Raw genomic sequence first — 72,089 nt, forward strand, 5'->3', positions numbered from 1 at the left:
ACGTAGGCAAATTGCCGAACCACGATATATCTCGTCTTGTGGTTTGTTCTTCTTTTACATTAATTGTTTTACTTTATATGCTTATTATTTGAGATTAAGAAGTGTTGGGAGATTGCTTGGAGGGTGTTGAAGTCTTGTCTATTGAGAAGGATCGATCTTTGTGTTGGATTGATCCATTTGTTGTGGGTAACGTTGTTTCCGCAGTTTTTTATTCACAACAATTAGTATCAGAGCGTAGGTATACGACCTAGGATTTTGAGTTTAGTGCTCGAAATTTGTGTAGACAAGGTGTTCGATTAAATTCCGAGGTGAAACTGTTTTTTTTTTTTGGGTTATTGTGTGTAACTTGAAAGATTACTCCCAAGATGTCAAACGCAAGGTTTGAAGTAGAGAAGTTTAATGGGAAGAATAACTTTGGGATTTGGCAAGTCCAAGCATCTTCATCCAATAAGGTTTGCACAAGGCTTTAAAGGGGATTAAATCTAAGGCGGCGAGTATGAGTAATGATGATTGGGAAGAGTTCGATCTTCAGGCTTGTTCATCAATCCGGTTATGTCTTGCCAATGAGGTCATGTATAGTGTGATGGGAGAAAATACCGCTGCCGGTATTTGGCTCAAACTAGAGTCTATGTATATGACCAAGAACATGACGAACAAGATGTACCTTAAGAAGCGTCTTTATTGGTACATGATGGTCGATGGTTCAACGATGCAAGAGCACGTTAGTGAGTTCCGTCGACGTCTAGCGGATTATTTGAATGTTGGTATGAAGATGGATGATGAGGATCAAGCGACATGTTTAATATTCTCCTTGCCAGAAAGCTATGAGCATCTAACGACTACATTTATGAACAGAGAAGACGTCGATCTTGACGAAGTTCAGAGTGTACTTCTTTCTTATGAGTTGATGAAGAAGACACGTGTAGAGAATAGCATTGATGCAGGTCAGGGGCTAGTGGCAAGAGGAAGGTCGTATGAAAAGGCTTCTACAAGCAATGAGAAGTCTAGGTCCAAGTCAAAGAAGCCTTTAACACATGTGAAGTGCTACAATTGCGATGAAAGGGGACATTACACAAGTAATTGTCCTCACCCGAAGAAAGAGAACAAGAGAGATGGTAAGAAGAAAGGTAAGGCAAAAATTGAGGCAAGTTATGCTTCAGGCTCTGAATGGGATGAGTTGAGTCTCTGTGTGTCCACACAAGACTATATGGCCGAAAGGTGGATTCTTGATTCCGGATGTTCCTACCATATGTGCCCGAATAGAAAGTGGTTTACTTCTTATGAGAGCATTAATGGTGGTTCTGTTTTGATGGGTAATGACATTGCTTGTAAGACAGTAGGAATTGGAACTATACGGGTTAAGATGCATGATGGTATAGTGAGGACTTTAACTGATGTGAGGCATGTCCCTGAGCTAAAGAAAAACCTTATTTCTCTTGGTACCTTGGATTCCAAAGGCCACAATTAAGTTTGTGGGCGAAGGTGGAGTCCTAAAGATTGTCAGTGGCTCTTTAACATTTATGAAAGGTCAAAGACACGAAACCTTGTATACTTTGATAGGTAGTACAGTGATAGGCGATGTAGCAGTGGGTGCATGTAGTGATGATTCTGAATGCACTAAGATGTGGCATATGCGACTAGGGCATATGAGTGAAAAGGGTTTGTCTGAGTTGTGCAAGCGAGGGTTCTTGAAAGACTTGAAGAAGCCAAGTATAGGTTTCTGTGAGCATTGCGTCTGCGTCTATGGGAAGCAGTGTAGAGTCAAGTTCAAGTCAAGCAAGCACACGACCACAGGCATCCTTGACTATGTGCATACGGATGTTTGGGGACCCTCTAGAGTGGCTTCAAAAGGAGGTAACCGCTATTATGTCTCATTTATTGATGATCATACCCGCTATGTGTAGGTGTATATGATGAAAACGAAAGATGAAGTGTTTGAGACATTTAAGAAGTAGAAGGCAAGGGTTGAGAATCGCACAGATAGGAAGGTAAAGACACTACGGTCTGACAATGGTACAGAATATACCTATGGGACCTTCCAAGAGTTTTGTGCGCAACATGGAATTACCAGACACTGGACAGTCAGGGGCATGCCTCAGCAGAATGGAATGGCAGAGAGGATGAATAGAACCTTGCTTGAAAGAGCGAGATGTTTGTTGTCTAATGCCAGTCTAGGCAAAGAGTATTGGGCGATGCGGTGTCCATGGCGTGTTACTCAGATAATAGGTCACCGGTTCCAGCTATAGATTGCAAGACACCTTATAAGGTGTGGTCGTAACCCAAATTGATTATAGTATTTTATGAAAGTGTTTGGATCGACTGCTTACTACCATGTGAGGGAGAGCAAGCTAGATCCTAGAGCTAAGAAAGCCATATTCTTAGGCTTCGCAAATGGGGTAAAGGGATACAGATTGTGGTGTCTAGAAGACCACAAGTTCCTGGTCAGCAGAGATGTTACGTTTGATGAGACTTCCATGTTATCTTTCAGTAAGCCGGAAAGAGGTGGGCAGAATGGTGAGTCTATAGAAGTTCAAGCCACTAAGCTTGAGTTGTCTGATGTAGCAGATGACTGGTTGGTTCATGATGAGGTACCAAATCATGGAACCACACAGCAACAGGAAGAAGAGCAAGAGCATCCGCAACTTGTATTGGCTGACCCTAGGCCAAAGAGACAAGTTAAAGAAGTGCACAAGTATGGGCACGAGAAGCCGGTGAAACACTATGGTCAGGTGGATTTAGTGGCATATGCACTGAATATCGAAGATAATGAGCCAGATAGTTTCAAGGAAGCTGTTAGAGATGCTCATTACAGAGATTGGTTGGTTGCTATGCAACAAGAGATGGAGTCTCTTGATAAAAATCACACATGGGACCTAGTTTTATTGCCAAAGGACAAAAAGATTATCGGCATAATAAATGGGTGTTCAGAAAGAAAGAGGTCCTTCCTGAGTCCGACAGTACTGGGTACAAGGCAAGAGTAGTAGCAAAGGGTTTCTCACAGAAGGAAATAGTCGACTACAATGAGTTTTTTCCCCGATGGTCAAACATACTTCCATTCGTGTGTTATTGAGTTTAGTTGCTCACTTCGACTTGGAGTTAGAGCAACTTGATGTGAAAAATGCTTTCTTGCATGGGGACCTGGATGAAGAGATCTATATGAGACAACCTGAAGGGTTTGTTGTTGCTGAGAAAGAAGATCATGTATGCAAATTGAATCGGTCACTGTATGGGTTAAAGCAATCGCTCAGGCAATGGTACAAGCGGTTTGACACATTCATGATGCAACATGAGTACACCCGAAGTAAGTATGACTGCTGTGTCTACTTTAGAAGGCTTCGTGGTAATGACTTCATCTATCTCCTGCTTTATATGGATGACATGCTTATTGCTTCCAAAAGCATGGTGGAGATAGACAAGTTGAAATCTCAACTTAGCTCTGAGTTTGAGATGAAAGACTTAGGTGGAGCTAAGAAGATACTGGGCATGGAGATTGACAGAGATAGGAAGAAGCGACGGATGGTTATATCTCAGAAGAAATACCTTCAGAAAGTAATTTCACGATTTGGTATGGAGAATGCAAAGTCGGTTTCTACACCTTTAGCTGGGCATTTTAGGCTTTCAGCTAAGTTCTCTCCTAGTTCGGTGGAGGAACAAAAGCATATGGCTAATGTTCCTTATGCAAGTGTCGTGGGTAGTTTGATGTATGCTATGGTGTGCACACGCCCATACATTTCACAGGCAGTTAGTGTTGTAAGCAGGTATATGGCAAATCTTGGGAAGCAGCATTGGGAGGCAGTGAAATGGGTACTAAGGTACTTGAAGGGTACCTTGGATGTGGGATTAGCTTATGGTGGAGGCACTTGTTATGTCAGTGGGTTTGTGGATTCTGATTATGCAAGTGATCTAGATAGACGATGATCGACTACTGGTTATGTGTTTATGATGCATGGTGCACCGGTTAGTTGGAGGTCTATGCTACAGGCTGCAATTGCTCTATCTACTACTGAGGCAGAGTATATGGCAGTGGCAGAGGCAGTGAAAGAGGCACTATGGCTTCGAGGTCTTCTAGATGATATGGGTATTGAGCAGAACAGTGTTGCTTTGTATTGTGATAGTCAGAGTGCTATTCATTTGGCGAAGAACCAAATTCATCATGCTCGGACCAAGCATATTGATGTCCGTTATCACTTTATACGGGATGTCGTTGAGGATGGTGATGTAGCACTTGAGAAAGTGGACACCCATGACAATCCTGCTGATATGCTGACGAAAATTGTCACCGGAGTTAAGTTCCAACACTGTTTGGACTTGCTCCAAATCCTACATGTTTGAAAGAGCCCTGTGTGGGCATAGCCCTTTGGGGCAGTTGACTGCGAGTCTTCCTTGCTGGATGTGTTCGGCTTGGTTTTATGTGTTAAAACCTCACCGAGATGGAGAATGTAGAGAAAAAAGGGATTTTTTTTTTTTTGCTATTTCATTTCGTTGAGAGCGACGCTGCGCCGCGAAGCGCACTGCCAAGAGAGTCGAGTCAAGAGCGCCACCTGCGCTTAGAGAGAGCGCACCTGCGCCCAAGAGCCTGGAGACAAGAGCGCCACCTGCGCCCAAGACTGTTTTCCGTGGGCCTCGCTACAGTAACCGCGAAATTTGTTTTTTGGTATAAAAACAAAATCAAGGTTTTGGAAAACCTAACTTTTTCCAAAACCAAGAAAGAGAGAGATTACAAGAGAGCAATTCTTTGTGAGTTGAGTGTTCATTCTTTGTGAGTGAATTGAAAGACTTGTAATCTGTTACTCCGGACATCTAGTAAAACTTGGAACTCGCAGTGTGGACGTAGACAAATTGCCGAACCACGATATATCTTGTCTTGTGGTTTGTTCTTCTTTTACATTAATTGTTTTACTTTATATGCTTGTTATTTGATATTGAAAAGTGTTGGAAAATTGCTTGGAGGGTGTTTAAGTCTTGTCTATTGAGAAAGATCGATCTTTGTGTTGGATTGATCCGTTTGTTATGGGTAACGTTGTTTCCGCAGTTTTTTATTCACAACAGATAGCCTAAAGTTGTCACCAAGCTATCAATTACTAAAACATCCACGCTAAAAACATCTCAGCTTGGTGTCTTGTATTATGTTGTCAACCTAAGAATTCTTTCACGCACAAAGGTGCTGTGTCAGGTAGGACTATAGCAGAAACCATTAATCGTCCCAAGGCAACTTGAACAGAATTCAGGAAAAGAACCTAAGCTACTATGCTAGGAACAAATGGAAAAGAAAAATCAACTGTTGTTTAAAGTGTAACAAACCCAGCCTGCTTTTCTTTACCCTGAAAAATGAAACTAAAAAGAAAAAATAGGATGCACAGACCAAAAGAAAAAACCTTGTATGCCAAACACAAGATCCCGTATCAGGCTTAATTGGTAGTCTGGTACACTACAAGAACGTCCTAAAATTTTACAGAATTGATTCTACCAAAAAAGGGAAAAGGAAAACAAAAAAAATTCATATCAAAATCAACCATGTTGTAAGAGATAATCTTTTACATCCACCAAGTGTGTATGAGCCACTGCTTACTTTCTTTTTGCTCCACAATGGTGGTTGTGCTCCCATAAATGGGATTGTAATCCTTCCCTTCCTGCCAATATCAATCTTCTTTGTAACTCGTGTCATCGAACATTCTCATACCCTTCCTCTTCACTGGATTTTTGGTTTTTGGATTTTTACATAGGGTAAGAGACCCATGAGGTCAACAACCTTAGGAGACCAACCAAGCTGCTGAGCTCGGCAGAACATCAAGAATGTATTGGCCAAGTAAGTGTTAAACCCCATGAATATATGCCACATAGCATGACCCTGCGGATTTAAATACCAAAAGGATACCTCCTTGCAGAAAAAACGATCACCCAGCCAACACATACTCGCTAAGAATAATGTTATCAAGTAGAGCTTGGCAAGTCGCTTGGCAGACACATCTGTTGTGTGGATGTAATACTTGTACATCCTTGGGATGCAGAGGAGACAAAGGACTACATAATGAACCTTGAAGCCTATGCCAAACCGCAGTTGTGAGTACACAAAGGCAAAGGCAGCGCCATAAAGAAAAAGGAAGGTAGGCATTGTACTCCGGTAGTGCCAATCTGGCGAATAGAGGATATAGAGGTAAAGGAGCATTTCCCAAACCATTGGTGTCTCATCACTTTGTTGTGTCCTGCAAATAAGTTTGACAAAACCATCATCTTTAACGCATATCAGGGAAATTATTCTGACTGGCGCATAAGTGCATAACATCAAAGAAATCTTTTATCACGTGTATGGTCTTAAAAAGGTGGTAAGAATAATTCAAAAATTGAACAAGTAGGCTACATACTGACACTCACTAGACACTCAAAAAACTAACACCGAAAAAAGCTGAAAATGGTCCTGAAAAAACTTACATACTGACACTCAAAAAACTGGGTAATCTCAATTTGGATAACTAAGGTGGTCAACAGAAAAAAAGGAGACTTGAGAAGTTGTGATTGGTTGGTAACACCATCACTTGACTTCTTGTTTTTGACATGGATACTTCCTCCGAGTAATTCCATAATTGCACAGACTTGATGCATCCAAGACAAAAACTACACGAGATGAAATAAAGGATAAATAAGATCTATGTCATTCAAACACGAATAATATAACTGCAAAACAGGAAATGATTCCTGGAAGCATGTCTTAATATAGTACCTAGTATTGTGGAACAGCACGCAAGATTAAGAAAGGACATTCAGCTATCTTAACAAAACTTAACCTATATGCAAACTGATACTAAACTGCGCTATATACAAACGTCAAGTCTTAACCAAATCACAAATCTGATTCACAATAAAGCTAAAATACTTACACATTCTGCAGGGTGGTATGGAATAACATGCTCCCAATTGAAAGTATGATATTCGATATGTGAAGAACACTGAATCTTTTTTCAAATCTCTGTCTGAAAGCATTTATAAGGCCAATGAACGCCAAAAGAATGCATGGGAAGTTCGATAAAGTGTTAAAAAACTCTGCAATATATGAAGAATAGGCATAGTTTGTCTCGCACCAATCAATAGTGGATGTGACTGGTCCCCAAAAGCTTGATACTGTCCGAGTCATTATATTGGATTTGCCCAAAGCGTAAAATATGCAATCACTCAACAGACCAGCAAATCATGTGCCTGCAGGTAAAATCTCACAATTTATAAAATTAACAAAGAGAAGACGATGCCAATAAATAGATTAAAAATTTGAAGACTCTGTGCTTGCTTCATGTGAGTAGTACTTCCTGTTACTATCACAATTTCTATTTAAGGAATACCAAGAATTTATCCACCTTCATTTTGCTAGTAATTGTGTAACACCACAATGTCCATGGGATACTCAATTGAACAAATGACATTATTTGGGGTATATTCGACCTTGCTCTAAGGCAGTATTAGGAATGAAGATCAACATAAGGAAAGAGGTCTAGTGCACCAAGTGTAAGGATCAAGATTTATGGCTTCCGACCTTCTTAGTGTCAATAAGATTTAAATCTTTCTCCAAATCTAGTAAGATTGACATGAAAATTCCAAACCATCCTCATGCCAACCAGGCAACCACCATACACACCTCTTCTTTATAATGATACGGATATCGTCCCTACCCAGAACTAGAGTTTCATTTAAAGCCTTGAAAGCATTCTTACTTCTTATTTCTCCTTTATGACCAAGTAAAGTAATTGGGAAAGATGCTGGAGAAATGCAATCATTCAAGGAAAGCAACCAAGAGTAGTTAATTAAATGAAAATTGAGAAAGAAACAAACCAATCATGCATTGCTTAGTTATAAAAAAGTATACTCAAAACAACTTCCTTAATCATCAGCTTTGACAATGTAATTTATTCTTCTAGCATTAAAACTCTATGGATGAATCCACTATCGCTGTCCTTTCCATTTGACCAACTAACAATCAATAACTTTGTGTTTAGTTAAAAGTTTCCAACTTAGAGAGTTATCTTAATTAACTTCTGCTTGCTCCAAGTACTCCTGGGTAACGTGACCATGCATTTAATAATAGCTCCCAAATTATTGCTTCAATGTTTTTGTTTTTAAAGAGTATTTGTTTTATTTGGACTTTGTAGCCTATCCATGCATTTCTCCTAAAAACAGTAAACTGAAAACAAGGCCATCTTTAACTGCTAATGAGCCACAAGTTATGTTGCATGGGTAAGGCTGGGACAAGGAGCGGTCGTGTTTACACCAAAGTTTCAGATGGAAAAAAAACAAGGTGTGTACAAGGATATATAGCTTCCATTTCAAATTACTCACAAAACCAAGTGACCACCAACATATCAGGCAGGGATGGACCTAGGAGTTTTGTCAAGGGTATTCACATTAGAAATTAAACAACCAAAAAATTTCTTTGGTGTTATGTAAAAAAAAAACAAAAATCAACGGATAATTTTGTAAAAACCTTGAGGACACTAAAAATAGAAGATTTAGTAGAACCATGTGATTTCAAAAGGCAAAATGATACCCGCGAGAAATTGAATCGAGAATTTGAGATGGTTTGAGAAATGAATCTGAGAAAAGGTCCAAATAATAGAGGAGGTGATTGAGAAATCAAGAAAGTTTGGGAAATTTACTGAAAAAAATTAAATGAATTACTCATTGGTAGGGGTGGCAATGGGTCATATTGGGTCGGGTTCGTGTCATGTCATATTCAGGTCACGTGTTTGGAGAGCAAATCCAAACCCGACCCAATTACTAATCGGGTCGAGTTTGTCAAACCCAAACCCAATCCGCCTATATAACGGGTTACCCAATGGGTGACCCACTAAGTCAACGAATCAATTTCGGATCGGGTTCACAAATAACCTGTATGCAAATATTTAATATTCCACGATTTTATTTATCAAAAATATATGATTTCAAAATATATACATAAAAAAAATATGTATTAATTCTCAAAAACTATCTATAATTCAATTACATATCAATGAAAATTGAATAACATAACATATCTTAATCGAATGAATCAATATGACGGCTGATCCTTTTCCTTTTAGTCGTTTATTTTAGGTAGTTGGGATGATAAAATCTAAAAAATAAGAAAACATATCTTAAAAGAGGTTACACAAGTCACTGGTTGATGACTCGACCCATTAGACCTTAGAACTAATTTAGAACTCATTGGGTCTATTAACGGGTTACCCTGGTTAACATATGTGACTCTAACCCAACCCATTTATTTAACGGGTTTTGCGGGTCAACCCTTAAATGACCCCTAATTTCATGTCAGATTTGTGTCGGGTTAGTGGGTCATATACAAAACTACCACCCCTACTCATTGGAGTAAAAGTGTGGACTTGGTCTACGTTACAGAGTCCATAATCCATAATGTTAAAAATAACTTGTGAATTAATGAGCCAAGATTTTTTTTTTGCTAAATACTAATGGGCCAAGTTAAATATTAAGTATTTAAGCTTACTACTTTTTTTTGGGGCAAACTTGAGGTTATTCACTTGAATACCATGGTTATACACTGGGTCCGTCCCTGATATCAGGCAACCAGTCACTCTTTAAGATATTAGACTCGGGGAATCTAAGGGAGGTCACAAAGGAAAATAACTATTAACAATTAATTACTTCTGTTAGAGAAAACTATAAAAAATTACGAGTATACCCATAAAGTGCAGTACTAGTTCAAAAAGGAAAAAAACTATCTAACTCTTTCTAAATGTATGCCCATAAGGCACAACCTCTTAACTCCAACTAAGTAATCTCCTAAAGGCGGAAACTATCTAACTTTTTCTGCTCGTGTAATATTATTACTATCATAATTATTAACATTGCAAATGAAACTCTAGATTCTAAACATTGCCTACAAAAATGAAAAATGAAAAATGAAACAAAACAATAAATACCTTTGGTGCGGAATGATGTTCCATTTTTTTTTGTGTCTGAATTTCTTGTTTTTGACTGGTCAATATATATATAGTAGTGAGAAAGAGAGAAACGCGTTGGTGATAATAAGGGATCGGGTGTGTCGACCACCCAAACGCTGTAACAACACGCAGAATCCAAAAAGAATGAGAGGAATCTTTTTCTTTTTCTAATTTTTGTTTCCTCTTTTTTTGTTGGGTTAATGGGTTATGAAAGTAGTTTTTTTTTTTTTTTTTTTTTTTTCTACGTGGCAGAATAAGGAAGGACTGAGTGGCAATTTTTTTTACCCACGTGTACGATGCTTGTTTGCCTACCGCCCATATATATGACATAACCGGGATTTCCTTTTTTGACATAATCTGTAAACCTGATATCTCCCACTCCCGATGTTTTGAAAACCGAACTGGTGTGATCGAACCGATTTTTTTTTTGTTAAAATGGTTCAATTAAGTTCAACCATAGTTTGACTCAATTTTTTAATAATTACAATAATAAAATAAATATATATATTTTTTAATTTAATATTAATTTGTATTATATATTAAAATGAATTTTTTATATAAGAAATACATAGTAGCATATTGGTTTGGAGTTTGGACTATTTTGTTTAGGTGTTAGATTCAACTCCCCACATTATTAATTTTTCAAAAAAAAAAAAAAAAAAAAATATATATATATATATATATATATATATATATATAAAACTCGAAATTTTGAAATTTCAGAAACTAAAAATGAGGATAAAAACGTCTTTTACATATCATCTTCAAAAAAAAAAAAACAGATCTACAAATAATGGTTATGCAGGTTATTTGATTTCTGGTAAAGTGGGGCTGAGTGTGCGGTTGAGTCGTCTTTCATACCAGATGCAGGCATTCTATCGGCATTTAACAAGGAAAGAGGAGGTACAACAGGATTGGTTTTTGGGTACAATAGGTTATTTGATTTTTTTTGTTTTTGTTTTTGGGTTTCAACTTGTTTTACTTGCGACATCATTCCCAATTAAGGTTGCACGTGATTTGAATCCCTTGATAACGTGGACAATGGGCTCTAATAGCACCATGGTTTGAAAGGCAAAAGAAGGAACTTGATTTGAACACACAGGCCAATCTTCTAATGGCCAGATGGGTGGTATATGGTGTTTTACATAGGTGTCGCACGGTGCAACTCTTTGAGGGTTTGCTTCTTCACATTCTTCCACTTATCTTGGTTTGGATAAATTTTCTTGAAGGAATCCATGTTCAATGGAGAATTACAGGGCAACAGGATCATATGCTCCTGCTATCAAAGTTCTTGAAAGAAAAATAAACCAAAAGGACGGTGGTCCTGCTTCTTGACTTGGATTTTGTCCCATATTGAACTTAAACGGACCATTATCGCAAATCTTGTGGAAAAAAGGGTGCATTATTCTCAATCCCGGAGGCCAGTAACTAGCAAGTCCCAACACACCACAAATCGACAACTTCATCTCGTATTGAAGTGCGCAGAGACCAGTTCATGACCAAAGGATATTGGTGTTTCACTATCAAGAGTTGTAAATTGTAGATCTGGTTAAGGAACTGATTTATATTTGTAGATCTTTTTTTTTTTTTTTTTTTGAGAAGATGATACGTAAAAGACGTCTTTACCCCTATTTTTGGTTTCTGAAATTTCAAAATTTTAAGTTTTTATCAGAATTAGATCTGATCATCTCATCTTGAGATCTGAGGGACCAGAAGAAGTGTGAGATAAGAGTGTCACTATAAGAGTGTCTAAGGCACTCTAGACAAACCGATATATATATATATATATATATATATATATATATATATATATATATATATATATATATATATATATATATATATATACTATAAGGTTTGCTTCCATGCACAGGCATTCCAATGTGCACTAATCTCAGCCCCACATCTGATTTTTGTTGGGAAATCCATGATCCAATACAAACTTGTTAACCGGATAAACTGGTTTGAAAAAAAAACAAGTACATGAAATACCAAATTTACCCAAAAACTAATCCAATCTAATAACCATCGTGGAAATTGGAAAGTGAAATAAAACTCAGCTATTTACTTAGGGCTGGTTCGAAAAAAAAAGAGGAAAACAGTTAGTGCCAATATCTCATACTCTTTTCGGGTTCATCTCTACTAAACTATCAAGTTCATCACCATTGTTTCTCTTTCTCACTATCTTCCAAGAGAAATCTTCTGCATTTCAAACTCTGGATTGGGCATATCTCAAATACTCCTTCAGGTTTGGTTATGAGTATTTAGTAATTTAGACTTAGTTCATGAAATTTTTCTATAGATTGATTAGTGAATTAATACCTAGTTTCAAAATATCTGTTATTTACATATGGTGGTGCTTGGTCTTCAATGGCAAACACAAGTTTTTTAAATGTATATTTTGGTTCAATGGTTTGCTTTTCTTGCTTGTTTATGACTTTCACACATATATCATGGTTTCCTCTATATAAATGCATCGATGCCATCAGAACCCGCATATGAATATAAATGGTTGTACATCAGGTCGTAATCTATATCAAATAAATTTGTGCAGCGGTCATGCATCCTCTGTTAATGTAGCTCTTATTTATTGAAAATTTAGCAGTGTGGCGAGTTCTTTTAGTTTCACTAAGTTATGAGCATGCAATATATTCTTTCTACGGTCTGCAACAAATGAACAATTATAGTGGATCAAAGTCTTGCTTAGTCACAGACTCATAGTGATACTCATTTACTCTATTTTTTGTGTTAATTTTCATGCTGCAGAGTGCAGACTGCAGTGAATGAGTGAAACATAATGCTAATGTAACTCTTGTATTTGGTATTTTGGTTGCACTGAAATTACAAATTCCATTGGTATCAGGTCCAAACTCCAAAGTTTATGTTTGATTATGCAATCTCCATGAGTTATTATAACTACTAGTAATTAAATTGGAGTTAGCAACGCATTAAATTGAAAATATATCTTCTAGGATATATTTTCCCACCAATCGACCATATTTACTAAACGAATGTAAACTCGTAGGCGTTAACTATGTTGTATTAGTTTTTTGGGGGGGTGATCATGAGTGAGATTAGATGCCGTTGGGAAGGTTTTTGCAAGGTGATCAGTAGTGAATATTAGCTGCAGTCTCATGACCGTAGGTTGATCAGTTGTTTGTCAAAGTTGGCAGTTCCAGCTTATAGGCCTTGTATTGAGTTAGTGGGACAGAAGAAAGTGAATCATCAGTCTACCAGCTATAGAAGTGAAGAAGTACTCAATTGTGAAGAAAGACATTGTCCCAGTTCTTGGTCATTGCTACTAGACCTGATTTCTTGGCAATGCCCTAACCCTACTCTATTGGCCAGCAAAAGCATGTTAGATAAGAAACACTTGTTTTATTGATGAACTTGGCCTGTTCAGAAATTTAAGTGTAGTAGTAGTTATCTTATTGCACTAAATTTGTTTGTAAACTCTTGAGATTTGAGACAATAGAGGTTTGAGAATTTCACCATCATGTCATAATAACAATTCTGTTTTTAGAAGAAGAAGAAAGAATGGGAGTGTTCACTTTTGTCTGCAAGAGTTCTGGGAAAGTATGGAGTGGAAAGCAGTATTCAGGAGATTTAGAAGCATCAGCTTCATCAACTTTTGAGTTGCAGAGGAAACTTGTTCAAGCTGCTCTTTCTGCTGACTCATCTGGTGGTGTTTCTTCTTCCTTTTCTCTTGTCACTCCTTCTGCTGTCTTTCAGGTTATTGTTGGCGGTGGTGGTGGTGGTGGCTTCATTGGAGGTGGTGGAGCTGCTGTAGCCGCAAGTTCTGGTGGTGGGGCAGCAGCTGCTGAAGCACCTGCAGCTGAGGAGAAGAAGGAAGAGAAGGAAGAAAGTGATGATGACATGGGTTTCTCACTCTTTGATCAGTTCTTCTTATATATAGCTTTTGGTGAATAGCAATGTTTAGCAGAGTTTTCGTGATGGATTATTATTGTGCTTTAAGTGTTTTGTTTTTGACTGCCAATGTATTTACTTTTGCTACTTCCAGATTAGCTTTGCAAACCTACCGAGAGTTATAGTTGCATTCATATATTAGCTCAGTTGGATTTGTTCTTTGGACTAAATTATTCTTCAGCGTGAGACAATTTTTTTTTTGATAAACTTCAGCGTAAGACAATAGGGTTCTGAACTTCAGATTGCATGGAATGCCCACAAACTAAAAAATAGCCATAATACTGAGCTCACAAGTTTTTGCTTTTCTATTTTGGTATTTGCTTTTCATGCTCACAAGTTGGATTTTTCCTTTTTCACTTGTTCTGAACAAAATTTGGAAGTCTCAAGTCTTTTAATATATTTCCTCCATTACTGAAACATACAATGATCATATATGAATGGCTGATATTTTACGTTGGTACCCCACTGAACTCCTGCTCTGACGATGGAGGATAATTGTTTTCTCCCTCAGACTAAACAACCCTTTAAACCTTTCTTCAAGGCAGTTTCATCCAAGTTCCTTCCGATGAAAACAAGCTTGTTTACCCTTTTTTCATCAGGACCCCATGTTTTGCCTGGGCATCCATCTAAAGTTGACTGCACCCCCTGAAAGAAAAGCAAGAAAGTAGGGACTAGAGTCAGGTCTAAATCAGAATTACATGAATGCTGAGACGGAAGAGAGCAAGACACCGAATCTGTTGCTCTCATAGCTACTGTGTAATCCAAATAGGCTGGCAAACAATAATACTCAACGTCAAATGATAATAATTTCTAACCATTTGAGTGGTTTTAACTGCCACTTTTTCTTGTTTTTTCTTTTTTTTTTGCTCCGTAAAGTGAAATTTCATTAGTAAGGGGAAAGAACTTGAGTTATAAGTGCCATGATTCTTATGTCATCAGTCTAGTTGAAAGAACTTGATTTATAGCAAAGGGCCATGTGTCAAACCTGGAAGACATAACGTTCATCATAATCATTTAAAGATAAAATCCCCTTCATGCGGTACAAGTCCTCGCCCTTTTCCTCAATCACTCTATAAAGCCAATCGTCAACCTACATGTAGATGCAAAATATACAAGTTCAGATACAATAATTAAAAAGCTCCAGAAAACAAAAACAAACAAACCACCAAAACAAAAAATTCACAAAATAATTTCACAAGGAGTAGTCGCAGTGATATTATTGTGATTATATATGTATGGGTGGGCCATAATAGTGGATTAGGATCCCAATACATCAAGCTTGAACACTACTACACAAAATCTTTTTTCCAGTAATAATGGAAGGAAAATTTACTCAATCTAAGCTCATAATCTATTTGTCGTTCGAAGACTCTTTGGGTCTGAACACTAGGCTAAGCACTTCGTTTTCATTGATCCTTCTTGTGAACTCATACTACAGCCAAAGAAATACATTCATATCACTTTAAGACACACAGTCAAAATTACCATCCAGCAACGAAAGAGTAAAATTTGGAACATCAATTAGGAGCTGCGACAATTTACTGGCTCCTAAGTTTACTTAAGCAAGGATTTGGTAACTATTAGGGGCCTTCACAGCATTGATTGTGCAGTAAGCATCTTAATATTTGGAAACACAAAACCTCGAGGAAGTTCACATTGCCAATGACATTGAAGTAATCAAGTAAGTGCATCTATATTAAAAGAGCAGATGCATACCTCCTCAAGATCAAGGGCTCCTTCACAAACTATACTGACACTAGATACTGCAGAATCATATGAATGGTCGTGTTTGTGATGATCTGTTAGAATCATATGAATGGTCGTGTTTGTGATGATCTGTTAGAAGAAAAGACCAATAAGAGTGAAAACAGAAAATTCAGACAAATACAAGATTCAAGTATTTGCATGCCAGAAAGAAGCAGCATGTAGTATATAATATATACAGCTAAGCTTCTGGAGACAGTAATAAGAAGCAGCCCAAGTAGATAGTCCATTATCAAGCACTTCACAGATACATACATATTAGTTTTATTTATTTTTCAGGGAGGAGCAAAACTGGAAAAATATAAACCGGGTGGGCGGGCCAAAATAGGCTTGTTTAGTCCCAGACACTACATTGAATTCCACAATACTTTATATATTGGCAAATCTCCCTGTATTACGACACCTGTTCAGTCTTGCAGACCAGCAAATCATCTCTAACAATATGTCAATATATGAGCTCAGTAGATGAGAGAGAAATTTAGATGGCCCGTATGAAGGCATGAAGCATATAGCAAGGAAAACAATTGAGCTGTTAGGACGTGAAATGGGCCCACCAGAGACGACTTTTTGTAAACACAAAAATGGCAATAAGGTTTCTCTTCAATTTGGGTTCCTCTTCTTTACCTTTTCCTATTCTTCATTTTTTTTCCTTTTTCTCAAAGTAGCTTTATGCAAGTAAACAAAGAGTATGAACGATTTCCTGTAAATGTTACCATCTAAATCTAACATTATAAGATGAGACTTCTTATTAGCTTACTTATTAATATAATACCCTAAACCATCTTTTGAATTCAGGTGGGACCATTTTACGTCCTCACAGATCTAATGTTTTCTGTTCCGCTCCTAATTAATAAAACCTTTTCTTTCAAATATACCCAAACAAAAACTGTCTAACGTATTCTCAGATATTACTTTATGCACACACTTCTTACGACACAACAGGAAAGTGGTAGTAACAGGAAGGAACAAAAGAAGTATCATTTAAAATTGCATACAGCTTCCACAGTACAATAAAATAAAATAATAATAATTACCATGCCCAGCCTTGTGCTGTTGGTTTCCATCCACATGAACTTCAGACTTGACTCTGAAAACGCATACACATGTAAACATTTTAGGCATACGAAAACGACATGCTTTCACCAGAGATATCAGAGACAGAGTTCCATTTGTTCAGCAATGAATAATAAAACCAGTCCATAATGCAGGAAACTCAGCCAACCTATCAAGATCATATCCACCCACACCTAGAACAAAGTCCAGGTCAACAGCTCCAAATTTAGCTTCCTTGATATGTGCCATCCCATTGATATCCTGAACCAATCGTAAAATATGAAAGACGGAGGAAACTGAAGCTAGACACCGAATGTCATGTTTAACCTTAAAACAGCATACATGGAAAAGTAGTAAACTATACCGTGATTTTCTTTCTCAGGGTTTCCAGCTCGACCTCTGTCACCAAATCTATATGTAAAGTGGTTAAAATTGGTGGATCAAACCATGGACAGAATGGAAGGAGATAAGCAAGACACAAAGAGAAAAACCAAGAGAACAAAGAAATCGGAGATATTTCTAAGCAATCGGAAGACACTAACTTCTCTAATAGAAGCATTCTTACCTTGCTCAATATGATAACGATCATCAGCATACGCTACTTGTTCTCTGGCCTCATTCACCACAAACCTTGGTTTCACTTCATTTAAGAGCTGCATGGAATGCTTACAGTCAACTAAAGTAACAACACCATCAAGTTTCACATACTTTGAAACCAGTTCATCGGTACAGAATGTTTCAATGACAGGAGCAGGCTTTGCAAGACCTGTGAAGGGAAAAAACCAAGGGTAGTCTAATTCTTCTCAACTCGAACTTGTCAAGGCCTTACAAAGTTACAAGACTAATTTGTACTTCAATACAAAGTTCACTTGACAAGAAAAATAGAGCAATATCCAAATATAAACCAAAAGAGAGTCTAAGGGTAAAATGCATATGCTAAAACTAATAGAGAATATACACATCAGTACATCACAATGCTTGAACCAGACTCAAAGATAATTTTGTAACCTTCAACTTTGGCATGATCTAAATACTTCTATGAGAATAATTTTTTCTTCGCACCTGAATTAGAAGTTTTGGGAACAAGCTGTGAGAGTGTGAGTGCATGGGCTGATCTAAACTCAGTGTAACCAACTACCACTCCTTGTAAGTTCTACTTAAACAATTAGAATCGAATAGGTGTTATTCCACATGTCAGCTTTCAACTCATGCAATTGCATAAGCATGGAAGACACTAACCAACATTGTGTGTACTGCTGCAAAATTATAAAGTTCAGTCCAAAGTCACACATCAGATAGAATTAGAGAACAAGAGAAAAAGAAAAAACTTAACCGGCCACAACAAGCAACATGGATTTGTCTTCATCTGCAGTGGTTTTTTAGTTTGCTCTTGCAGCACCAGGATTACGGCCAAATTGTATGATCATTGGTTTGCCTTTGAACACATATCCATTCACTAGGTTCTGCATTACTCGAGGACAAGAGGAAATAAAAGATAATAAATACATGAACACAAAGAACCAAGAATGCTTTGATAGTAAACAAAAGAGTGAAATTTATAATGGAAAACTCTCTCATGATTTGCATAATAAAAATCAGACAGGGGCACTTAGGCAGTTGGTTTTTACAGGCAGACATTCGTATTTTTCATGGGGATAAATCTCTAAAAAGTTCATGTACTATAGAACCTAAATCACATTGACACACATATGCATGTCAGAGTCCGACACGGCGACACAACTATTAAAAAAAGAAACTATAACTATTCTTTAGTTAGACAACTAATTCTTGGACTCAGAACCTTAGAAAGCGCCTCCTTACAAATAAATAACAACGAAAGTGGCATATCATGGACTTGTAACTATGATAATAGATTTTATTTTCTTAGTTTTTTAGGGTATAGAATAAACCCTAGTTTGAAAGCGTATGCATGTGTTTGTGTTTCTGACACAAGTGTCTATGTGCATGCGTGTCTGACACGGATTTTTTTAAGAATATGAAGTGTCCATGTTTCTTAGTATAGAACTCTTAATTCTAGCAATTTTTTCCAGTTAATTACCAGATATCATATATGACACCGTTTTGAATGGCGTAATAGAGAGTAAACACAAACAAAAAATTAAAAGGAAACCAAAGAACTTGCCACCCTATGGAAATCCACCAAAGAGATAAGAGTTGAATTACTAGGACTCGCCACTCGATGGAATCCGCCAAAGAGATAAGAGTTGTTGGACCAAGAAGAACTCCTTCTCAATAAAATTACTATAACTTCATTCAAAATACATCTCCCCTTCCAATACAAGTCTTGGAGAATTTATAACTAAACACAAACTTCGAATATGAAGAGACAAGCATTAAAATTGATCATAATTTTCACCTAGGTTCACAGTCAAACCTGAACCTGCATAGGATGTCTCTCAATACATAACACACACCACTAGAAAGCTCATTAAGTCTAGTTTCCAACCCAATTTACGGTTCGCAAAACGAAGGTTTCTAGAGAAAGTTATGATCATTTTCCCATAATGTATCAAACTGGACTGCCAATCTGAATTACACTTATTTGGGCCATTTCTTGGACTTTTGATTGGATGTTTCATCATCATATTGATGTGGAGTTAACTAGGTGTAACGAGTTGCATATTGGAAACCACCAATATATATGCCAACAAGATGAACCAGCATCTTTGATTACCACCAAGGGACCACGTCAAGATCAAATTGAGTCGGGGCTGATGATGTTAGCCTTCAGGTCAAGCGGGCGCTGATCCCTTCGGAGCTGTTCGTAATGGCCTTCACTCTTTCAGGCCAGATGGACCAAAGAGAAAGAGAGTCTTTGTAAAGGTAGTAGAGGCTCTTGTTGGTGTGGAAGGGATGGTACTACTTAAGTGACAATGATTTCATTTCACTGCATAGCACCTAGTTGCTTGCGTTGTATGCAAGATCTCTACATAGAAAGAGATTTCACAAAACAAAACAAAACAAAACAAAGTATTTGCCCGTAATTTTATGGACAATCAAAATGGAGAACAGAACAGGGGCAAAGTTATAGAAAAGCCGAGTAAATAAGTTCGTTATTTCTGAAAATAAAAATTTGGAATTCAGAACAATTCTCAAAGAAAATAAGTCCGGCATTAGAAAATTACAATACCTGCCCTCCACTAACAACAGGGCCAAGCCTGCACCCCTCCTCCAAGGGATCTGCAATCTTGATGTTTTTGGTCCAACTGACGAGTTTCTGTAGAAATTCATCTGCAATGCTTTCCTGATATAATACAGCAATATAAACATAAGCTCACTAAAATTTTGTTTACAACAGAGAACAAAACGAAACTATTAAAGCAGCTGTTCTGAAACATATCACACCAGCAATATTTAGCACCCACTGTCAAAGTCTTTGTGCCACATAAACTCACAAATTCAATAATGAATGAGAAAGTGGAGTTCATGTAGGGTTACATGATATTGCATGTCCTTTAGTTTCACATTCCCTCATTTCTTCAAGACTAGACACAACCAACTATTTCTCTTTTCTTAATGAAATGCACCAAGAAGGCCTTGAAGGCAAAAGCATGTATGTATAGTAAACTGACTAATCCTATCAAATTGTCAAAAAAATTATTTTGCGCCATGGAAAATTTGCAAATTAATCATGATTCCAATAATCACATAAAAAATAACAAATATAAAGAAAAAGCAGAATAGCATGAATCAAGTGCTTAATTGTTGCAACAGGTTAGCACCATTTGAATAAAAAGTTTGTTATAATTCATTTAGACCAAAAATATGCATTAGAACTACACAAAACTTTAAATCTACTTCGAACGCTTACATGTACAAGAAGACGAGATGTTGCACTACAGATTTGACCATTTGTCCAAAAGCAACCAAAAATAGTCCACTCAGTAGCTGTTAAAACCGAAACATCATCATTATATTACAGAATTAACAAGAAAGTTTGTTTAGTATTTACTATTTATACAAAGATGCGATTGAGGTGACTCTGGGCCCCAAAATATAGCATAATAGGAACTTAGGAAGACAGACAGATGCCACAAATTGAATGGGGTGGGTTATAACATGCACTTGATTCCTATTGTAAATTTAAAAGCAAAATAGAAAAATACACTGCATATCTTGTGAGGCGATGCACCAATTGCTGCATATTTATCAAATAAAAAAAAACTTTAACGACAATCGGACACTGACCTTTATCAAGGTCTACATCCTCAAATACAACGATTGGACTTTTTCCACCAAGTTCCAATGAAACAGGCTGTGATCAACGAAGCAATAAGGGGTGAAGATAAAGAGGATGCAAAGTTTATGCATAAATGTCAGAGAAAAATTGCATGCTTTATCACACCTTGACCATTTGAGCTGCTGCAGCCATGATCCTGCTACCGGTTGCAGTACTTCCAGTAAAGGCAATCTGATTAAGAGCCAATGTTACTACAAGGGGAATAATGCTAGAAAAGAAAAAGGAAAAACACAGAAGAAGGATACAAATCAAGAAGACAACTGGACCTTGTCCACATGAGGATGAGAAGCCAAAGGAGCGCCAGCATCTGGGCCTAATCCAGTCAGAATATTTAGGACGCCTGGTGGAAGTCCTACTTCTCTACAAACATCTGCCAACTCCAAACAAGTCCTGAAAATGGAAATAAAAATGAACATCTATAGAGATAATTCCAAAGAGCACAAAAAGGGACAATGAAGGGAAGGAAAGTAAACCATACAAGGATGACAATTCAGAGGGCTTCAGTATAGCTGCACAACCAGCTCCCAAAGCTGGAGCAACTTTCCATGTAGCCGTCAAAAGAGGGTAATTCCTGCAGGGAAATTAAATAAGTTAAAAAAACGGATAAACATTAAGAATATGATTAAACTTTAAACGCAATTCTTAGTAAACATCTGTGGATGAATAAATAAATCGAAATCTAACATGAAAACTCAGTTCTGTAATGAAACAACTGTTATATGGTAAATTTTGTTTAAACCCTCAAGCTGAAGTCTTGTGATATGAACGCAGCCATTCAAAAGTCGAAGTCACTGCTCAACACATTAAATACAGAACTTGATATTTGGCTAATAAAAGTATTTATGAAGCCGCTTCACCATACAGATAGTTCTGATATATAACAGCACAAATCACATTAGTCTACAAAGATATGTATTTCTTCCCTCAGCAACTACATGTAACCCAACAACCATGAGAACCAGAGATCAAACGAAAATACAGTCTTTTCTAGTAGATATGCAATAAGTTTCTTCAAATAGATTACATGAAATTGAAAGTTTTAACCATACAAATTGAAAACGATTCAATGGAGAACATGATTTTCTCACTTGAGAATAGAAGTACAATAATGAAATTCTATTAAAACTAGCAAAGAAAGATTTTGGATAATAAAGCGGATAAGATTCAAGAGAAATCAGAATGCATCATATAGTGATCTCACATGCATCAACTTAATACTCAGACCCGATTTAGCTGCCTCAAGAGTTCCAAAGAGTGAACCTGCGGCATATGATGTGTCAGAAAACGAAGCAGAAACACACCCTCACCCTTCCCCCCCTGGAGCAAAAAGCATAGAAAACGAGCACTATTTCCATTAGTTCTATCCCTCTAACTATTTCCATTAGTTCTATCCCTCTAACTATAGAACATAGAAAATATTAACTTTTAGTGTTGACACGCGAGCTGAAAAAGAAACAGAACAGAGAACAACTGTTGACTGTTGATGGTTGATGTCTCTAATTGGGAGGGGAGGTAATAAATGGAGCGGAAATATAGAATGTGCAGTGGAGATACATTCGAAAGTGGAGGGGCGAAACATGGTGATCGTGGGTTTGGACGTGGTGTGTGGGATCGTGGGTTTGGACGTGGTGTGTGTGGGGAAGCTGGGAAGTTAAATTCTCAAATTTTTTTGAAGTTTTGAAATTTTGAAAATTCCGATAAACTGAAACAAAATTGAAGATTGCACTGCAGCCGAAATGTGGGTAGCGGGGCAAATCCACATGGCCCAATTTTTCCATATATGTCGATATTCCCCCCCCCCCCCCACACTAGGGTGGCAGTTTTGTATACGACCCGCTAACCCCCGGCTAATTAAATTTTGGTTTGGGTTGGAAAAAAAGGCTTTTGGGTCATTTAAAGGTTGACCCGCCAAAACCGTCAAATAAATGGGTTGGGTTAGGGCCACACATGTTAACCCGGGTAACCCGTTAGTATACCCGATTAGTTCCCGAGTTCAATGGGTCAGGTCATCAACCCGTGACTGTATGATCTGTTGTTTTAAGTCCTTAAACATATATGTTTCCAAATTTTATTAAATCTTATAATCCCAATTACCTAAAAGAAAATACTAAACAGAAAATGATCAACTGGATTTAGAAGGATCAGCCGACAATCCAACATATAGAATATTATAGATTCATTCAATAACATATATGATCACGTACATTAACATTGAACCCTTACCCTAGTCTCAATTATATAAAGAGAACAATGAAGTCGTCGAAGTCACAATAATATTTGCATTTATTTAATAATAGGTTTACCCATGAGATAGCATAGTGGACAAACTGGACATGCATGGTTGTTGTTTTTAGTTTGGTTATGTTTTTTGTTTGGCTAACAGGTTGTTTCACTTGTTTGGTTCAGGCGTTCAACAGATGCATGTGCTTCAATAACTCTGCGCACTTTTGCAAGTTCTTTTATTATTTAGATTAATAAATATTCTTTATCCAAAAAAAAATATAACTTACGGCTTATTTGTTAACCCTATCCAAAATTGACCCGCTAGCTTAGCAGGTCACCCGTACATATGCGGGTTGGGTTTGGGTTTGACAAACTTGACACGATTAGTAATTGGGTCGGGTTTGGGTTTGCTCTACTAACACGTGACCCGAGTATGACACGACATGAACTCGACCCATTGCCACCCCTACTCCACACACACCCAAAACCGAAATATAACGTTCTATATCAATATTTCAGAGATTCCAGTTTTTTTTGAAATAGTTAAAATTTTAATATATATCATTATATATCTGATATATCGCTGATATATAACGACATATGTCAGAATTATCTATCAACAGTAAATATAATCGGTCAAACAGTCAACAAGTCAATCGATATATATCAAATATATCATATATATTGCTAATATATATTGATCCAAGTCAATCGATATACATTATTTCCATATCGTGTACCCATATTTCGATATATTGATATATCGGACGATATTTTCGACCTTGGTTGAAGAGAAAAATAACTAAGTTAGGGGTTCAATAACGTTTTTATTTGACAATTTTTGGTTTAGGAGGAAGTAAAATCAGCTTATGTGTTTGTTCAATAACCCCAAATAGATATGAACAATGATTGTCAATATGAATAGTGATTGCTCATAACTCATGTTAAGGTATGAGCGATTGATTGTGATACCCTTAACTGAATATGCCTTAGAAAATCTTCCAGGCCGAGTATATGTATTGAGAACAATTTGTTCATCCATAAGCGGAGTGTACGTAGACTTGTTCACTCACGTTATTATTGATAGCATGTCTAATTAATTACTTCAGCAAAACACATGCCACTTAAAAATAATACTATTAAATTATATTTGTGGTGCTCCTAATTAGTTTCAATGTGCTTTTTGCTCTTTTGATATTGATGTTCATGTCATGGTATTGAGAAACCAATGCTCACTCAGATAAAATAAATTTTCCTGGAGATTAATAGTTTAATGGGGAATTCACAACCTTCTTCATAGCGTGGATGCCGCTTTGAAAACATTGATCTTCTAATAAGTTCAATTGTGGTACTAATGTGTTTTGATATTGACGTTCATGCATTGGCACTGAAAAACCACTTAATAGAGAATATGCAAGTTACATGATTCCTTATATATGAGCATATGCTTCTAGGAGCAACAATAGAAATACCATGAATCCATGATTATATTCCTTGATATGTACTTTGGACGTTGAACACCAGTGATGGAGAAAATTAGGTGAGTTGAAATCCTTGATCTAATTAGGCAAATTCAGTCTAAAGGAAAACATATATACCTTAATTATAAATGATTTTGTTTTTTAAATGAAAATCAAATATACGTTAATCAAGTTTCAAACTGAAATTGCATAAGCTAATGTATACCATGTTTATGTTTAGTCATCTTTCATAAAATAAAAGAAAAATGAAAAAGAAAACTTGCTTTATTAGTGTGGCCTTTGTCAATATACGTATATAGCTTCATTGCCCAACCTATAGTGAACTTCTCTAACCATGGTCATCGATGGAAATCTCATCTTATAATCCCACAATTCATTCGTGTTGGGGATTATACCAATACCAATCGGTTCCCCCACTACACAGATAACTTGTGTGAACACAATTCAACTCCGGACAAAATCTCAATATCAACTACAACCTATACTAACATGCCCAACTCGCTAAACAACTATCAACAACAAATAATAATGTAAAGCAGTAAAGGCAAACCACAAAACAAAGATTTACCGTGGTTCGGCCAATGATGCCTACTTCTACAAGAGCCAGTTCTTTATAAAGTGGGAAGGAAGATTACAATCTCTCCTTTCAATCTCTCACCTTACTAGATCACTCTTATCTCTTTACAGGGTTGTATCTCTGTAAATGTTATCTCTCAATCTTGATAGCTTTCAAGATTGGGTTTCTCTCTCTTTGTTTTTGTCTGGTTCTTAGTCTAAGTCTTAGATTTTCCAAAACCTTGATTTTGGTTTTTATCTCCAAAAACCAAATTTCGCGGTTACTGTAGCGAAGCCCACGAAAATTAGACTGGCTGGCTTCGCTTTGAGCTGGTCGCCAAAACATCGGAGGTTGGCTGGTCGCACCTAACGCATACTAGAGCCATGATGCCAGTCGTCGCTTCCGAGCGGCCGTCACGCCTCGACATGTCTTTCGCAGAATCAGCTCCGTTTCTCTTCAGCTCCGTTTCTCTCCTCATGTGAGGGATAACTCCAACAATTCGACCATATCTTCAATGTATAATATGAATTAACTTGAGATAGTATGTGCAGTGCAAGCTCAGGCCCATTACCTTGATACCTTGAAGGCCTTGAATAGTTGAACTACAGTCTTACTTTTTATGTTGAAATGTTGAATAATTTGTTTACCCAAAGGAAAAAAAACCATCTCAAAGGCACTTTATGAATAACTTGGTTTTTTTTTTGGGTAATATATTCATATAGATAACTCAAATATAATGAAAAAAACAACAAATGATAGAAAAGTGATGTAAACCTATTAATTGAATGTTATATGATACACAACATTCAATTTGAAAGGATACGAACATAAGATCAATGAATATGAACATGAACTTAATTAGGGAATGAGACCGAGCGTCCACAACGAATTGAAGCATCTAATTGCTTGTTAGCAATACTTGTAGAATGATCTCAAACCGATATTAATCAAAATACCGTATGTCATTACATGCATTAGAATAAAGAAAAAAAATGAACTCATTAAATAGTCCTAGAAAAAATACCTACTTTAAGACGTGTAATGACAAATATCCCGGATTTGAAATTATTTTTTTTCCGATTTTGCATTTTATGTCGTTTTGGTCATTGCTCATACCTTATGTGATGTATGAATAGTGATTGTTCATACCCAAATAGGTTAACATACTTCATACCATAGTACAAAATATCAGGATATGGCAAATATCGATTCCTGATTTATGGATATGTATCGTGGATATATCCCCTTCTTTGGGGATATTTGACATTGTTTCATATGCAAATATTGTAGATATATCCAAAATATCAACAAATATCTATTATATTATGGATATTTCTTGATATATCATGATATATAATTTATATTTATTTGAAATATAACGGTAAATATTAAATAAATTTGTTACATACACAAAATATCGCAATATATCTCAAAATATCTCAAAATATCGATAATATCACTGATTGTTGTAGTTGTAAATATCTCTAAGCATATCGCGATATTTACTTATCCTTTGCTGAAATCTCAATATATATCGCCATATATCACGATATATCGCGATATTTTGTACTATGCTTCATACACTATGTTGATCTATATTCATACCCCAAATATGTACGGACAATGATTGTTCATACTCCAATATATGTTCTTACTGATTATACATTATGTTAAGATATGAACTTATGAACAATAATTATTCATACTCCAATATGTGTTCTTACTGATTGTACATTATGTTAAGATATTAACTTATATTAAGGTATGAATTTATACATTATGAATAGTGATTGCTTATAACTCATGTTAAGGTATGAATAGTGATGGTTTATACTCATATTGAGGTATGAATGAGTATGAACAATGATTGTTTATACCCTAAATAGCTATGAACAATGAGTATTCATATAAACAATGATTGTTCATAGCTCAGGTTGAGGTATGACTCCCCCCCCCCTCCCCCCCCAAAATAGGTATGAATAATCATTATAGATATGAATAATCATTGTTCGTACTCATAGCTCATGTTGATGTATAGCTCATTGTTCGTACTCATAGTTCATGTTGATGTATAGCTCATTGTTCGTACTCATAGCTCATTGTTTGTGAGTGATTATAAAAAAAATCATATCCTCTAGAGTTGTTTTGAAACAAATTTGTGTCCTGCGGCTAATTTATTGTATTTAGAATATATTGCCTTGGCTTGACCTGAATTGACTAAAGTAATTTCATTGTGTATCTGATAAAAAAAAAAATCATTGTGTAATAAAGTCAACTGCTGTTTGGTAATACTCAAGGTCTGCAGGTTTTGTTTGTTTTTTTTTTTTTAAAAAAATTTAAACAATAATGTTACACCGACCCACTTATTTGACTTACTATTTGAACCTACTAATGTGTCAAAAGTCCTAATCATTGATTTACATAGAGATATGTGTCTGTGTGTATTGCAATGCAAACCAACTTCATAAAATAGTGAGTTCAATAGTAGATCTAAAAAGTAGGTCCATGTAGCAGTATTCAAATTTAAGTCCACAAAAAAGCCCAAAAGAGAAAAGCCCGCGAATCCACATATTGAAAACGTTGACAAGTTAAACGAACTCAATGTAAACAGACGCTAGCTAAAAAGCTGGCTGAGGTTATTTTGGAGGTATTTGAACTCCCAACCCCCACGTTCAAGGGTCAAGTATTCTAAGCCATGCATCTCTCTCTTAACAGTCCATTCTCACTTCAAAGAATAGCAACCATGGAGATGAGTGTCATAGTGACCTGCATACAGCTAAAGTAAAAACTTAACTTCGGCTATTAACGACTTCACTTTGGTGTATTTGGAATCAGATAATATAATATAGTTGACTTGCAATTGCGGGACAAAAATTCGAAAGCAAGAACGATTGATTGAGAATCATAGAGTTTCTATGGAGTCACCAAGGGCCTCTTTCTCATCTTCCTCTTGTTCATCTTCATTCTCCTCGGTTGAGTGTAATGAGAACAAGCCAACCGAGACCTACTCCTTTGATCGAGCCATTAACCAAGAACAAGCATCAAAAGCCCGCTCTTATGGGCAAGCAAATTCTTCTGCTCATTTGAGGAGGAAATCTTCCGATTTTAGAGGCGTGGTGAAGGATTCAATATACAAGGAAGGCCGTGCGTTATCGCTGTGAAAACTACAACTCGGAAGGATACTGATTGAGCCATGGCGTGAAACACGAGAGATTCCCCAGGGCCATTGCACGTGACAAGATCTGTAGATGAATCTGTTGAGAGGGGGATCAATGGGAAGTATAAGGAGCCCTGTTGATCCTCTGAATGGCCTCACTAAACTTCAAGAGGTGCCTCACTATTTTCATGATACAAGAGAACCGCCAAGATCATCACCGTATGAGAGGTTTCGACTCGATTCCAAATCAAACTCATTTTTGGGGGATTTCCAAAGCGGTGGTGGCAATTCGAATAGAACCTCAAATACACATCAAGGGTTGGAAAGTTTAAATTGATGGGCTTGGAAGCTATCCCCAAATCCTTAGCAGCCAATGAAGGCTCAACGAGGCTGACTAGGACCTATATCTACCCGGTGTTAATCATGATTCTTTGTATTTGACTATTACCATCTGCCACTTTGGGGAGGATTGAGATTTTGGTATGCTCACACTCCTACCTCATGTAACATTTTTGTTGTTCTTTTGTAGGTTGCAATGTACAAAAGATTATATGAGGAGGAGCTTAAACTTCGTGCATCACATCCTCAATACTCACGAAGCGGTTCAGGTTTGTGCCTCGAATAGTTTGACATACTACCTAAGCAAGTTCTTTTGATGAACATAGTTGTTATTTTCACCATCGGACCGCACCACCCACGTGTTGATACTGTCTCACTTAGCCACAATTGTCCTGTATTGTATTCTTATCTGTGCCTCACACAAAGCCCATCTTTTTTCCTTCAACTTCGATTTATATGTTGGTTTTTTAATGGAAAAAATTTAGTGTCAAAATAGAAGTTAGTTGAATGTAGATTTGGTCTTCTCATGGAATTTGTAATTTAGCTTGTGCAGAAACTGGAAGGAAGGACCTTATGCTTCTGGAAGATTCTCAAGTATGCTTGAAACAATAGTGAAAATATTTCTTTGATTTCTTCGTAATTTTTTTTTTTTTGCTAAATATGTTCACGGGATGCTTACAAAAGGCAAACGAGCGTAATGTTGAGCGGGCTAAAATTCTTGAAGAGGAGTTGGATAAATCTAGGTAATATGTAGTTCTTAGCCCATTCAGCCAGTCATATAATGTTCATATGTTTGCTTTGAAACGCTTGTAAGGCTCTCTTGTTTTTACGATTTTAAACCTGGAAAATGGACGTGTATCATCCATTGCTAGTTGCATGAGGTTAATAATTGAAAAACTTAAAAGGAACTAACAAATTGAAACAAAATATGATTAAGCTGGTTTCCTATCGGGACGTAAATAGATGACAGACGTTACGAGACACTTCCTCTTTAGAAACGCGATTATAAGGCTTTGTTTATCGGGATTTTCAGACCCACTAATATGGACACTAGAAAAATTAGGGATGGCTGGACTTAGTCGGGGTTTGCTCCGCAACCGAAACCTTGCAATATATGGTAAGGCAGTGGTGTGCAGCTTTTCGGGATCTAATAGATATTATAGTCTTTTCATCCTTCGTGTTTTCAAATCAAGCTGCGAAAATTTTGATTAGAGCCTGGTTGAACTGTTGAAGTTTATCTTTTTGAGAAGTATTGTGTGATCTTTGTCGGAGAATGACACCTGTGACACGCAAATGTCTTTGTGTTACAAAACTGAAATAACATTTAATGGTACAAAAAAAACAGTGTTCATTTGTTTTTCAAGAATTTCTTCGATGGAAACCGTTATTTGGGAAAGTTCATCTTAGATTAAAAATTGTTTGCAAACAGTAGATGCATCGAAGAAGATACCTATGGAGGTGAGTTATGATTCTTTACATCTTTGCCGAAGAGCTTTTCAAGAAAGTTAACTATGGAGGTGACTAGGTGAGACTACTTTTTTGAAGAACCTTCTATACACTTCCTACAGTTATTTCTCACTACATTGATTTCATTTATAGGTATCTCTGTTGAAGCATGAAAAAGAGTTGCTAGTGAACTCGAGAAAAGAGCGTCGATGAAGTTAGTAGTTTGTCACGGAGGGTCCATGGAAACCAGTCCCCCAAAATAAATAAAAATATATAAATAAAATTAATAATAGTAGTAAAAGCGAAAAGGTCATCCTCCCAAAACTAGGAATTAGGCATCGAAAATGATGCCCGCTCATGATTAAACTTATTGGTGCGGGCAAGTATGGATACAATCCACGTCTTTGAGGAAGTCCGTGAGGTGTGTCCTTCTACATTCACCGTGTTCTAATATATCCTCTATAGTCTATATTACTGTCTCATAGTTCTAATTAATTTTGTTTACATCTTCTAGGAGGCGAAAGTCATGGAAATGAGGAAGCAAGAGGAGTACTTGAAGAAAGTTGAGGTTGGTTTGCTTATTTTATCTTTTTTATAAGGTTTGTTTTGGCTTAATCAATTTATGATTTTTTCTATTGTTTTAAGCTTATGCTACATTGATCCTGTGAATTTCAATTACCAAGAGGATCTATTATCCATTGTGGTTATAAGTTATAACAATGGTTACATGTGGTTACCGTCATTTATAACGTCGTGTCCGAGCTCCCACATGGTGATGCCATTGGCACTTTTCGTGATGTCAAGCCCATGAGGTGCACACATTTATGTGTATGAGTAGGATCAATTATGCCACTCTTTTTATACCCCCTACAAGAGAGTTAATTGCTGATATGTTGTCGAAAAGTTCACACATATTTACACAAGGAGTAATAGATTTGGTGAGATTTTTTCATAGATTTAAGGTTATGTAGTTGAAGTTGATGAGTGGTTTCAGAGTGTTATATATTTAGTACATTTATGGGAATGAGTGAATACTTTATGAGAGAAAGGCTAGCTATTTTTGCAGTGAAGGATGTGGGAACTATGAACATGTCCTTTGTGGGTTTGCCTTCACCTAGGATTTGAAGATTTCTTTGTGGCTAGTTCTTGTGTTTTGTCCTCGGTGCTCCATTTTTTCCTTGCCGAAATTTGGAATAGATTTGAGCAACTTCCGTGTATGGTATACTACCGCCATTGTGGCCGACAAGTTGGTTCCTCGAATTGATGAAGTGGGATTGGTTTGATGAAGTGCAATTGGTTGTGCAATTGATGAAGTGCAATTGATGATAGCACTACTTGTTGGAGCTCATACCTCGGGGCTAGTAACTCGAACAGGTTAATAGTTTTATTTCCAACTTGAATCTGCTTGACCAGATTGGAAGTTTTGAGCTCTGCCACATCTATGGTCATAGCCCGAGACTGAACAACGAGGCAATAGTAGCTTTTGTTAAGGCCCTATGCAAAGTTTCCATGGTAGAATTGCAGTCTCCAACAGATCCTTGCGTTTTTAGCCTCACAAAAATTGTTGAAATAGCGTATGATCCTTGCTTTTTCCTTTTCCTTTCGTTTATTTTCAATTCTTTCTACTCTCTGTCTTGGATATCTTTTTATCTTCAGAATTAGTGCATGTTTAGGAAACCGACTAATAGTGGTAGTCGGTTGTGGAGATTTTTAAATTTTGGACCAAATTAAACTTGATTAATTTTGTAGTTTGGTCCTTTTTATTGCCACATTAGGCTGTTATGATCCTTGCTTGTATGGAAAATGATGAATTCATAAGATATCATAAAGCAACCTTAGTTTAGTTTTAATAAAGGATCTGATGTAAATATGTAATGGAGACTTTGATGTTATATTGCCCAAGAGAGAAGATACATAGGGTTTGAGGCTCTTCGACATGAAAAATTATTGGTAACGATTATTTAAAATAATTGTTATTAGATTTGTTGATATAATAAGCTCTTGCAAAGATTTTCAAATGACAATTATGGTTGAAGACAAACTTTGAGAAGAAAAAGATCTTCTGTCGTAGGCATGTGAGATGTCCCGCTGCATTACCAAGCGTGGAAGTAATTATAAAGTTTCATGTACTTGTGGGTTGTGCAAGAGCCACACATGTCCCTTTGAAACTTTCATGTACACTTTGAAACTTATGCCGCTTATTGTCACTTTGAAACTTATGTCGATTAGCTTCCGCGTCCACTTTTCTGTATGTTTATTTGGGGTATCTATTATTGCAGAGTACCTATGGATAAAGAGCAAAAGGTTGTGTTGGATTACTCCCACGATGATTCTTTGAATGATAAAGGCTTCCAACATTCAATATCTTCAAAAATTGCGGAGGTGGGCAAAAAATCGAAGACCTTTCTTGTTACGCCCGGGACATTGAAGGGGGTAGTGAAGGACGGAGAAATATGTGGTTCGGACAAGGCCACGATATGGCGTCTAAGCAAGTGACAGATGAAGATGGGGGTTTGATCCAACCGCCGAGGCGAGGGAACTATTATGTTCTCTGAATATCTCTTCGAGGATCTGTGGTCTTATTGATTTATTGGTGCGAGAAAGCATCTAGTACCTTTGTTTAATTAATACATTAATAAAAGTTTATGCTTCTTAATGAAAACTTTGGAGTAAATAAGAACGGGCATGTCATCTTGAGGCATTGCCAACTTCATTCTGAATGCTTGATAATATAACAAATTGCCACTACTTGCTTACTTGCTTCAAAGATTGCTCGCGTGGCATATTTCTCACTAGTTATATTAGGATTTGGGATCTAAGTATCTAACCTCAAAAGAAATATTTTCGTTGTTCTCCATATAGCATGAATTTCTTGCACCTACAAATCACCACCATGTGTATATCAATTGCTAGATCTGTCAATTTGAGTTACTCACATGTATATATCAAGTCAACTCTTTGTTTGGTAATACTCAAGGCCTCTCAAATAATGAGCTCTCAAATAATGTTGGTAAGTCGCAATATAGTGTAAGTCGAGAGGTCCTTTTCCATACTACATACAAGGTGGAACTGAGATGTCTACAATCTCGTTTTTTCCCTTCATATTTCTCATTTACAAAGATCCCCACCTTACTTGAGGTTACACTCGTGCTTGAAAATTTTGATTGACAAAAAAACAACAATTGCAGAAGTGCCTTCTACTATAAAATTAAAACTTAAAAAGAAATTTGACAAGATGGGATTTGTTAAGGCCGCGATTACTATGCCTTTTGCCTGCAAAGCTGCACGAGATGATCAATTGCATTGTAATGGGGCAATTTTCCATGCAGAAACATCAATTTGAATTGCACATTTATGTCATTTCATTCATGAGAAATTACATAAGGCTTAAACATCTATTTTTTTACATTCGGGTGAGATACATTCAGCTCACCCATTGTAACAATTGTTTACAAATCCTATCTTTCCTCCTCAAGTTAACCACTAAATTAAGACTTAGCTAAATGCATCCAATACAAACAAGGATGACAAAAATGTTCCTACTCAATGTGACTGAAGAAATGGAAGATGTGATTTCACCGGCTCTACAATCATCTGTCTCTATAGAAACACCTCGGGATCCCTCAGAACCAACATTGAAAGCAAAAGTTGAGTTTGTGATTCGGGCCCAATCTGCAATTTCAGAAAGCAAAAGGTTGGACGATCAATGGACATAATCACATGTACACCATCTCATAAAGCCGGCCATTATGTAAAGTAATCGATGTTAGCCTTAATAGCCTCTCAGTAATACCATCGACACGTCAAATTCAACATAAACTATTCAAATATTGGAACACCACTATCTATATTCTTTTCATCCAAAAAGGATGAGGATTGGCACTATCTTTGTCGTTTTTCTATACATTTCAAAGATGGGAAACATAGAATATCAAATAAGTAGATACGATGGTGATGGTAGACGCCATGCACATAACAGAAAAGGCAAAGCATCAACCACATGACTGCTATAAATCTATGTTACATGGACACACCATATTTCAAAAATAATTTGTATTGGATGCGTATCCACGTGTCCGTACCGGACACACACGGACACATATTGTGTGTGATATACCTTAGTTTTTGATATTTAGCCATGTCAGACACTCCGTATCCGTGTCGGATATGGACACGACGGTCCGTGTCAATGTAACTTAGCTATAAATAAAAACAAGTCTCGTTGTTTTATTAGTAAATGAAGGTATTATTTGAGGAACAAGTTGGCCATTTGAGCATTTAGTCAAGCTTCACTAAATGCTCAAACTAGGAAACAACAGATTAGCTCGGCCAGCGATTCACGATTTGAAAGTTGAGATAAGATCCATTCCTCGGACGGTAGGGATTACTAAGGATTTCTTATGCAAGGGGTCAAGAAACGAATAGCACAAGACTGCAAGGAGTTTATACATTTCAAATTACCATTAACACACTTGAGCGTTATAATTTCTTTAGTAGTATATTACTTTTTGTAAGAATGAACATGTTTTTCCTCCCATCCATTAGTTTCCCTCTCTTGCCACTATTCTTCAATTTAATAAGGATGGGGCACAATAGTGAACAAGCCAATCAAAACTGAGAAAAGAACAATTTAGGTGCAACAATAAGCTAATGTTAGATCCAAACCTTTGTTCATCGGTGAAAAAAAACTGCGGACATCATCGCTAATAATTCGTGGCAAAGTCACGTGTTATTTTGGCATGGCAAAATTTACTCGGCTCCCCAATGTAAAGTTTGTCACTTAAAATGGTGACGGATTACTATAATAGTCAGGCAATGCTAGTTTTGATGTTTAAAGTGTTGCATATATCTTGTGCGGGCTGTCGGTAAACCGGCGGTGGAAAATCTTGGACAAGATTATCAACAAGTAAAGTATGATGTGCTTTCGACTAAAAATTCCTTTTGAGTTTCGGTAATGCCATTGCAGCTTGACTAGAAGGTCTAGTATGCGAGCAGCAAATGTAGCAGTAGTATGAAGGACCAAGTTTTAGCACTAAAGTATACAAATCTATTTACACTCTATATGGTGGATTTAACATTTATGACCACTTAGTATTTGTAATAGTGCGGTTTCACCCTCAATTCTTTTGCGCGTAAACTTAGCTAGTAGCATAAATGCATAATGTACCAATCGAATCTAAACACATAAAGTAACCTCGAGCATGAAGTATGCAATCATACGATAGTAATATCGGTAAAGCTTCTCTCGCACATCGGTTGGTTCAACAAATCCAACTTCCTCGATACTGCATTGCACAAAAAATTACCACTACTCAAAATCTCAAACACAAATATACAACCCCTTCTTTATTCTCTCAACTTTATGAGTTCAACACAATCATATAATCAAAATATAAGACAAACAAGAAAAAGAGTATCACTTTTCTTTGAAGTATATGTTTTGGAACATGCCCTTCACATATTTCTCTAAGTGTTAAAGCTCTCTCTGCAATCTCAACTGTGTTGGGGACACAAGAAATGGGGAGAGAGGTTTGTGAAGGACTGAAAGTAGTGGAAATGAGAGAAGTATTTGGAGATTTAAGGATTGGGATTTTTGAAGGGGGTAGAAAATGAGGGAGTCCGGGGTTGTTGTGGGAGAAAAACAAGTTAGAGAAATTGAGAGGGAAGCCATTGAAGGGGAGTGAAGTGAACAGAGCAGTAACTGGATTAGCTTTAAAGTTCAAAGACCATTATTCCAAGTGATAGTATATACTAATGTGGGAAAGACAAAAACAGCCATTACCATTTCACGGCGGATTGAATTGGTTTAGTTGAAACCACAAATACTTGCAAGCCTATGAGACATAACCTAATTTTTTGGATTAAAAAGAAAACCAAACCATTTAGTTTAACATGAATTCCAGAAATATGCTATTCAATGGGGTTTCTCTTTTCTTACCCATTAGGGTGGCGATGAACATATTGAGCATGCCCGGATTTGGATTTATGAAATCTGAAAACAATAAGGAGGAGATTAGAGCTATCAATCTATGTCGACATTTAACACAAGACACAAACAGAGACAAGAAATATATAAGTAAAGTAAAGACTAACCGGGGCTTAAATATGTAACAAAATTGGAGTCGGATGAGGGAGGGGACCGCGGATCGTCGATATTGGGTAGAAGAAGGCCATGCAGCTCTTCGTCTTCTTCCTCTTGCTGATGAGGTGCGCCGTTTTGGTATTTTTGTGCCCGTCGTTCATTGGATTATCTAGGACACTGAAAGAAGAGAAGAGAAGAGAACACAAGCGAGAGTGCTTTTTCAGATTTAAAGTCATTCGGTGAAGAAGGAGGCGATGAAGGTTGACAATGAAGAGTAATTTTTTTTTTCTTTGGATTTTGGAAGTACGTAGAGACTTGGTAACTTGGTGCAGCCAGTTACACAACTAATCTACCGGTTTTACCCTTTATACATTTTCTGATCTTTATAGTGTAAGATGATAGATATGTGGTCCGGATATGTGCGCATTGATACTCATTTCAAGCCCTGCGCATTGTAGATTTGGTATATATATATATGGGTGAACCGGTTTAGAGCTGAATCGGTTTGCTGGTCCGGTTCTGATCAGACCCCAATTCAATCATTGGTCCGGTCCGATTTTCTAAACACTGCCCCACTTCAAACGGAAAGTGTCAAACTGGCCAACAAACATGAGGTGAGGTTCAAAGTCCTATTGATCTCGGAATTCCATCAAATATTTCGGTGTTTTAAGAATTCCAAATATCAACAAACATGAGGTGAGGTTCAAAGTCTGCTAGTGTAAATGAGTTATTGATCTCGGAATTCCATTAAATATTTTAGTGTTTTAAGAATTCCAAATATCAACAAACATGAGGTGAGGTTCAAAGTCCGCTAGTGTAAATGAGTTATTGATCTCGGAATTCCATTAAATATTTCAGTGTTTTAAAAATTCCAAATATTAATTTAAGGGTCGAAAGTTATGTATAGATGAGGGTTTTATATTGACACCACTTGTTTTATCAAGGCCACCCAAGTGACCCAACTACTAAGCGGGCCACAACTTAAACAATCTATGATTAAATTTAGTAAGGGCATCTCCAATGGAGGGTGTAAAATTACACCTCCACATAGGCGCCACCTAGGTGCCATTAGGATTTTACACCTCTAATTGTATACTATTGTAGATACTCCCCAATGGAGAAGTGTAAAAAAAAATAGATTTTAAACTCGGACGTCACTTTAAGTGACGTCCGAGTTAAAAAATTACTTTAGAATTAGAAAGGGACGTTACTCCAAGTGACGTCCGAAAATTATTTCACTCAGACGTCAGTTAGAGTGTCGCCCAGGCTTTTTTATTAACTAATAGCGAGAGGGGGAATTCTCCACCCTCTCTATTAGCTAATACACTATTTACCTACGGTATAACACCCCATTGGAGGGAATTTTTTGATATTTGGAGTGTAAAATTTCCACTCTGTACGGTTTACACCCCCCATTGAAGATGCCCTAAGGGAAGGCGACCCATTACCAAAACAAAAGAAATAAAACACAGCTAACTATTTCCAAACCAAAATAAAAAACTAATAGGCGGGAGTTCTCAACTTTTTCTCTTTCTTCTTCTAAACAGAACCACCAAGCTTTTTATCTTTAATTTAGTGGCTTACAAACAACACACTGATTAATGTGTATTGATGGAAACTGATCAAAGGTAGTCATACTATACTTGGTTTCTCAGTAATGCGGTGCAATCCTTCCTACAAAGTTTTAGAGCTTTTAAAGTTTTCTGCAATGGAGAATTGATTGAATTAGAACGTATTAGAAGTGCTGCTTCTCTGAACACAATCATAATCCATTTATTTGTAAACTTCGCCCCATTCAATTCCTTTGAAATGAAAAAAGAAAAGAAAAAAAAACAACTCAATGCACACAGAGTTGCACGAGTATCACAACTAGTGAATTAAGCAACTTAATCTAAAATAATTGGTTGAGTTACAGCCCCTTCCATTGTTATTATTAAGCTTCCCACTACTTCTTTAAATCTAGAATTGTGGTTCGCCAATTTCTTAGTCCATCCATCAACTGCAGGGTGGTGATATTTCTTCCAAAATAGAATTGGTTTAGGAATTGAGCATCCGACTTGCAGTTTCACAGACACAAAATGATTTCCATTTACGTGTCCAATAGCAATCACCTTCGGTTTGCTTGGAGGTGGTGTTCTTAGTGGTACAAAAGTGTGGCAAAATGTTAAAGAAATTGACACAAGCACAAACTGATATCTTGAAGCGATGAGAAAACCCATATAGGGTAATAGAAACCACTTCTGCTCTAAGCATGGTGATGTGAGGACACATGATGATTAGCATGTGCCACGCACATGCTTACATATTTCTATTATTTAGACTAGTTGTTTCTTTTTAGGAATAGAGTTTGGTTTCCCAATTCAATTAAGAATTAGGAATAAGAATAAGATGGTTTCCTATTTGGTTTCCAATTAGGTTTAGTAGTTGTTTTCTTATATAAAGGCATCTAGGCCTTCATTGTTAGGGGTTATTATTGATTATTAATTCTTTGTGAATTGTTCTTATGTTTGAAGGTTTAAACCCTAGATTTAGGTGTTTGATTTATTAAATCTTATTGATGTTCATCCATTGTTGAAGCTTCCGCCAACAAGATACATCAAATTTGGTATCAAGAGACAATCGATTTTTGGGATATATATATATATATAAGGAAACACTTTTCCTCGTGGGTAGTGTTCACCGGAACACTGTTCATCGTGAGTTACTGTTCACTGAAGAGGAAAAAAAATCTTCAATTTTAGCAACTTTCTTGATTATTTTGCTATGGCAAATCAAGAACGAGGTCGTGGTAGACCTCCCGGAGTTAATACAAGGCTTAATCGAGTAGAAGACGCGATTTTGGATATGCAACAGATAATGCAACAAATGATGCAAAATCAGAAAGGCAAAGCAAAAGCAATTGACGTTGAGCAGACTTTAGAGATTGAGAAGGTAGCAGATGACAACTTACCTGCCCAAGACTCCAATCTTGCTAATGACTCCGCCAATTCGTCAAGCTCCTCACTTCCTCCACTCTTGCATCGTCACCATCATGCACCATCGCGCCATAACTCCTCAGCTTCAACTTCCAATTCTAAAGTTGTCGATTTGGGTGTTTCTCATAACCCCAAACAACAACAAATAGACATTCCCAATAGAGAGGAATCACCTTTGACCACATCATCTCCTATTCAAAAAGATCGGCGTCATCTTCCTCATATTAATCATTTTCACGGCAAGGCCTTGGAAACTCAAATCTACTATCAATTACCTCGTCAAGATAGAAATCAACAAGGTGGTGGCCAAAATTAGCAAGGGAGATGAGGAAGACAACACGCAGAAGAGAAACTAGGAAGAGATGTTCGACGGAAAAAAGATGAACTCCTTCCTAGTCGTGCACTTCCCCATCGGGCCCAAAAACGAAATACTAATGGGCCCGCAGGTCACGCCCATGTTTTTAATAACATGTCATACCACCAGCCCCATCGACGTCCCAACCATGGTCCATCCCAAGACCATGATTCGTCTGATTCTCCACCAAGTACACTGCGACGAAATTGCCGCCAACCACATCGTAACGCTCTTGATTTTAATCCGCTAGATCCTTCAGATTCTTCATCTGGTCCTTCTCCACCGCGTCATGGTAACCGCAATAATCAAAACCAAAGGCGCGGGCAACACCACAATTGGCAAAATAATGCAGGTAATTTTGATATTAATCGTCTTTTGCGAATTTTGGAGAAAACTCAAATAGGTGATATACGTTTAGATGTGCCTGAATTTGATGGCAAATTAAAGCCTGATGGCTTTGTGGATTGGTTGAATAAGATTGAGAAAGTCTTTGATTATAAGAACATGACGAATCCCAAGTGTGTTAAATTGGTGGCTACTAAATTAACGGGTTATGCACTTGTTTGGTGGGATGAATTACAATTATCTAGTGAACAGGCAGGCCGTCACAAAATTACTACATGGAACAAGATGCGTCGTGAGTTAAAGAAAGAATTTATTCCTTATGACTGTGAAAGGGATTTGTTCATGTGTCTTCAGAACTTGAAACAGAGACTTCAAACTGTGACTGTATATACTGAGGAGTTTCTTTTGTTGTGTACTCGAGCTGACTTGTCTGAGTCCGTGGATCAAAAAGTTGGGAGATATTTGAATGGTTTACGGAACTCAATTCGAGAGGAATTAGCTTTCAAGGATATTTATGATATATCTGACGCCATTAAATATGCCCTCAAAGCTGAAGAATTGCTCCGCTGTTCTCATTCCACTACTACTAGTGCCACTCCTATTTCCACTTCTTCTAAACCCCCCCTCCTACTAGACTGGGTCTTGCTACATGCTACGAGTGCAAGGAGATTGGACATGTTCGCAAGCGACTGCCCTAAACGCAAGCGCGTTGGTTTAATACAGGATGAGGAGCATCTTACTTTTCTTGAGGCAGAACCCACTGAGTTTTGTGGAACTTTGACTCTCGCATATTCCGGTTGTCCCATGTTGATTGTTTGTCGTTCTTTAACCACTCAAAATGTTAAGCAGGATCCTATGTCATGGCTTCGTCATAATATTTTCCATACACGTTGCACATCAATGACAAGTTGTGTAATGTTATCATTGACAGTGGTTCTAGTGACAATATTGTCTCCACAAATATGGTGGACAAATTGAAACTTAAGGATGAACCACACCCTAAACCTTATACCCTTTCTTGGTTACAGGATGGTGCTACGGTCAAAGTTACTCGCCGATGCTTGGTTCCTTTCTCTATCGGTCCTATGTACAAAGATGAAGTATGGTGTTCAGTTATGCCTATGGATGCTTGCCATTTGCTACTTGGTCGACCATGGAAATATGATCTCATTGTCCTTCATAATGGGCGCGATAACATTTATACATTCACTTCTCATGGTGAGACGATTGTTTTAACACCATTAGCTCTAGTGCGGCCTATCTTTTATCCCCGCCCACCAGTTAAGCTGGGTTTTCTAGCAGCAGGGCGTGACTGTGGTATGTTTGTTGCAATTATAGAATCATTTGTTTCATGTCCTACTACTATCCCACATGTGTTATAGCCATTATTAGACTCCTTTTCTAATGTCTGTAATGAGCCTACCAAGGGAGGTTTGCCTCCTTTGCATGACATCCAACATGCAATTGATTTGATTCTTGGGGTTCCTCTTCCTAATTTGCCACATTATCGCATGGCTCCTTCTGAGCATGCCAAATTACAGCGGCAAGTTTCTGAGTTATTGACTAAGGGATTCGTTCGTGAGAGTATGTCCCCTTGTGCTGTGCCAGCTTTACTCACTCCTAAGAAAGATGGGAGTTAGAGGATGTGTACGTGTTGATAGCAGGGCTATTAACAAGATTATTGTGAAATATCATTTTCCTATTCCACGCCTAGAGGATATGCTAGATTCCTTGCATGGGGCTATTAACAAGATTACTGTGAAATATCGTTTTCCTATTCCACGCCTAGAGGATATGCTAGATTCCTTGCATGGTGCTAAGTTGTTTTCAAAGCTTGATTTGAGATTTGGATTTCATCATATTCGGATTTGCCTTGGAGATGAATGGAAAACTGCCTTTAAAACGAAGGATGGTTTATATGAGTGGTTGGTCATGCCCTTCGGTCTTTCTAATGCTCCTTCTACTTTCATGCGTATTATGACTCAAATTTTGCGGCCTTATTTGAATAAGTTTTGTGTTGTCTACTTTGATGATATTCTGATATACAGTTCTTCTGAGTCTGAACATCTACAACATATTGAGCTTCTTTTGGGTGTTTTGCATACTGAAAAGCTTTATTTGCAGCTTAAGAAATGTTCTTTAATGGTTGACTCTGTGATCTTCTTAGGTTTTGTAGTTTCGGCTAATAGTATTCGTGTCGATGACTCCAAAGTCCAGACTATTATCGAGTGGCCTATTCCAACTACAGTGACTCATGTACGTAGTTTTCATGGGCTAGCTTCTTTCTATAGGAGGTTCATTCATAATTTTAGCAGTATTATGACTCCTCTTACTGCTTTGACAAGTGAGAGTGTTTTCAAATGGACTACTGAAACTAATGACGCATTTGATTTAATTAAGAAGAAGATGACTTCTGCTCCTGTTTTAGCCTTGCCAGATTTCACCCAACTCTTTGAGGTGACATGTGATGCTTGTAAGCATGGCATTGGTGCTATTTTAAGCCAAAATGGCAAGCCAGTTGCTCTCTACAGTGGAAAACTTACTGGTGCTAAACTGAATTATTCTACATATGACTTGGAATACTATGTAGACAAGTAGTATGACATTGGCATCATTATCTTATTCATCGTGAGTTTATCATCAAGTCTGATCAAGAAGCTCTTCGCTACCTTAATACCCAGAAGGATGTCAGTGCTAGACATATTAAGTGGAACTCCTTTTTACAGAAGTATACTTTCACTTACAGTTTCAGGCTGGAAAGGATGATCGAGTTGCTGATGCTTTGAGTTGTCGTTCTCATCTCTTGGTTACTCTCCATTCATCTTTGTTTGGCTTTGATGAGTTACATGACTTATATGCCCAGGATGCCTATTTTGGTCTTATCCATGCAGATTGTTTGATACATCATGGTGTCTCTGGTGAGTTTTTCTTCCATGATGATTTCATATTTCGGGGTTCACAACTTTGTATTCCTATTTCTTCCCTCCATGATCAGATTATGACTGAACTGCATGCTGGGGGGTTGATTGAGTGGTCACTTTGAGATCATAAAAACCATTGCCTTTATCAGAGAGAAGTACTTTTGGCCTACTATGCGTAGAGATATTAATTGGTTTATTGCGCGATGTTATGTGTGCCGGACAGCGAAAGGTAAGCACACTAATGCTGGTTTGTATACCCCACTTCCATTTCCTGACAAACCTTCGGTTGATGTCTCCATGGACTTTGTGATAGGCTTACCTCGTTCTACGCATGACAAGGATCCATTTTTGTGGTTGTGGATCGTTTCTCCAAGATGGCTCATTTCATTCCTTGCACACATATTACAGATGCTGCACAGGTTGCTCATTTATACTTTCGTGAGATAGTGCGTTTGCATGGTTTACCTCGCACTATCACTTCTGACAGAGATGTCAAGTTTACTAGCTATTTTTGGAAAACATTATGGAAGCTTTTTAAGAGTAAGCTCCAGTTTTCTATAACTTTTCACCCACAAACTGATGGGCAGACCGAGGTTGTCAATCGTAGTTTAGGTGATCTATTGAGGTGTTTGATTGATGATAATCCCAAATCTTGGGAGTTTGTTTTAGCATAAGTAGAGTTTGCCTATAATAAATGTATCAATCGTTCTACAAGCCTTTCTCCATTCATGATTGTTACTGGCATGACTCCTCTTACCGATCTTGATCTTGCTCCTATTCCATCAACTGTTCTAGGTTGCGCTTCAACAGAGGAATTTGCTTCTCGGATTAAATTTATTCATGAGGATGTCAAGAAGCGTTTAGAGAAATCATATGCCATGTACAAGACTAATGCAGACAAACACAAGTGTTTAGTGACTTTTCAAGTTGGTGATTTGGTTATAGTTTATCTGAGAAAGGAACGTCGGCCTTCATCTCACAAGTTAATGATGCAACGTTTTGGCCCATTTCCTATTGTTGCCCGTCATGGAGATAATGCTTATGAGGTAGACCTCCCTCCGGAGATGCGTATATCTCACACTCATAATGTGGCTGATCTAACTCTTTTTCTTTGCGATAGTGTTCCACCTATTCCCTTGCCTGTCGATAATACTTACCGTGGTTCTTGCTGTTGCTACAGATAGAATTGAAACTGTCCTTGAGGTCTCTTCTACTACGACTCGCCAGGGTACTTATGGTCGTTATTTGGTGAAGTGGTGTAACTGTCCATCTTCAGAAAATGCATGGATTTTTTATGCTACATTTCAACATATGGGTCCTACTTTCTACCTTAAGTACAAAGACTTAATCTCGAGGACGAGCTCTTCCCAAGCTGGGGGAACTGATGTGAGGACATATGATGATTAGCATGTGCCACGCACATGCTTACATATTTCTATTATTTAGACTAGCTGTTTCTTTTTAGGAATAGAGTGTGGTTTCCTAATTCAATTAGGAATTAGGAATAAGAATAAGATGGTTTCTTATTTGGTTTCCAATTAGGTTTAGTAGTTGTTTTCTTATATAAAGGCATCTAAGCCTTCATTGTTATGGGTTATTATTGTTTATTAATTCTTTGTGAATTGTTCTTCATGTTTGAAGGTTTAAACCTTAGATTTAGGTGTTTGATTTATTAAATCTTATTGATGTTCATCCATTATTGAAGCTTCTGATCACACACGTTTTTATTCTCGAACGTTTATTGGTTTTCAGTTACTTATTTTCTTAAGTCCGAGGTCCACAGTCCAAAGTCCGAGGTCCACAGTCCAAGTCCGAAGTCCAAAGTCCAACGTCTGTATAGTCGTACATTTTAGTCAAGTTACCTTACTCACGTGGGTTTGGTAGGATAGGTCGAGTAAGGGATCGTCCAAACCTTAGGGCTCGGATAGGTTCACAACTGGAATTACAACTTTTGGTGAGTAGGATTTTTAGGTTTCTTTTTAGTTGGTTTAATTAAAATAATGATAAGAGCCCAAAACTGTAGTTTTAACCCCTTAATAATCATACTGTTAGACCAATTATGTGAATAATAAGTAAGAGTTAATACTGATTAAGTGTTTTTTATGCATTTCAGGCTTCAAAGTCCATTATGTGCAGAAATGTGCCATTTTAGCGAGATAAAGGAGCAAAAGTCGTGAGAACTTCGAATGCCATATCTTTGGACTCAAACCTCGGAATGAGGCCTACCTTATGTCAAAACGACCGGCTCGGAAAGAGATTTGCAATGGTCCAAGCCTTGACCCAATCAGAGGAGCAGAAGTGGACGAAAAGTCTGTGGAAGCCAACTGCAGCTGAAGAGGCCTTTTTGGACTGAAAGAATTGGGTTTTGGGCCTGATTCTCTGGCCCAAAACATGGCTCCAAGCCCATGCACGATTTTTGGATCTGGATGTATAAAAACAAAAGCTTGACTCAGTGTTAATCGCAATCAAGAATGATGTAGTTAGAAAATAGTAGATAGCTTAGAATAGAAAGTAGCCATTAAAATAGCTTCTAGATCTAGTTTTATTTAATTGTTTTTGATTAAGTATAGTTTCAAATCTAATTCATTTCATTAGATTAAACCTTGAATCTTGTTCTTCATTTGATTAGATCAATAAAGTAGTATTCTTTACCCATTTCGATTTTTGTCAATTCCAATTCTAGATCTAAATTTAATTCCTGTCCTTATTTCAATTTAGTCATTAAATTAGATTTCATTATTGTTAAATTAAGTAAATTTCAATGCTTTATATTATGTTTAGTCTTAATCTAAATGGAAATGATTGCGGAATGATTCAAGGCTAAACCTCCATTAGAGGGGGTTGTGAAGCCTTGATGAAAGCTTGATTCGATTATCGTAGAGTCGTCAGATTTTCTATTCCACTCTAGAGGCGATTAGTTCACCATGAGAATGGGTTTAATTGTTCACATGCTAGTTATGAATTGGTAGAAATGCCATGTATAATTAGGGATTAGGAATAACCAATTGTTCTGCGCGGCGATTCAATTCGGATTACGACGATTCGTCGTTAGTGGATTAAGTTGAGTTAAGGTGGAATCAATCCCCCTCTAACTCCTTATCATAGAATCAACGTAGCATTCCCTTAGTATTCTGATAACCGACTAGTTGCATCTTGTGGGTAGTTGCATCGTAGTATAATTCCCTTCGTAAAACTCTCATAGACTTAAAAACGACTAGTTAGATTAGAAAACATCCATGCTAGAGCACTAGGAGTGGAACGAATTCGTTACTCCATTCTATTTCGATAGACTTGAGAGTAGGAAACTTTAATAATCAACCACGTAAAATTGTTAAGTTCTAGTTTACTTACGTTGTGAATTCATCGTTCATTTCGTAGGTAGACTATTCATTATTATCATATTCATTACAGATACAAATTTAATCTTATCAAATGGCGCCGCTGCCATCTTAGTTGCACTTTAGCATTGTTTTCATAATAGAATTAGTAATTTTAAGTCCCATTTCACCCACCCACCCTTGTTTGATTCATCTTTGTGGTTGCCGTTTCGCAGTTTTGGAAAAATTCGAGGAAATACACCGAAGCGCCAGCTTCAAAGAGAGCGCGACCAGCTATGTCTTGGAATTTGATCAATACACTACACTTTCAGCTTCAAAGAAAAGCGACCAGTTAAGTTCTGGACTTTCGAATTTACAAAAAGCCAGCTAAGAAGATAAATAGCCTTAGCTTAGCTGAAAATTCGGATTTCCACCGGTTTGATTCGAACTTCGAAGTTGTCAAGTTTTTCAGTGTTCTATTCTCTTATATACACTGAACACGCTGCACAAGACGCTATTCATAAAGCGAAGCAAGGACGCTAATCAGGTATTCCTTTCTTCCACACCTCGCGATCTCCTCGTTAGAGGTTTATACTAGTACATCAGAATTGTTTGGACTGTTGCATGTTTAGTTAAGCTCGACTTAGTCTTGCATGAGATTAAGGTCCGGCGAACAAAACACCTAACGTAAATACACAACAACATCAACAAACAAGTCTATCTAGTATACCACAAACTACACCTCTAGCTACTATTCCACACACACCACCACCTGATATAATGGGGAAGAAAGAGACTCTCTCTCGGACTTCTACAAAGCCTTGAGCGATAGCCCCAAATCTTGCATCGTTCTAGCAGACCCACCGGGATTTTAGAATCCCTCCAAATATTTTTAATTTGTTACCCGTTTTTCATGGTTTAGACCATGAAAAACCTTACCAAAGCTACGTCGTAGGATTGAACAAGTCCTAACAACATTCCACCATCCTACGGTTGGTTTGAACAAATTAAATTAAGGGTATTCCCTTTCACTTTAGCCCGATAAAAGGCGTCTTGGTTAACGCCAAAGCCTAATTCTCGTGGACTCGTGGGCTAAACTTGTTCATTTGTTTATGGAACATTTTACCCACCCCTAAAGACGGATGAGATGCTTTCCAAGATTCATTTCTTTTCGACAAAATCCTCATGAATCATTTTCAGAGGCTTGGAATCGTTTCACCGACTGCTTATAGAGTGTCCACACCATAACCTAGCAAAAGACACGTTAGTTCGGTGCCTTTTTCAAAGGACTTCAACATCACCATAAAGAAGTCCTTGACATTATGAATGGGGGTAGTTTCTTAAGTAAAGGAGCCTGGGAGGCTTATAAATTTTAGAAGACCAAACTAAGTTTAAATAATAATTGGGGGCGAGTGATGATATCCCCATTTCGGCTAGTTCTTCTTCAACAGTTAAGGCACGCGGTATGTTTGAAATTAAACACGATTCGAGCTTAAAACTCTAATCGAATCACTCACTAAAAAGGTAGAGGCCATTTCGTACAACAAAAGCCTATCCCCGTCATGAATGTAAATTCAAACCCATGTAGTTTCATTTGAGCCCCGAAAGCATCCCGATTCCCCAATCGTCCCTATAGCCTATGAACGGGTTTGTTCCATTAATAGTGAACCTAACGCCCCTTGGAGACAAAATCCTAACTTCGGTTGGCGGAATAACCAAAACGCGTCACACCTCAAGGGTACAATCATCAATATGTTAGGCTAACGCAGAGCTTTTAACCAAGCTCCACTCACGACAAGGGCGTGGTCGGGGTAATTTTAATAATTATAACAACCAAGTGCAACCTCGACAAGGTCAAGCACAAGGTCAAGGTAATTATAATAATTATAATGCTAATAGAGGTATCGTTAGGTAAATAATAACTATCAAAATCCACCAATAAATAATTCACGGAAATAGTTCCAAGAATACACCACCCGTGACCACTACACCCACACAACCGGATCGTCTTGACACCTTTATACAAGTGAGCCAAAAACTTTTCCAAACCATGGCTCAATCCAACCAACGGCTTCTACAATCCGTAAATAATTTAACCCAACAATTGGCTCAAGATAAAGCCCAACCCAAAGGTGTGTTTCCGTGTAACGCAATACCTAATCCTAAAACAACAAACACAACCTTTGAGGTCACCCGATAATACTAGTAATGAATATGAAAATGTAGGTGAGATAAATGCCATCACCACTCTCCGATTCCGTGGTGGTTGATAACAAAGTAACTATGCCTATAGTTACCCCCACCAAGAGCCCCTACACACCGCTATATTACTAGATACCCAAATAGAAATTGAAGAGCCTACCACCGTGTAGAGGTACCGGTTACAACACAACCTAAGAAACGAAAGCCACGATTAAACATCCGGTGATATCATTGCTAAATATAGACGAAACCACCGTTTCCACAAAAATTAGCCATGTTAACTAGAGATACAAATTACGAGGAGATTAGGGATGTTTTCAAGAATCTAACTATAAACCTTCCTTTCCTCGAAGCTATAAAAAAGCTACCACACCATGCTAAGTTTCTTAAGGAATTGTGCACTACTAGGCGAAGACAAATATACCAAAAGACGCCTTTTTAACGAACAATTCCCAAACTTATCGAACATAATGGAATTGTTAAGTACAAGGACCCTGGTCGTCCTACTGTACAATGCACCTTAGGAGATTCCTATACGACCACCGCGTTATTAGACCTGGGGGCTAGTGTTAACTTACTCCCATTTTATTTGTATAGACAAATAGGTCTAGACAAGATGCAACCCACTAAAATGACGCGTTGCAATTAGCTGATCGGTCTATTAAGTATCCTAAGGGTGTAGTCGAAAAATGTGTTGGTAAAAGTTCGGGATTTCTACTATCCGGCTGATTTTGTAGTCCTCGATACGTAAGTCGCTAACGACTCGTCCCGATTATTTTAGGGCGCCCTTTCCGGCAACCGCCAATGCGCTCATTAATTGCCGTGATGGTTCAATGTCCATGTGTTTTGGCCATCTTTTGTTGAAGTCAATGTTTTTAAAACAAGGACACAGTTATCCGATTAGATCTATGGATGGAGAGGTTAGCATGATCGAGCTTTGCTCGAGATTATTTCAACAACACGTTCCCGATAGTCATATGCTGAAAATTCTTTCCTTTGGAAAGTGGGACTCAACATTTTCATTCCTACACTAATCGATACACGTATTATTGATGAGGAAGGGATAGATGACTTTCTCAAAGATGTAGAGGACTACCATAGTAATGTGGATATGACCAATCTAGATGAGGAATTTGATGAGTTTTTCGAGTAGGTGAAATTTCACCCTATCAAGAACTAACTTGCACAACATCCACCTCGATTCCCCTCCTTCCACCCTTTCAAAGGAATCTCGAAGTTTGCACTCGATCCTTTTGTTTCTCCGCGGCTTCATAATTTTTAAATTCTCCTAGCAAACAGATACTTCGAAGGACAAACTATTTGACACCTTCATTTTCAGAATTGAGGCAGTCCCTACACACAACAATGAATGAGTTCAGATTGCTAAAACCACATCCTCATTGTGCATGGCTGTCTTTCTAAAAAACTTATCCATATCCACCATATCCTCCACAACCATTCACTTTTCCACACTTATTTACTAAAACACCCACGCATTCAAAAATGAAAAAGAAGGTGCATGATAGGTTACACAATAGGGTAATCCGACTTCGTTTGGATTCCACTAGGTCGTGGTCAGAGGAAATCTTGGTGCTTCATTGTGTTTGGATATGTTTTCTGTGATATTTATTTATGGAATGATCCACAACTATTTAGGTTGTTGATATATGATCAACCGCATGTTCATACATATGTTTTAGATAAAGTCTTGAGTATCCGACTATAAAGCGACTCAAATTTGTGTTGGTGCATTTCCTTTCATTCCAATATATTGGTGAGTGCACCATTAAGGTAACCGGGCCCTCCCTATGGAGTGTGTGTGGCTGTAAGTACGGATCCTAAGTCCACGGTTCACATAGTTCACGTTTTCCACTCTTGCATGTTTTTCTCGGATTTTTGAGACATGTTTCTCTATGGTGTGAATTATGTCTTTATTGCTTATTGTTTTTCCTTCTAAAAATAAAATAAAAAAATAAAAAATAAAAATAAACAGAGTAATCTAGGAAGTCTCGGGAATCTGACTTTAAAAGACCCACTGCTAAAAACAAATTTTCTAAGCTCCGTTGTAAAAATTTGTTTGGGGTGGTGAAGTGTTCGTGTTCGTACTAAAATGTTTTATGTCCCATTAGAGTTGCTTAGGCCGTTTTATTGTATTACGATTCGGATTGACATAATCTATTAATTTAGATTTCATTCGTTCGCATAACTTACGTCATGCACGCATTTCGAGGCGTTTTCCACTATCACGTATGTCATCTGAAGTCGGAATAGAGTGTTTTATGGATCATTGGATAGGAAATTCTCTCTGATCATTTCCATATCTCATTCGCAAAAATCGGACCGGTAACGAAGCGGGAATTTTGATTTGAAATTCGCAAAAAAATCGAAAAAATAAAAAATTTCGATTTTGGGCTTGGGCCCAACCCGCGCCCACCCGCGCCCTCGCGCTCTTACCTTCTCACGAACAGTTCATCGCATTCTTCCTCTTCCACCGCCATTAACGCCAAGCTTAAAGCTTAAACCTAAAACAAAAATCAAATAAAAAGAAAACTAAAAACAACCCACGCCAAAAATCAAATCCCAACTCCAATCGACTTCAAACACCAATCAAAACCACCTCCACCAATTTAACCCAACAAAAACCACCAAAAATTCAAAAATTTCGTGCTGCGCTGCCACCACACCGCCACCACCACTGTTCCTTCAGTCGGTCAAATTAAACCACCACTACCACACCCTCTACAAACCCCAAACCGTATCCAAATTTCAAATGGCTCAACAACGCCGAATCATACCGGAGCAAGTTTTCACTGCCGACCATTTCGCGCCGTTTTACGGTGACGAAATGGCTAGTAGAGACTGGAATAGTCTCTAGTACTCGACCGAAGACTTCTACCATGAAGACTTGGTCCGACGGTTCTACAACACCAGGGAGTTGGAAGGGAGTAGGATTTTTGTGTTGGTGAAGAAGAAGAGGAGGGACTTGACTACGGGATCTGTTATCGAGATTCTAGGCATTCGCCTAGAATCAATCTCGATGCCATTTTACGGGATCCTCGGTTTGACGGGTAGAGCCGTTGATGGGCGCATTGTCATCAATGGGAGTTACAATCCAAACTCCCATTGTGTTCGCCAGCATCCTCAGACCAACCAACCGGCTACACTCGCTGGATGGGTCGGAATGTCCTAGGCAAGGACAAGGTCGATGACATCGGTCCGACTGCCTCCCGCCCTATGGGTACTCTAGGAGCGAAGTATGATTTCTGCATCCCGGAGTTTTGCTGAACATTATTAGGGGTTCGGAAAGTCTTTGGCACCTCTCCCCGTGCTTATTACTAAGATCATCTTTGAAGATGAAAGCAACTCCTCGTGATCCGAGAGGATTTACATTACCCCGCACGTAACCCGCGTATCTATAGGGAGTGTGTCCAACAAGTTTGGAGGAGGGCTGAGGATAGAGAGGAAGAAGAAGAGGATGGTGGAGCCGGGGACAGCAGGATGATTCGGAGGAGGATGAGGAGGATGGGACTTGCTTTGATACACGGATGCCTTCGAGAGAGGTTGGTCCGATGCCGAGCGCATGGCTATGCTTCATAGGGGCATCGCGTTCACTCAACACTCTCTGTGTGGAGACCCTCCGGACTCGACAGGCGACCATTCATCACAACTTCGAGATCCGCACCCGAGGAGGGAGGATGAGAGGGGGGAGAGGAGGGCTGAGATGGAAGCCCAGCCCGGTTTAGAGTGGATATGCTAGACGCTTCCCACCTCATCTGGACTTCGCCTCGAGGACACAGACTACGAGGCATGAGCGTCGTCGACGAAGGCGACGCTGCTTTGGACCTTCGGAGTGCCGTGAGCCACCACTAGAGATCGTGCCCTCGGCCACCACTGGCGAGGTGTTTAGAGAGGATGAGGAGTGATAGTCGTAGTTATTTTTGTTTTATAAGTTGTTGTTTTATTTACTTTTGTTGTTTTATTGTAATGTAAATTTTATTTCCGTAATTTGAATTTTGTAAGTGAAAGGACCTCCGAATCAAAAATTTTAATATAAGGGTTATTTTCAGTTAGTGTGCTTGCTTGTTTCATTTTGACCCCACCTTCCCAACTTGTTTGGGGGTGGTTTTATCATTTCAAGCTGTATTTTTTATAAAAAACCCTAGTGTTAGAATTTACTGCGGAGTAAGGTGAAAATATGGAGTTTAGGCCTATCTATGATTGAGAATCATTGTAGGATGAAATCTAGATTAAATAGGTACATTCAATCATAAAATCCAAATAAGAGATACTGGGTTTGAATTGGAATACAGGATATGAGTTGTTTCCGTTTTCAAGTTTGGAAATTTTAGGATTTCCGGAAACTGCCGTAATTAGTTTTGGCAACTTTTCGATCCATTCTAGCAACTTTAAACCTATATAAACTTGATACAATCTATCCTCACAACTCACACTACACCTAAACTCCATCACTCACCCTTCACACCCGCTGATTCCCGTTTTCGTCTCCATTTTCACAAAACGCAGAACAACTCGGGGCCCGCTTCTAGTTGAAGCGCCTTCTACGCCCTACACTTCTGTCGAAAAAATTTGCTCGAGGCCGCTGGCCGCCAAGTCAAGCGACCAACCGCCGCTAAGTTACTTGGAATTCAAAATACAAAAGATAGCCGCTTCTAGTTGGGCGCCAAGACTGACTTCTCGGACCGAAAAATTCCAGTTTTCGCGCGTTGTGCCGGTCGTTTTGCAGCTATTCGAGCGTAGTTTTGAGATGACATCTCCCATAATAATACCGAACAGTCTTTCGAAGATTTGTTCCAAAGCACTACTACTTACGGTGCTTGGTTTGTGAGGTGATCACATACGTTGGTGGGAACCTCTTATGGTAAGACCGGCTGAACTTTATTCTCCAAAGACTTGCATCTTATTTTTATAATAACTGCATTTTCTTTGAGAGACCGGATGGGATGTGTTCTCCATCACCATTGACGATGAACCAATGGAAATTACCGTGTTCTTGCTAGCATTTGTTCTTGGACTTGCTATGCCGGCTGAGATACAAGACCCATGGTGCTATTGGTCGATAATATGCATGTCTATACTTTATGAGTCTTTGCACGAGGCTTATGGGGGGCATTTTCCAGATTGAGGACCAAGGGGACTATAACGTTGCCGCTTGGTAGCCCGGTCCATGAACATAGGAACTGTTATGTTTTGGATTATGCTAAACATTTTAGGGGAATGGCGTTTTTCTTCGTGAATGGCGCCACTTGCAGCGTTTTTCCTTGCTTTAGCCAATGGACGCCGGTTCTATGACCTTCCCAGGACTTTGATGTCTAGTTTAGCACGAGCCCATACCATGAGGCATAAGTACCTTCTTGTTTTCTAGTCGAGTTTTTAACCCAAAACTGTAGTTTTAACCCCTTAATAATCATACTGTTAGACCAATTATGTGAATAATAAGTAAGAGTTAATACTGATTAAGTGTTTTTTATGCATTTCGGGGCTTCAAAGTCCATTATGTGCGAAATGTGCCATTTTAGCGAGATAAAGGAGCAAAAGTCAGCAGAACTTCGAATGCCATATCTTTGGAATCAGACCTCCGGAATGAGGCCTACCTTATGTCAAAACGACCAGCTCGGAAAGAGATTTGCAATGGTCCAAGCCTTGACCCAATCAGAGGAGCAGAAGTGGACAAAAAGTCTGTGGAAGCCAACTGCAGCTGAAGAGGCCTTTTTTCGAAGAATTGGGTTTTGGGCCCGATTCTCGCCCAAAACATGGCTCCAAGCCCATGCACGATTTTGGATCTGGATGTATAAAAAAAAAGCTTGACTCGGTGTTAATCGCAGTCAAGATGAGTAGTTAGAAAATAGTAGATAGCTTAGAATAGAAAGTAGCCATTAAAATAGCTTCTAGATCTAGTTTTATTTAATTGTTTTGATTAAGTATAGTTTCAAATCTAATTCATTTCATTAGATTAAACCTTGAATCTTGTTCTTCATTTGATTAGATCAATAAAGTAGTATTCTTTACCCATTTCGATTTTTGTCAATTCCAATTCTAGATCTAAATTCAATTTTGGTCCTTATTTCAATTTAGTCATTAAATTAGATTTCATTATTGTTAAATTAAGTAAATTTCAATGCTTTATATTATGTTTAGTCTTAATCTAAATGGAAATGATTATGAATGATTCAAGGCTAAACCTCCATTAGAGGGGGTTGTGAAGCCTTGATGAAAGCTTGATTCGATTATCGTAGAGTCGCCGATTTTCTATTCCACTCTAGAGACGATTAGTTCACCATGAGAATGGGTTTAATTGTTCACATGCTAGTTATGAATTGGTAGAAATGCCATGTATAATTAGGGATTAGGAATAACCAAATTGTTGCGAAGCATTCAATTCGGATTCTGACGATTTAATGGTTAGTGGATTAAGTTGAGTTAAGGTGGAATCAATCCCCTCTAACTCCTTATCATAGAATCAACGTAGCATTCCCCTTTAGTATTCTGATAACCGACTAGTTTGCATCTTGTGGGTAGTTGCATCGTAGTATAATTCCCTTCGTAAAACTCTCATAGACTTAAAAACGACTAGTTAGATTAGAAAACATCCATGCTAGAGCACTAGGAGTGGAACGAATTCGTTACTCCATTCTATTTCGATAGACTTGAGAGTAGGAAACTTTGATAATCAACCACGTAAAATTGTTAAGTTCTAGTTTACTTACGTTGTGAATTCATCGTTCATTTCGTAGGTAGACTATTCATTATTATCATATTCATTACAGATACAAATTTAATCTTATCAAATAACGGTAATGCAAATAATGGAAATTACTACGGCGAATAGATGTAGGTAAACAAAAATAGAGAAACAGGGAGAGAGTTAGTCATACTCATGCGAGAATCATTTTTCAACAGTTTATATTTCCACGTCACTACATCTCTACTTCGTCTTGTTTTCGGAGACGACGTCGAGTATTGATCCCTAGTGCATGCCCACATCTCTAGGTCGCATTTCACTAGCATAAGGAGTTTTAATAATACCGCATCTCTGGTATATTATTTCAGCTCGGCTCGATTTCACATCAATTTGGACGAATTGGAGAGTCGTCGACACTGAGAGAGTCGTCGGCGAGACATTTTTGGTCGCTACAGACAGATCTGGAGCATCGTGATCCAACTTTATACGCCTCGATCATTTTGGGACCAGATGTCAATTCTATGCTTAATTCCTAAGTAGTGATTCTAGAATATTAACGAAGTCAATCCGATTTTCACACGAGCAAAGATAAACCCCCCGAGGGGGATTAGCTCATGGTCATAGAAGGAATAATAAACTTCTTTGTATACATTAAGTAAATAAATGCAGGACAAGAATTAAACTAGAAAAGAAATGATCATTATTAAGGTAAAAATAACTTACGATTTTAAAAATTTCTTTGAAATGGAAATGGCAAAATATAAGTCTTGAAGAAGAAAATCTAACTAGGCGTAGCTAAAGCATTAATATCTTTGAAGGGGTAATAATGAAGGCGACCCCTTCATATATATATAGGCTGATCTGGGAGTGATCCGTGAATGTTTTAGATTTTGTTTTTATGCTAATTGAATGGTTCAAACAAAACTTTGTTTTAACCGCTTTTAATTTTTGTCCTTTTTTCGATTTAAGGTTTTGTTTTAGCTTATGTCAATTCAAACCACCGGGTTTGAATTGGTGCGTCTTCTTCTCTCTTGCGGGTGGTATCAATTTGAAACCATCCTTTGCCACCTTATATTGACTCATCATGCCTTCGGGCCCGCAGAGTGTGTCGATGGCGGCGTGGATTTTGGCGTTTTTACGACTTTTTGTCCTTGCGCAGAGTTCATCGCCCGGGTTGCTATGGTAGCTTCACTAGCCAACGTCGACATCTAGATTTATCCGATTTAAGCTTTGGAAGTTTCCTGCTTCTTTATATGTGGGCCCGTTCTGCACTGGTTTTGTTCTTTTGGAAACTTCGGCTCTAGTCAGGCTTTGTTGGGCTTCACGGGAATTGAGTGGGAATTCCAAATATTCCCAGATTCTGTGATTTGGCAGCTTCACTAGCCAACGTCGGCATCTAGATTTATCCGATTTGAGCTTCGGAAGTTTGCTGCTTCTTTATATGTGGACCCGTTCCGCATTGGTTCTGTTCTTTTGGAAACTTCGGCTTTAGTCAGGCTTTGTTGGGCTTCACGGGGGTCGAGTGGGAAACTTCAATTATTCCCGTATTCCCGTACTTCGATGCATGTTTTATCACTATATTTATTTTAATTGCGGAATCCTGCAAAAGTACGAAAATATAATTATTACATGATTATTAAACACATAATCGACCAAAATGCTATGTCTCTCGGGGTTTAATATTACAATTTTGGGTGCTTATCACACCACCCCCAAACAGCACTTTGCTTGTCCTCAAGCAAAGAAGAGACATTAAAACGATAAGTGGTCAAAAATGTGTTGTCCTAAGCTAAATCTCATTTCACAAAGTGCGGTTGCATTGACCGTATGCAACAAGGCCTTGAACCACTAGGAATTCCCTAGTGGACGAGTTATAGCCTCGTGAGAGTTTTCCAGAAAAGATACTCACAAACTTCATTTATACTACAATGACTCAGTAACAAAGGCTTGTTTCCTTAATTAATCTCAGGTATCTAGACATCTCACTAGCAGGGGAAACAAGGATTTTATTCTTTCGAAATTCAAGTTAATATACATACAATAATCGAAACATCTACGCATGATGAGCATGCATGCAGTGATCTAATAATGAAATGTCTGAAGCGGGGCCGTTTGGATCCTTTGGATAGCGTCCTTAAGTAGGTTCTCACAGGTATGTGTGAAACATAATTTCTCTCTTATTTTTCCACTCAAGCTTTGCTATCTCCGGTGTGCGGTGGGCACACGTTTTCCTCACATACTCAATGACGGTCAGAGGAGCCGAGGTCGAGAAGTCACAACTACTACTTATTATCACACTATCCTATTCCTAATTGAGCTAGAGGTCTTTAATAGGTGTTATGGGGCTTAGGTGGTAGTGTAGAAGAAAATGGAATGGAAAGTTCAAAAATGATAAGTATGAGAGAATAAGGTCTTCGAGATATTTATACTAGAGAATCCTTATTTTCTTTCCTGTTTCTAACATGGGTTTCCATACTTGGATTTTTCAAGCTTTTGTATTCCCTTTTGATTTGATTTTTTTGGGGGGAATTCTAACCTTGACATTTCTTTTGATTTTTGGAAACATATTTCTATTTTTTTTTTGTTTTTTTGTTTTTTGTTTTTTTTGTTTTTTTTTCTTCTGAAACAGGTAACTGATTTTGATTTGTGACAAGGTTTTTCTCTTCATTTTTCTGTGCTTCATCCTATTTCTTATACTCATCATCTAGGTAGGCTTATTTATTTGTGGTTAATAGATGGGTAATGATTTTTTTGGTGAAGGATTAATGAAAGGTTCAATGTGGCGACTAGCGGTAAATTTTTTTTACAGGTGTGAATTTTTTTGGCTATATCGATCCAAAGAAGGCCTAAATTCTCGCCTAGGATTTGGGTAGTGATCAAGTAAGTAGGCGTGTGAACTTCTCTATTCGAAGAACTACTCCTCCGCGGTCATTACTCATATATCACACATTTTGAGGCTTTTGGTTAGATTCTTACAGGATATGAAAACTAAGTTATCTAACCGTGGGTCCCAGAAACTTACTGCTGTGTACATTTAATGGTAGTCAGTGCATGAATGCTCATGAAAAGATGTAAAAACTATTGCATACGTATTAAATTAAGTTTCTAAGAACAAGTCCTAATTCTGATGCTAGGGTGAGATTTCTAAATATTTTTCATCATAGAAAGAGAAACGAGAATTTGTCACTAAATACGTTTATTTAGACATTAAGTAAACTATATACAACTATGCATGCCTAATTTTTGCAAAAGGTTCTCACCACCCCCAAACAGTCGGACACTGTGTCCTCAAAGTGTTAAGAGGAAGAAAGAGTATACCTGAGAGGCTTTGAGCAAAAATAAAGCTGACATCTTCCACATAAATTTATTGTAACACACTATATATTATACATCATAAAAGTAGAAGCACACTGTTAGAGTAGCACACCGTTAGGTTATTTATTTATTTCACATCAAAACGTAAAACAAATATGTACATGCATCAACTCACATTGCCCCAACCTTGAACTGGGGGATAGTCCCTCCTTGCCTCATCCCTGTAGAAATGCCATTCCTTCGCATCTCGCCAATCTATCATAGCTTTCCAGACTTCACTCCACTTCCTCTTCTTTGCATTGTCTAGGTCCTGAAATTCAAGAAGGCTGGTGATAATAATGTTCTGACGTTTGAATAATGTCATCAGTCCTTGTTGAATTAAGCGAAGCCTTTCCATGGGATTAAATACGTTGCATAATGCATTTTCATGAAAGATGTTGTCGGTGGAACAATCTTCGTTGGTTCCCGCACCGACATGGTTCTTTGCAACGTCGGGGTTCCAGAATCCGTTCCTACATACTGAGTGAATGGTAAGAATGTTAGCTGTTCGAAGAGGTGTGTGAGGAGAAGTACTAGAAAAACCCCAATGTATCATGATAAGTGTCACAATGGTTGGTAAAGGGGCTGCCTTTTTCCTGGCACGTGCGATCGCATTCCAGAGAATTTTAATAATGCAAAAATCATTGCAGTTAGTCTGCAACACCCAGAGTAAATGGAGGAGTGGTTTGCTTATTTCGGAAGTCTTGGACGTGTCGATGACATTATGAGCTACCCATTGGATCACAGATAATTGGTTCTTTTGCAAAGATCGCTGATAAACAATACGGTTTTTCGGTTGTATTCGGGCCCGTGAAGGATAGTTGCAAACATCGATGCCGGATATTATCGAAAAGGTGAATCCTGAAGGTGTACTCCTTGGTTTGTAATAGGAATTTGAAGTACCTCGAGATGATTTCCATAGTCAATTCATGCTCGCGATCCGTTAAGCGACGGACAAAGAATTGTCCGCTTTGGAAATAACCGCTTTTATAAAATAACAAGACCAATTCTCTGGAATAAAATGTTTGCTTATGGTGTAAAAGAGGGTACCACCATCCTCGACGTAATATTTCAGATTGTCAAAAAAAGGATGAAAAAAGACCATTTTGGAAATTTTCCATAAAATTTTGCTCGTGAATCTAAACTTCGAAAGTGAGGGCCATTAAAGATGGAGTGGTGAAAAATTATTTTGGAAATAGGGAAGTTAAATTTTTGAGGTGTCTATCCTTGTTATAAATAGGCACCCATCCGAAAATGTAAAAGATACGTTTCGAGGTGTCACAGGGTAGTTAGACCACGTGTATCTTCTAAGATATGCGCAAAAGTAGATGTAGTGTGGATGAGAAGAATGGGGCATGTGACAAGGAGTGCCCCCATTTTTTTTTTTTTATATAGCGTAAGTAGAAGGACAAGGAAAATGTAGATATACTATCACAATAAGATGTAAGAACGTGCAACGGTATGGAGACATATCATAATGATACGAGGAATTAAATACAAACCTAAATACTAGATAGAACTATATGCCACATTAACAACATGACTATAATAAAACAACCGAAAGCATGAAGACTTGAGTAGCATATTCAATCTGGGGCCGCTCAAACTTTTCTAGTGCATCCATGATCTTGAGCTTGGAGTGATCTAAAAATGTTTTTAGAATAAGAAGTGTAGAGGAAAAAAAATATGAAATGAGTGAATATGGAGGAAGAGTTGAACTTATTTATAGAAAGAAAATTTCCGTTTTCTGACCGTTTTTTAGATGTGGTTCATGACCGTTTTCTGACCGTTTTTTGATGCGTTTTCATTATCGGTTTCTGAACGTGTTAGTTACGTTAAAATTTGTTGTTTAAGTATGACATGTGAAATATATTTATATATATATGTATATAATTTATTATTACCAATATATGTTCCTACCTATATACTATAATATTAGATATAGCTAATATATCAAGAAGAAATACTTAGGAACCATCTACTATTAAGCTGGAAAATGCAAACACGTAAATAAAGTATCTGATAAAAATATTATACAAGACCAGAAAAAAATAAATATAGCTACCGATGATCCTCGTGCTTCAGAGCGAATCCTCGGGGCCGCAGAAGAAGAACCGGGAGTCCCGCGACGCCGCGGCAATCTGAGCTCCCGTGGAGGCTAACTGCTCCTGGATATCACCAAGAGTATCCATCACCTGAGCCTAAAATTGATGCTGACTCGCCATGAGCATTCGCTGGAACTGGTTCTGGCGAGTAAGCATATTGTCTTGAAATGCAGTCATGGAGGCTCTCATTTCTTGCTGGAATTCGCCCATGCTGTCTGTCATCGACTCGTGGCGAGTGGTCATATCTGTCCTTAACTCGCCCAAGGTATGTCTCATCAATACCTGGCGAGTGTACATGTCTCTCAGACCACTGTTCACTGCACGTAGGGCCTCTATGGGTTGGGTGATCTTACTCATGGCAGTCTCATCAAAGTATGGTGGGTGAGAGGATCCTACGCTAGCGTGCTCGGCAGCCCTAGGTGCTGTGGGTTCCCAAGGGTCCTGTATGCATTTCTTGAAGACAAGCATATTCTCATATTGTGGTATAGGGAGTAGTGGGGTGGCAGACAGAAAACCCAGATTAATCATGACTTGCGTTACTAGAACGGCAAGGGGGGCTGACCTAAGAGTGGCATGTGTGATAATATCAAAAAGAAAGGTAACGATGCAGAAGTTACCCTTTCGCTCCTGGAGGATCCAGAGAAGATGGAGGAAGGTCTTGTTGATGTCAGAAGGCTTTGAGGTGCCAATGACGTTCAGTCCCATCCATTGAGTCACTGCTAGCTGGTTCCGTCGCACCGAGCGCTGATACGTGCATTTCCCATCGATGTTGTACTCTCCCTCGATTAGCGTGTTGAGCATTAGGTCGTAAGTCCGTGGGTACACGGATTTCTTCCGAAGTTAGTACGTGGTCGCACGTGGAATGCCCGCGGATCCCGAGAGCAACACCGTGTGACTTCGTGGCGCACACCCTCGACGGTGACCTAAAAATGGTCGCCATTAAAGCTTCCATTGTCGTAGAATTTCATCACCAAATCCTTGGAATAAAGCCCTCCATTGGCATATAACAAACTCTCCCATCCTCTAGAGTGAATTTCGTGATCAAAGAATGGAGCAAACATCCCGTTTTTAAACAAATTCCCAAATTTTTTTTCAACACAAATCCGCCTGTTTCCGGCCATTGCTGGTCGTAGAGAGAGGATGGCTATTGATTACTGATGAGAGGGAGAATTGGGATGATTTGACGGAAGGAAATCTTGATCGGAGCTGTGAGGGTCTCGCGCGAGACCTGGTTTTAGTGTGGGCCTGTCTCGTGCGAGACTAATTCGAGAGGGGGCAAGATCCGGTTTTTTAGGAAGACGAATCGTGTATTTGTGACGCGTGTTATCGGGTTTTTTGGGTTTAAATGGACCGAGAAATCGATATTTTGGTTGGGCCAAAAATTTTCTCGAAGCCCAAATCAAGCCTAAAGCCTGATTTAAACCTAAAAATCTAATTCGCGCATCTCCACGACTCGTTTGGACTCCGAATTGGACGAATGAGATATCGAAACGATCGGCACGAAAAATTCTATCCAATTGTATGAGTCATTCTTGAAAGTCACATTTTTTTTTAAACTAGAAAAGGAGAGTGTAAAGGTTTTATTTACATACAAGGGAGATATACGTGAAAAACATTGGATGTCCAGGGGAGTCACCATCTTAAATCATAGACAACTGTCATGTCGGGCTCGAGTTTAACCCAATCCAGCCAGACTGTGGCTTCACCTCTATGTATTATGGGGTTAGGGGCAGGACAGTACCATCCTGGACCGTTCGCGCTACGGTCTAATAAAATTGCCCTTTTTACATACGGCTATCCTCAAACCGCCCCAAGGGACTCAAAGTAACCAATTCTAGGGTTGGTCTGGTGGAATCCATTGCCCGTTTGTGTTCCAAGTATGCAACATCTGAGGTTTGACATGAATCCCATGTGCAAAACTTAATGCAAAGGGAAAAGGTAACAAAATAAACATATTTACAAGGTGAGTCTTTTAACGCCGATCCTCAAGATTTAATCCCAACCTCGTGGGAGAAACGGCGCCGGGCGGCGAAGATTATCCCGCGCACTGGTGTTAGACAAAAGTATACCTTAAACTGGCTAGTATCGGATAGGAAGTCGGGCCTAGATGTAAGGGTGTTTGGCAATGCATACACCAGCCTATTTCTTCGCACAAGACGCCGTTTACGAGCAAAAAACTATGACCATTCCCTATTCGTGATGAGTGAGACTTACACCAAATGATTAGCTGAAGTTCGCGAGGTAGAGAGTAGAAAAGGGAAGAGAAGGAAGGAGGTGAAATTTGAGGTACCCATCGTTTAATGAAAGGTACGTTTGCTCGTGTTGCAGAAGACATTTATACTCAGTTCTGCAAAAGAGTTTTCGTGGACTAAGGTTCCGGCGCTTGCAACCACACACTTCAAAGAACTTTGGAGATCATAAGATAGAAGATGGCCCGGCTACCAACATGGCGTACCCTCTATAGAAACAAGATTGAGTACGCCAAACGAAACATCTAGTCAGTGTAAACTGGATTCTGAAGAAGAGTCTGTTCAACATCTGGTGAGCGTAATTCGTGGTAATGTTTTAGGCGTTGTCCATTGACTTGAAATTCGCTGTTATCTTTTGGATTAAGCAAAGAGATTGCCCCATAATGTTTCACAGCTGACACAATGAAAGGACCAGACCATCGTGTTTTCAATTTACCAAGAAAGATGTGTAATCTGGAGTTGTACAGTAAAACTTTTTGGCCAATTTTGAAATCCTTACGCAAAATGTGCTTGTCATGCACTCTTTTATATTAGCTTTGTAGGATTTCGGAGAGATCATAAGCATCAACTCGAATCTCCTCCAGCTCATTTAATTGCAGTTTTCGCTTCTCGCCTGCCTCGATGATATTGTAATTGAGGCTTTTGATGGCCCAAAAGGCACGATGCTCAAGTTCAACTGGCAGATGACAAGGTTTTCGAAAAACAATGCGGTAAGGAGACATCCCTATAGGTGTCTTAAATGCTGTTCGGTATGCCCACAAGACATCCGATAAGCGGAGAGACCAGTCCTTTCTTGATGGGTTGACAGTTTTCTCCAGAATAGACTTTATCTCTCTGTTAGAGACTTCCACTTGGCCACTCGTTTGTGGGTGGTATGGAGTAGCAACCTTGTGAGTAACTCCATATTTCTTCATTAAAAACCCAAAAATTTTGTTACAAAAATGTGTACCCCCATCACTGATGATAGCTTTGGGAACACCAAAACGAGAGAAAATATTTTCTTTTACAAATCTCACGACAGTCTTATGGTCATTTGAGCGACATGTGAGTGCCCCAATCCATTTGGACACATAGTCTACAATGACTAAAATGTATAGAAAACCTTGAGAAATAGGGAAGGGTCCCATAAAATCAATGCCCCAAACATAAAAAATTTCCACAATTAAGATAGGATTTAGGGGCATCATATTTCGTTTGGTAATTCGACCTAGGTGTTGACAACGAATGCAAGCTACGCAATTTTCGTGTGCATCGCGAAAAAGGGTAGGCCAGTAAAAACCATATTGTAACACCTTGGCCGCGCAGTTTTCTTTCCATGAAATGACCTCCGCAAGATTGTTCATGGCAAAAGGATAATACGTCGGTGTGTTCCCAGTCGGGAATGCAGCGACGAATGAGTTGGTCGGAACAATACTTAAAGAGGTAGGGTTCATCCCAAAAATAATATTTTACAGTGGATAAGAACTTTTATGATCGGGGCGGACTAAAAGGAGGGACTTCGCACAAGAACTAGGTAGTTAACGATATCCGTGTACCATGGAGATGAGAAAATAGAGTACAAGTATTCGTCTGGGAAGGAATCACCGATAGCTTTAGAATCACTATCGATGTCACTAACCAGCCTTGATAAATGGTCGGCTACGACATTTCGGTTCCTTTCTTGTCTTTGATTTCCGTGGTGAATTCTTGTAAGAGAAGGATCCAATGAACAATCGTTGTTTTAAGGCCCTTTTTCGAGTAAGTACCGAATTGCGGCATGGTCAGTATATACGATGGTCGATGTTCCAACTAGGTAGGGGCGAAACTTATCCAAAGCATAGACAACAGCTAGGAACTCTTTCTCAGTTGTGGTATAATTACATTGAGCGTCGTTAAGGGTTTTACTAGCGTAGTAAATGACAATGGGTTTGTCGTCACGTCGTTGGCCTAGCACGACACCAATAGCAAAGTCGTTAGCGTCACACATCAGTTCGAATGGTTGAGACCAATCAGGTGGTTGAATAATAGGAGCGGTAGTCAGAGCGGTTTTTAGAGTATCAAAAGCTTGTTTGCAATTGAAATTGAAGTCGAATACTGCATCCTTAAGCAGGAGATTGGTTAAGGGTCAAGCAACTTTAGAAAAATCCTGAATGAATCTCTCAGAAAACCCAAGTACCGCGGGCCAAAAGGCACGGATATCCCGAACTGTACGTGGGAAGGGTAGCGAAGAAATTTTAACAATTTTAGCTTTATCAACCTCTATCCCGTCTTTTAAAACAATATAACCTAGAACAAGTCCTTTGGTAACCATGAAATGACACTTCTCCCAATTGAGTACCAGATTTTTCTCTTCGCAACGCGTTAATACTTTGGAAAGGTTGGATAAATAGTCGTTAAAGGAATTTCCGTAAATGGAAAAGTCGTCCATGAAGACTTCCATATAACGTTCCACCATATCATTAAAAATGTGAAGCATGCAGCGTTGGAAAGTGCCTGGGGCATTACAAAGACCAAAAGGCATTCGATGCGTATGCAAAGGTTCCAAAGGGACACGTGAAAGTTGTCTTTTCTTGATCGGCGGGATCGATGACAATTTGGAAGTATCCGGAATAGCCATCAAGAAAACAGTAGTAAGCATGACCGGCTAAACGTTCTAGCATCTGGTCAATGAATGGGAGAGGGAAGTGATCTTTACGGGTTCTGGCATTAAGTTTGCGATAGTCAATGCAAATTCTCCATTTCAAAGGAATGCGAGTGGAGATGCACTCACCATTTTCATTTTGCACAACTTGAATGCCGGACTTTTTGGGAACAACGTGGACAGGACTAACCCAGTCACTATCTGAGATAGGGTATATGATACCCGCATCAAGTAAACGTAAAACTTCCTCTCTCACCACTTCCTTCATGGCGGGATTAAGGCGGCGTTGTGGTTCTCACGATGTCTTTGTGCCGTCATCAAGATGTATACGATGCGTGCATATGCTAGGGTCTATTCCCTTGATATCATCTAAGGACCATCCGATAGCGAGCGGTGTTCACTTAATGACATGAATCAAACGTGCCTCTTCGCCTCAGAAGTTAAGTGAGCAGAAATTATTATAGGGTGACTACCATCGGGATCGAGATGCACGCATTTCAAATCAGGGGGTAGAGGTTTTAAACCGAGTTGGAGGATTGGAGATCAAGGATTCATGAGGGATCATTTCTTCAATGGAAAAGAGCTTAATCCGGTTCTTCCAATCGTTTGCAACGAAGCATTAGGGTCAAATAGTGGTACTGACTCTAATAATGCATGGACATCCTTTATGTACGAGTCATCGTCAAACTCCGGATTATCAAAAGAAAGAAATTGGTGTATCTCGTCTGGGGGAAAAGATTTTGTGAAATAATCATGTTCCAGACTATCAACCAAGTTAATCTCACCCTCCATTATAGGATCGGGAAACTGTTTCATTAATTTGAACACGTTGAGTTCGACAGAAAGGTTCCCGAAAGATAATGTCATTGAACCGTCCCGACAATTTATGAGAGTGTTAGCAGTTGCAAGAAAAGGACATCCCAAGATAATAGGGATGGAGTCACAGGCTACTTCAGTATCTAGGATGACAAAATCCACTGGGTAGTAAAAATCTTGGACCTTTACTATAACGTTCTCTACTATGCCTTTTGGGTACTTGATGGAGCGATCCGCGAGTTGCAGAGTCATATTGGTAGGTTTTAATTCATGAGGACCTAATTGCTTAAATAAGTAGTAGGGAAGTAGGTTAACACTCGCACCTAGGTCTAAAAGTGCGATGGCGGTGTATTTGTCGCCCCAACGCATGGTGCAATGTGGTCGACTGGTCCTTGTACTTTACCACACCATTGGTAGTGGTAATCGAGGGAAACCGCCGATGAGGAACGCTTTGTTGAGGTACATTCGTACGTCATTTGGTGGTGCACATGTCCTTCAAAAACTTGGCATGCTTGGGCAAATGCTTTAGCGCATCTAAGAAAGGTAAGTTTATGGTCAAATTTTTGAAGGTTTCACGGATCTCATCAAAATATTCATCATGTTTGTTCTTTACCAAACGGGTAGGGAACGGAGCTTTTGGACGGAATTGCGTATAAGGATCAGTGGCGTCTTTCCCTAGGGACGTAGGTGTAGATTTTGAAAGTACAACTTCGTCCGTTATAGGTTGCGAGGTAGGAGTTGGAAGGACGTCAGTCGTGACTTCCGTCGATTCCTTGTCTGGCATTCGTATATCATTGTCGATGGTTCGGCCAAAACGAAGAGTGGTAATGGCATTTACCTCACCCTGGCTTGGATTACTAGGTCCTGGTGCATTGTTGAGTTCAAAGGCAGTGTTTGTAGACTTAGGGTTTGAACCGCTTGGCGGGTGGAACACGCCTTTGACTTTTATCCTGAGCTAACAGCTGAAGAGACTGTTAGATAGAAGCTAGGATTTGATTCTGTTGATTCATGTATGTCAGGAAAGTTTCAGCCGTTTTATCGGCTGTGGATTGTACCAAGGGAGTAGCAGGAACTAGTTCACGATTATTATTCACGGGTTGATTTTGGTAGCCATATCCTTGATTAGCGGGAACAAGGTTGCGGTTGTCGCCAAGGTGCATTAGGGATGTTGAAAGCACAAGCCTCTTCAGAAGGTTGGGGAGGACATTCGTATACCAAAGGACAATAAGAATCGGCGTGCTTATGACTTAAACAAAGAGGGCATGGGGAAGCGTTGGCAGCCATGACCTGTTTGGGTTTTTGTTCATTTACTTGTACCGAAAGAGCATCGACTTTTTTGTTTAGGGACTCGATTAGAGTTTTTAATTCCGGATCGGGTTTGACCTCGAACATAGACGTAACTTTGGTAGGAGTGTCTTTAGAAGATCTAGAAGAATCAGTGTTTCCTCAATGGGTGCTTCGTGAGGCCTGTTTCTCAAGAAAAGTGTATGCTTCAGTAACGCCCTTGTCCATGAAACAACCGCCGTTCATGATATCTAATGTTTCCTTTTGATGGTCAGAGAGACCATTAAAGAATGAACGGACTAATATAGTGGTGTCGAGTTGATGATGGGGACATTCGAGAAGTAGATCAGTAAATCTGCTCCACGCTTCCGAAAAGGATTCCTAGGGGTGCTGGCGAAAGAATTGAATCTTTTGAAGCATTTATGTAGTTTTCTTCTGAGTATAGAACTTTATCATGAATGCTTGAACAAGTTTGGCCCATGTGTCAATGGATTGCAGTGCTTGTCCGGCGAGCCAAACTGAAGCTTTATCAGCTAAGGTGAAGGGAAACAACCTAAGCAAGACTTGTTCGTTGGTAACGGTCGGATGGCGGAAAGTGGTGACTACTTGTTGCATCCGACGAAGATGATTGTACTGTTTTTCATGGTTTAAACCATGGTAAACAGGTAACAAACCGAAAATGTTTGGCGGAATACGAAAATCACCTACAATCGCATCGAGTTTAATGCAGGAAGCAGGTCTTTCCTATAAGGCAGTATAGAAATCCGAAAGGGGTTTCTCGACTGTGAGATTTTCTTCAGCCATAATTAAAGGAGATAATGGAAACGGAGATGTTTGACGAGGTTGATTTACGGAAGAGGAACTATGCCTAGGAGATAACATAAACAGTTGTTTCTTGTATTTTCGACGATGATATGTAAGTTCTAATTCCTTATGTTTACCAGACCGTAGTCTCATACAAATATAAATTTTAATTTAGTGGTCATAAGGAACGAATAATGACTGGAGGTTTTAGAAGTTAGGAAGGAGGGAGTTGAAGCACGTTTTCCTGAGTTGTTGCTAACTCGAGCAGGAAGCTAGGATAACGTGTGAATATTCCAGCAGCCAGGTCACCTGAGAGAATTGAGGGACGTTGTTCGTGCCAGCACGTTCCTTAATTAGGCAACCTCAATTTTTTTCAAGTTTCCTAGGCACTGATGGAATAGGATGATAATTTATGATGGTGTATTATGTAGGGTGTTATTAAGATGATTTAGATGATTTTTTTTTTATTATTATTTTTTTTATTTTAATTTACGTAATTAGTGTATTATGGAGACGTGATTACGAAATATGCAATTAAAAACGATAGATGCCAAAATAGAAACTAACTAACATATACTAGTTTATGCAGAAAGTCTACCCATGCAAATCTATATTACTTATACGTGCAACTATGTGTAAGTTATACGTGAGCTAGGGGGATGTCGAGAACGAACTCATGCAATTGAATACCGTGTACGTGAATTGATGTAACATACACATACAAAAATATTCTAAGTAGGTGGTTTGACGCTACGCATATATCAAAATATATTCGAATCATATTAATTGTGTTACGTGAATATGTAATGACGAACCACCTTTACATGCATGGAGTTCTCATGCTAACATACAAATATACGAGGTAAAATAGGTTATAGCAAATAATATCCTCGACAAAGTTTGAGGAGTTTAAGAGTTTGAAACCTAGCGTCCCGCGATTCCTCGTATAGCGATCGACTACTCCCGAGCTTATGCTTACTAGCAAAACAAGACCAAAGAGCCCAAAAGAGTATTGAAAAGGAAAGTGGCATGTACCTGAAAACCGAAGTGTTGATACTCCAGGTTAGTCTCGCGTGCTACTAATTCAATCTCGTCCGAGACTCTTTTGTTTGTTCAGTACTTCAAATTCCTACGGAGTACTTAGACTGTGCTAATGAAAATAAACAACTTGGTTCACAGATATTTGTTAGTAGAAAAAATTACGGAAAAGAGTTAGTATTGTAATAGAAATGAAAATTAAAAAGATGAGGAGGTAGGGGAGGGGGTTTTTATGGATGTATTCCGGTTATTACGTTAAGTCCAGAGTCCTTCGGCGTGCAGCGGCGCCATTTGATTACACACGTATTTATTCTCGAACGTTTATTGGTTTTCGTTACTTATTTTCTTAAGTCCGAGGTCCACGGTCAAAGTCCGAGGTCCACACCCAAGTCCGAAGTCCAAAGTCCAACGTCCGTGATAGTAAAGACGTTTTAGTCAAGTTACCTTACTCACGTGGGTTTGGTAGGATAGGTCGAGTAAGGGATCGTCCAAACCTTAGGGCTCGGATAGGTTCACAACTGGAATTACAACTTTTGGTGAGTAGGATTTTTAGGTTTCTTTTTAGTTGGTTTAATTAAAATAACGGTAATGCAAATAATGTAAATTACTATGGCGAATAGATGTAGGTAAAAAAAAATAGAGAAACAGGGAGAGAGTTAGTCATACTCATGCGAGAATCATTTTTCAACAGTTTATATTTCCACATCACTACATCTCTACTTCGTCTCGTTTTCGGAGACGACGTCGAGTAGTGATTCCTAGTGCATGCCCACATCTCTAGGTCGCATTTCACTAGCATAAGGAGTTTTAATAATACCGCATCTCTGGTATATTATTTCAGCTCCTGGCTCGATTTCACATCACCGGACGAATGGAGAGTCGTTCGACACTGCAGAGTCGCCGAGACATTTTAGGTCGTCGACGCGAGACCGCCCCGAGCATCGCTGATCCAACTTTGTCTGATCTCGATCATTTTGGGACCGGATGTCAATTCTATGCCTAATTCCTAAGTAGTGATTCTAGAATATTAACGAGTCAATCCGGATTTTCACACGAGCAGCATAAACCCTCCCCCTGAGGGGGGGGGGGTGGATTAGCTCATGGTCATAGAAGGAATAATAAAACTTGCTGTATACATTAAGTAAATAAATGCAGGACAAGAATTAAACTAGAAAAGAAATGACTGTTATTAAGGTAAAAATAACTTACAGTATTTAAGCTGCTGAAATGGAAATGGCAAAATGTAAGTAATCTTGAAGAAAATCTAACTAGGCGTAGCTAAAGCATTAATATGCTGAAGGGGTAATAATGAAGGCGACCCCTTCATATATATAGGCTGATATGGGAGTGATCCGTGAATGTTTTAGATTTTGTTTTTATGCTAATTGAATGGTTCGAAACAAAACTTTGTTTTTAACTATTTTAATTTTTGTCCTTTTGCTGATTTAAGGTTTTGTTTTTAGCTTATGTCAATTCAAACCACCTGGTTTGAATTGGTACGTGTCTTCTCTCTTGCCAGGTGGTATCAATTTGAAACCATCCTTTGCCACCTGCCTATGCTGACTCATCATGCCTTCTGGGCCCGCAGAGTGTGTCCAGTGGCGGCGCCGATTTTGGCATTTTTACGACTTTTTGTCCTTGCGCAGAGTTCGTCGCCCGGGTTGCTATGGCAGCTTCACTAGCCAACGTCGGCATCTAGATTTATCCGATTTGAGCTTCGGAAGTTTCCTGCTTCTTTATATGTGGGCCCGTTTCGCACTGGTTTTATTCTTTTGGAAACTTCGGCTCTAGTCAGGCTTTGTTGGGCTTCACGGGAATTGAGTGGGAATTCCAAATATTCCCGTATTCCTGTACTTGGCAGCTTCACTAGCCAACGTCGGCATCTAGATTTATCCAATTTGAGCTTCGGAAGTTTGCTGCTTCTTTATATGTGGACCCATTCAAGACCGGTTCTCGTTTCTTTTGGAAACTTCGCTTTAGTCGGGGGCTTTGTTGGGCTTCACGGGGGTCGAGTGGGAAACTTTAATTATTCCCGTATTCCCGTACTTCAATGCATGTTTTATCACTATATTTATTTTAATTGCGAAATCCTGCAAAAGTACGAAAATATAATTATGACATGATTATTAAACACATAATCGACCAAAATGCTATGTCTCTCGGGGTTTAATATTACAGTTTTGGGTGCTTATCAGCTTCCGCCAACAAAATACATCACATGGGCTATCAAATGTGTCCATCATATGCATAAGTGTATTAAAATTTTCCTCACCGCCAAATAGCTTTGTATGTTCTTCTTTGTAAAAAGCAAGTTCTGCTCTCAAGTCTTGACTAACTGCCATCCACCTTGTTTTAATGTTCATCCCCATGCTAATTGCTATAGCTAAAAAACCACAATTTCCATCGCTATCAACATTGTACGCACTCAATATCAATCGTTGAAGAACTTTTGGAAATTCACTTACATTAATTCTCCACTAGCTAGTTCGTATAACACTTGATTTAGTAGTGAGTGGTTGTGTTGGCCTTGTAACTTTCAATTTCTTTAGAGGTGGTGGGGCTGGATTAGAAAGTGGCATAGATGGAGACTGAGAGGAAGCTTTGTTAGATGTGTCAACTGGTAGCTTAAACGCAGATGGATCTCGCTTTGTTGAGTGGTCAGGTCTTGGCAATTTCTTCCTCCATCCAACTGGTCGACCCTTAGTTTGAACTTTTTCCCTTTGTTAAATTAACCAAGTAGTTGTTTGCGAACATCCAATTTCTAATAGTTTCTT

General features: G+C 38.5%; 3 protein-coding genes and 1 pseudogene across 8 annotated transcripts; 2 read left to right on the plus strand and 2 right to left on the minus strand.

The window, feature by feature from the left end:
* Window positions 1–5,261: 5,261 nt before the first annotated feature.
* LOC147503560 (alkaline ceramidase-like) lies at window positions 5,262–10,064 on the minus strand. The gene is made up of 3 exons (XM_086556864.1): window positions 9,921–10,064; window positions 6,876–7,191; window positions 5,262–6,203 (listed from the first exon to the last, which is right to left on the minus strand). Exons 2-3 carry the CDS (start codon window positions 7,127–7,129, stop codon window positions 5,690–5,692), a joined length of 768 nt encoding a protein of 255 aa, XP_086412990.1. The 5' UTR covers window positions 7,130–7,191; window positions 9,921–10,064; the 3' UTR covers window positions 5,262–5,689.
* A 1,896-nt stretch (window positions 10,065–11,960) lies between these two features.
* On the plus strand, window positions 11,961–14,038 carry LOC147503561 (large ribosomal subunit protein P3z pseudogene; annotated as a pseudogene). The gene is made up of 2 exons (XR_015192761.1): window positions 11,961–12,189; window positions 12,708–14,038. The product of XR_015192761.1 is annotated as a large ribosomal subunit protein P3z pseudogene (transcript).
* Window positions 14,039–14,150: 112 nt separating this feature from the next.
* On the minus strand, window positions 14,151–22,579 carry LOC147503562 (aminoaldehyde dehydrogenase 1, peroxisomal-like). 5 transcript variants are annotated; one of them, XR_015192759.1, is made up of 10 exons: window positions 22,370–22,579; window positions 22,148–22,206; window positions 21,425–21,517; window positions 21,213–21,336; window positions 21,052–21,117; window positions 20,895–20,961; window positions 20,518–20,594; window positions 19,837–19,950; window positions 17,748–18,148; window positions 17,330–17,451 (listed from the first exon to the last, which is right to left on the minus strand). XR_015192759.1 is itself a non-coding variant. In XM_086556866.1 (9 exons), exons 2-9 carry the CDS (start codon window positions 18,035–18,037, stop codon window positions 14,376–14,378), a joined length of 738 nt encoding a protein of 245 aa, XP_086412992.1. In that variant the 5' UTR covers window positions 18,038–18,148; window positions 19,837–19,950; the 3' UTR covers window positions 14,151–14,375. The 5 variants fall into 5 exon arrangements, 2 of the variants coding, with proteins under 2 accessions (XP_086412992.1, XP_086412993.1); XM_086556866.1 differs by lacking the exons at window positions 20,518–20,594; window positions 20,895–20,961; window positions 21,052–21,117; ... (2 more) ...; window positions 22,148–22,206; window positions 22,370–22,579 and adding exons at window positions 14,151–14,513; window positions 14,854–14,958; window positions 15,585–15,667; ... (1 more) ...; window positions 16,855–16,946; window positions 17,050–17,096 and having other exon boundaries at window positions 17,251–17,451; window positions 18,019–18,148; XM_086556867.1 differs by having other exon boundaries at window positions 17,316–17,451; window positions 18,019–18,148; window positions 22,148–22,579.
* Window positions 22,580–39,674: 17,095 nt separating this feature from the next.
* On the plus strand, window positions 39,675–42,948 carry LOC147503563 (uncharacterized). The gene is given in 5 exon segments (XM_086604890.1): window positions 39,675–40,817; window positions 40,934–41,222; window positions 41,298–41,562; window positions 41,642–42,491; window positions 42,652–42,948. Coding segments are annotated over 5 exon segments (2,844 nt in total).
* The last annotated feature ends 29,141 nt before the right edge of the window (window positions 42,949–72,089 follow it).

This window comes from Coptis chinensis, chromosome 4 (genome assembly GCF_015680905.1).
Source record: "Coptis chinensis isolate HL-2020 chromosome 4, ASM1568090v1, whole genome shotgun sequence".
NCBI lineage: Eukaryota > Viridiplantae > Streptophyta > Magnoliopsida > Ranunculales > Ranunculaceae > Coptis > Coptis chinensis.

Excerpts from the sequence above, each read along its gene's own strand:
- LOC147503560 (XM_086556864.1), bottom strand. The coding sequence starts at position 7,129 with ATGACTCGGACAGTATCAAGCTTTTGGGGACCAGTCACATCCACTATT. Across the intron at positions 6,204-6,875 it reads CATACCACCCTGCAGAATGT|GACACAACAAAGTGATGAGA; the intron begins GTAAGTATTTTA and ends ACTTATTTGCAG.
- LOC147503562 (XM_086556866.1), bottom strand. Across the intron at positions 16,720-16,854 it reads GGTGGATATGATCTTGATAG|AGTCAAGTCTGAAGTTCATG; the intron begins GTTGGCTGAGTT and ends ATGCGTTTTCAG. Across the intron at positions 14,514-14,853 it reads ATGAACGTTATGTCTTCCAG|GGGGTGCAGTCAACTTTAGA; the intron begins GTTTGACACATG and ends CTTTTCTTTCAG.